The sequence below is a fragment of the Leptonychotes weddellii genome, chromosome 5, assembly GCF_054177405.1.
Source record: "Leptonychotes weddellii isolate Sample4059 chromosome 5, ASM5417740v2, whole genome shotgun sequence".
Lineage (NCBI taxonomy): Eukaryota > Metazoa > Chordata > Mammalia > Carnivora > Phocidae > Leptonychotes > Leptonychotes weddellii.
This window is the reverse complement of record NC_138373.1, coordinates 116,278,157-116,337,615: the sequence shown is the minus strand read 5'-3', so window position 1 is coordinate 116,337,615 and position 59,459 is coordinate 116,278,157. Positions and strand designations below refer to the sequence as shown.

The window sequence follows — 59,459 nt, the reverse complement described above, 5'->3', positions numbered from 1 at the left end:
GGCGCTCAGGCCCGAGCCACGTGAGCCAACCTGTTTCCTCTCCTATTCTCCACCTCCGACTTGTCAGCAAAGCCCGTTGGTGCTACTTGAAAACATACCCAGGCTCCAATCCTGGTTCCAAACCACCATCCTTTCTGCAGCGCACTGCACTCATTTAGTGCAGTGCTTCTCAACCGGGCTGATTTTGTCACCAACAAGGTCTGGACACCTTTCTGACCGTCTTAACTGGGAAAACGGGGCGCTACTGGCATCTAGTGGGTGGAAGCCGGCATGCTGCCAAACATCCTGCGGTGCGCAGGACCGGCCTCTGCAAACAAGAACTGTCCAACGCACAAGGTCGACAGCACTGAGGCTGAAACACCCTGCTTCAGCCTACTCTCAACTCAGTAGCCCAGAGTGATCCCATTAGAACGTAGGTAAAATCATATCATTTCCCCGCCCCAAGCGCCCACGGCTTCCCATCTCACTCAGGTACAAGCTCTGCTCAGCCCGGCGCCCTGTTCCGCTCAGAGCCTCTCCCTGCTGCAACCACGAGGCCTCCTGGGTGCTCATCAGGGCCTCCCTGCTGCTCCCTCTGCCGGGAACGCTCTTCATCCCGATCTGCATGGGGCGACTTCATTTCCGCCAGGTCTTCACTCAGAAGTCCCCTTCCTGACTGCCCCCTCTAAAGTTTCAACCCGGCCGCCAACATTTCAGGTCCTCTTTCCTGCTTTCCTTTTTTCTCCTTGGCACTTCACACTATCTCACACCGTATATGTGGACTTAAATGTTTTTCTTGTTTATAGTCTCCCTCACCAGAATTGAAATCTGGGAGAGCAAGCATCTTTGCTCACTACTGTATCTCCAGGACCCAACATACGGTAGATATTCATCATGTAAGCACTTATTAAGTCAATGCATGGTTTATAGTGGGGGTTCAATAAATATCTGTTGAGCGAATGTTCTTAATCAGGGCACATCACTGGGTGCCTTGATTTGGCAGCATGGTGTACAAGGTCTGGGACTAGACCGCGTGGGTTCAAATATGGACACCACACTTCTCAGCTATAGGACCGTAAGCGCGTTGCTTAACCTCTCTGCACCTCTGCTTCCTGCTCTGCAAAATACAGTGATAGAATTTACCTCACAGAGCTGCTTTGAGAGTTTGATGCCTGATACACCTGAGGTGTTTCTTTCCAACGTGCCTGGTGCAAAATAAAACATTTATTAAGTGTTGGGGTTTTTTTAGAAAAATTATTCTTATTATAACTGTTGTTGGTATTTATTATAGTTAGCAAATAGGCTGCTTTTTTACTTTGCTGACATCTCAGTTCTCACTCACTTAAATAAATCAGCACACTTGGATACAATGTTTCTAAACTATCTCTGATTTGGGGAAATCCTTTGCCTTTGCTTAAGAGTAGAGATGGAGTGAAACGAGAAGAGAAACAGAATGACAAGCAAAATGTTAAAAATGATTCAGACCTCTAAGGCCTGATTTCATTTCTTGATTGGAAGTGATACTGAGAAAAACAGGCACACCCATATCCAAATAAGTACAAAAACATATTCAAAAGTCAGATGTCAATGGTCTGAAGTTATCTTTTGTTTTTGGATTGGCTGTACCTGTACTTTATCACTATAGAGACTGCAAAGTGATTAAAAACCATGGCATCCACTCCATTATCCACTCAACAAGTATTTATTTAATTCAACTATGTACCAGGCTTGGTGTTCTATGTTGATTTTGATAAGGGAAAAAGGTCACTTACCGCGTAAGAAAATAAAAAACTCTTCGTGAGACAGAAAACTAACCCATTTCCCTGGCTCACCTTTCTTTAAGTATCCATACAGTCTAGTGTGGAAAGATAAAGGAAAAGACTGAAAACTAGTCTAGCTACTCAGTGTAGGCCACGTAATAGTAAGTGCAAGACTCCCAGAAGGAAATGAATGTGACAGAGTTTGGGAAAATATAAAAGACTATGCATTTGTGAGTTACTAGGAAAAGGATACGTGACTGGTGATGTGTTCCCAATGATCCAATAAATCGATAAGTTCACCATGAAAGCTATTACTCCAGAGAGCAGCACCATAAGCTACAAATAAACCCAAAGAATCATTAATGTAAAGCAGTTGTGATCATTATAGTCATCAAGTAAAAATCCATTTCATTAGGCATTTCTAAAAAGTTAAATAACCACCATTAAGAACAAGAGTTTTAAAAGAATCCATTTGAGAGACAGCAAGAATTGAGGGTAAAATAGCAGAATGAATAATATGCAGAAATATAATTTTGTCTACAAAATGCAATGGAAAATTCTCCAATAACATCCTGCCTGACCGTGAATTTCCAGGTTCATTTTTCTTATCCATCTGAAGAAAAATTATTTTGTAGTAATTTCTAATTATAAAAGTAATATATATTCCATATAGAAAAATCAGAAAATAAAGATAAGCAAAAAGAATGTAAGGACTTTTTATAATCCTAACCACCCACCACTGTTAATACCTTTGCACGTATCCTTCCAGATATTTCTCAATTAGTTGCTCATATTTATTCTTTTTTTTTTTTTTTTTTTAAGATTTTATTTATTTATTTGACAGAGAGAGACACAGCGAGAGAGGGAACACAAGCAGGGGGAGTGGGAGAGGGAGAAGCAGGCTCTCCGCAGAGCAGGGAGCCCGATGCGGGACTCGATCCCAGGGCCCTGGGATCATGACCTGAGCCGAAGGCAGTCGCTTAACCGACTGAGCCACCCAGGCGCCCTGCTCATATTTATTCTTATTTAAATTAAATCAGTGGGCATTCATTGGATATCTATAAAGCTAGGCCATAGCTTTTGAGGAACAGAATAGGGTCTTATCCTCAAAGAGCTTAGAAACCACTTGAGGACATACTAAAAATCATGATAATCATAGCTTGCACTTACACAGTACTTATTACATGACAACAACTGTCCTAAATGTTTTACATATACTAACTTGTTTAATCCTCACAAACACCCATGAGGTAGTAAACTATTATCCCTTTTTACAGACGAACAGAGAGAGGAAAAGCAACTTGCCTTAGATCACACGGTAGTAAGTGGTAAGGCTGAGATTTAAGCCCAGGGCAGCCTGGTTCTGGAGGCCGTGTGTGTAACCCTCTCTGCTACGCTACCTCTTCGCCACATGAAAGACAGTGAGCTCAGGAAATAGATAAAAAGAGTCTTGAGTGCTGCCTCATGAACAGGCAAACACACAACAGGTTTTTTATGAATCTCTAGGCAGGAGACATCATTTGGGGCTCGGGGAGGGAGTGAGTGTTTGGAACTTGAATGTACGTACAGATTAGAGAAAGAACAAGGGGTAGGATTCCAAGCAGATGAAACAGTAGGGGCCAAAGCATGCGGGCAAGAAAGCACAAGACATGTGAGTGCGACGTGAAGAAACCGGCCTGGCTGAGGATGGGGGACAAAAAACCTCTGTGTGCACATAGCACATCTGTCCAAACCTTTCCCACTGCTGTATTTAAAAAGTTATAAAGTCATTTTCTACTTCTAAAATAAGAGACCTTAGTTAAAATATCAGTTATGATTTGAATTATTAAGAGATTTAAGGTTTTTTTTTTTTTTTAATAAGTAGGCCTTTAATTAGTAAGGAGACACTTTTGACCTATAGGAGATGCCACATTGACCTTTACATACATTTTTTTTTTTTTTAAGATTTTTATTTATTTGACAGAGAGAGAGACTGAGCATAAGTAGGGGGAGCGGCAGAGGGAGAAGCAGGCCTCCCGCGCGGAGAAATTTAAATTCAAAAGAAAATATGTCCTGGGGCTTCTGGGTGGCTCAGTCTGTTAAGCGTCTGCCTTCAGCTCAGGTCATGATCCAGGGTCCTGGGATCGAGTCCCGCATCGGGCTCCCTGCTCAGCGGGGAGCCTGCTTCTCCCTCTTCCCTGCTCATGCTTTCTCTCTCTCTCAAGTAAATAAATAAAATCTTAAAAAAAAAAAAGAGTAAAGAATTTTAAAGAAATAAAGAAATAAAAATAAAAAAATAAAGAAAATATGTCCTATTTGAAGATTCATTCAACTTTTAGATCACCGAGGTCACAGGAAGACTAAAGGAGCTGGGTTTGTGTCCTATTTAGGTAAAAACAGTAATGCCTCATTCGTTTTACAACAGTGAGGTCCGTTATATTTTCAACTAAGAGAACCCTGTTCATTAAAGACTTAAAAAACTGTTTCTAGAAGTATACCATTGTTAATTTTATTGAGTTGACAGAATGTTACACACGTACTTCTTGATGACTTGGCTGGTCACTGAAAACACAATTACATGCTCTACTTTGAGGCAACAATGCCCTCTAGGGACATTAAGGAACGAAGGTGACTTGTTCTTATTCAGCGGACTCAGACTGCTATGTTCTTAGTTCCTCTGACTTTTGGGGGTTGCTTTTCTCTTCTTCGAATCTGTCAGGGGGCCTATTGCATAAAGCACCCTCCTGGTTTAAGGTATCTGTGCTGCAAGAGTTTGAAGACCAGGTAACCAAGATGGCTAGAGCTTTTGTAAAATCAAGAGAAAATATTATCTGAGAGACGGACAAGTGATTTCTACTGTGGAAAAAAGGTTATATGCAAAGTATCTGAATTTGAAACCACCAGCATTCTGCTCACAGGCAGTAGAGCAGAGCGCTTAAGAATATGGGTTTTGAGGGGCGCCGGGGTGGCTCAGTCGTGAAGCGTCTGCCTTCGGCTCAGGTCATGATCCCGGGGTCCTGGGATCGAGCCCCACATCGGGCTCCCTGCTCGGGGGGAAGCCTGCTTCTCCCTCTCCCATTCCCCCTGCTTGTGTTCCCTCTCTCGCTGTGTCTCTCTCTGTCAAATAAATAAATAAAATCTTAAAAAAAAAAAAAAAAAAAGAGTTTTGGAGCCAGCATGCTTGGACTCAGGCTCTGGGTCTGCTTACCAGCTGTGGGATCTTGAGTCAGCTACTTAACTCTGTCCCTCAGTTTCCTCATCCTATATCATAAATATAAGGATAACAATAGTATCCACCTAATAAAGTTGTTATGAGGATTAAATAAGTTAACATTTGCAAAGTGTTAGAGTAGTTCTTGGGATAGAGTAAGGGCTATGTAGGTTTGATAAATTAACCCCACCAACAAACAAGCCTTTTCTACGGACTGTGTTCCAAAGGTTAAAGTTGCAGGAAGCAGAAATTCCTTCCCTAAGGAGGGGGATTATACTTTCTAACTTAAAATGTCCCCAAAGTACACTTCCCTTTGATCTGGCAATTCTACTCTTAGGACTCTATTCCAAAAGAAAAAAAGTACCTGTTCCTAAATACATATGTATAAGGATGTTTACTGCAACACTGTTCACAGGGGTCAAGAATTGGATCTATTATATGGACACTGAACAGAATGCTCTGAAGCATGAGATATGAAGCGAGAAAAGCAAGATGCAGAAAATTATTTGTTATGATTCCACTTTTGTCAAAGAAACAAATGTTTAATTTATGTATATACATGTGTGTGTGTATTATTTATGTGGGTATGGATAGCCCAGAGAAATTATGGAAGAACATGCACTAGAATGTTAACATGACTTACCTCCAGGGGCAGAGACGGGGAAATGCAATGTTGAATGCGTGTGGGGAGCAGGGCTGGGGAAAAGGAATCCATGATAAAAACAGCATATATGACATGATTCCATGTGTATAAAATTACACACAGACACACACACACACACATGCTTCGTCTCAGTCTCTTCATCTGAAAAATAATCCTTCACTTGCCTCCCTTCAAGGGTAATTATGAAGATTAAGTGTGAGAATGGGTCTGAGATCGTGCTCGGAAAACTAAAAATCGCACTAATCGCAGAGGGATGATTCTCTTGTTTCTTAGACAGCAAAACAATCAGAACTTACCAATGCGGACACTGACCAGGGGCCAAATATTCCTCCTTCTCCAAACACTGGCTCAAAGAAGGGCACGGCGACCAGCAACATGGCGGAGGACACTGGGGCCTGGTAGTACAACAACTGCATCGAGTTCACTTGCAATTCATGCTGTTTGGCTCCTACCCACTGAAAATCGGGAGACAAAACACGTGAGGTAGGAAAAAAATACCACCGCTTAGTAAACAAAAGATGCGACTCTAGTCACAGGGATGGGAACTTAGGGCAGGGCTGGGGGAAGAGGAAATGCCTAATTATTCTACAAGACTCCAAAGATCAATTAGAAAAAAAAGATCAATAATGTATACAAATGTCCTTTAAGCACCTTGGATGAAAGGAGCTTTACAAATTCAGTGTATGTCAATCTATTTTCTCCTCAGTATTTATAAAGAAGGAGAAAAAATATCCTCTTCCCTGCCAACCCTAGTAAATGAGCAAGTCCATGAATTCACACAGGGGCCCATGAGTTATCAGAGATCTTGGGGAAAGGAGACAAGAATGGAAATTTAGGTGATAAGCAGGAACAGAGATGCAGTGCTAGACTTCATTTCTTTCTAAAACTGCACCCCCCCAAAAGAAGTAGGGGGTGAGCGGGGCAGACTAATTAGGGATTGACAGGAACCTCAGCTACCCTGGCTGCCAGTGTGGGTGGCTAGAAAAGTATGTGAGGCCTTTTCCTTCACGTTAGAAAACAATCAATCAATGGCAGAAGGAATTTTCTTCTTTGTGGATGATTTTTCTGTGGGTAATCCAATACACTTGAAGAAATTAAATAATCGCAAATCCTTTTAAAAGACTATATCATTCAGGGGTGCCAGGGTGGCTCAGTCAGTTAAGCGTCTACCTTCGGCTCAGGATGTGATCTCAGGGTCCTGGGATCAAGTCCCACATCAGGCTCCCTGCTCTGCAGTAAGCCTGCTTCTCTCTCTGCCTGCCTTCCACTCCCCCTGCTTGTGCTCTCTGTCAAATAAATAAATAAGATCTTTAAAAAAAAAAAAAGGCTACATCATTCAGAGGGTGCCCGGGTGGCTCAGTCAGTTAAGTGTCCAACCCTTGATTTCAGCTCAGGTCATGATCTCAGGGGCGTGGGATAGAGCCTGAGTTGGGCTCCACACTCAGTGCAGAGCTGGCTTGTCTCTCTCTCTCTCTCGCTGCTCCTCCCCCCACTCCATGCTCTCTCTTTTTATAAAATAAATAAAATCTTTTAAAAAGATTCAAAAAAATAAAGGACTATGTCATCCAGGAGAACCAACACCTCAAATCCCATCAGTCCTCAAAATGTTTCGCAAATATGACTAAAAAGAAGGCTTTAAAGAAAGCCTGACAAGGCTGCTTGAATAAGATCTGGCATGAACAGCCAGGCTTTTGAATAACTGCTCCTACATAATTCTTTTTCCTGTAGATCTGGGTATCCTGTTCTATAAACTCGAAGGCTACAGAAATTCACCAGGACAAAAACAGAAGAGCAGGAAATTTGAAACATACTCCCGCCAGCCTTAACTGAGAGGCTTCTGTGAGTATGAAGGACAAAGAATCGATTCTCCCACGGCCTGCTCCTGGGGGGGGCTGCAGAGTGTGGAGGCCCGGCCCTCGGTTTCTTTAGCAGCCTCCCCAGGCGGTTGCGTGCCTGCCGTAGAGCTGCCTGGAACGGTGGCTCTTCTCAGGGCCTCCACTTTCCCTCTGTGCACCTTGGCTTCTGCCCGCCATCGCTCTAAATGCAACTGCTCTCCCAAAGGGCACCGTCACCTCCAAAGGTCACCCTTCTGCGCTCTGCCTGACGGGGCTCTCTGCGGGCCCGGCAAATTTCTCCTGGGGGAACTTGACTTCTGGTCTGCACTGTCTCCTCACTCACGTCTTCCTTCATTTACTATTTTTAAGGTAGATGTCTGGCCTTTTTCTTTTATCTCCCTGACTGATCTCACTTACACCAGAAGACATCTCCAGCTCTGACCTCCGTTCTCAGGGCATCCTTAATCCCCAAATGTCAACAGCTTACCGGCCACCTTCACTTACCCGATCTGCAGGGACTGTTCTAAAACCAACTCAGTACTTACTTACTGTTGCTCCCATAATTAAAGACCTAATCTCCCCCAAGGATGAGAGGCCTTACTTTTCTCACTCTACATTCGGTCCCGTCCTGCTAATTCCTCCTCCAAAAGGTTTCTGGCCTCTATCACTGTCTTGCTCAGTGCCTTCCTGTCTTCCCCTGGAACCGTGGAGAGCCTCCTGACTGTTCACCCATCATGTGCCACCAGAGTTAATTCGCTGAAACACAGGGACCGATCAAGCCACTCCCCTATCTAAACCCCCTTCCTGGCGCCTGCAGATAAAGGGCACACTTGCTTAGCACGTGCCATCTGGTCTCACCCACCCGTAAGCCTCAGCCTTCCACGAGGCAACTACAGTCTCACCAAATCCATCAAGTCCTCCAAAGACGCTCCATCCTGTCACACATCTTTGCAAAGAAAGACCTCTGCTGTATTTCTCTGCTAAACAAACTCCTGTGGGCCCTTCCATTTAAAGTGTCAGCTTTTCCATAAAGTCTTACCTCATCATCCCCTTGAAGAACTGCCACTTCCTCTCGGGTGTTCCTCAGAACTCTCCTCATACCCTCAGCTACGCTGCTTGTGGCTGGCTGTCTACAGCTAAGGTTCTACAGCGACTGTCTCTACAATGCTGGATTTTAGCTGCTTTTCATCTTTGTATCTTCAAGGCTGAGCATCAAGCAGAAGGAATGTCTGCTAAACGAATGAATAAGGGCATCAACTGTCTTTCCACAACTAAAGCTAATACCTGATCACTCATCCTTTAACTCCTTTTAACGCCCTAGCAGTATAAGAAGAAATAACTTAGGAATTACAGCTGGATACAATGGGAAAATACAACTTTTTTAAAAAATGAACTTTTGGGGAATACACCTAATTCCTTAACAGTACTTTTACTGTTTACTAATAATAGAAAACTCTCCCTATTAGTTTGTCCACAACCATTCCTTAGGCAATCCCATTTCAAATATGTACCTGAGGAATATAGAATCCTTTGATTCTAATCTACAGCAATTTTGAGACTTGTGGGGAAAAAAAATGGTCATATTGGCAAGGACAGTGAATAAGCGGAGTTGAAATTATGCGTAAGGAATACAAGAAATTCTGATGCTTAATAAACAGTTAATCCCTCCTGGGCCAAAAAAAAAAAAAGAAAAGGTCTGTTTAACAAAAAAAGACAAATAGGAATGTTCACTTACTGTATCTAGTAACAAAATTTAAACTCACTGAAGTACATCTAAGTACAATCTTCTTAAAGCACAAGGCTGAGCTTGCTCTCATTCCTCTCTGTAGTGAAAGACAGAATATCTTAGAGCCAAATGACAGCACTGAGTGGGTGCTCCGTCCTTTCATGACACTGGTCTCTTATTTACACTGCTTCTTCCCACTTAAAAATGTACTCAGCCCCACAATGTTTATATAACAATGTTTCTGAAATGATCAGTACTAGAAAGTTTCAGATGTAAGGCTGTATTCTTAAAGTTGTAGCATGCAGAACAAGAATGCCTTAGTTTATAACCAGCAGATATTTGTGAAAAGAGAATATTGGTTACACATTGCGGCTCTGACTCCCCATGCAGGCACACCCAGAATTTCCAGTCCAAGGTTTTCAGTATAGAGAAAATACTGTTTCACTGCACCCTACACCAAGTTATTTTTCCCCCCATGTAAGAAACAAAAAACCATACTTGTTGAGATTTTATGGTAATGAAGTAAGTGGATCCATGCACAAATTTTTAATGAGTGCCTGCTGTAGGCAAAGTACCGTGCTACGACAGTACCAGAAGTGAAATATCCATTGCTAGAAAATACGGATGCAGACAAGTCACTGGAAGCTGACATACAAGTTGTAACAGCAGCAGATTTTTTGAGGCAAAGATTTATAAATCTGAAGTTTTCCTTTCCTGTTCCAATTTTGGAAAGGTATTCGTTCCTTCACAGTAATCTTGTCATTAAAGAGTAAGTCATAAATTTAACCAAAGCTCTCAGTTTCAAGTATGAAGTCTTACTACTCATTTTGTTAAGATTTCCCAGGTAATGCTATAGCATCCCCCCAAAATCAAATTGTTAAGCATGGGGATTATACACTTACAACAGGTAGGGAGGTATTTGGTGAGCATCATACACCCAAGTTTCTCTGTCTCCTTTCTTCTCTTCACCTTGAGTCAGACAATTTATGCAATTATGCTTTCTTCCCAACAGCCTATTGTCTCTATACTGTATTTTCTAAACCTTGGGATACAGCTTCAAAATTTATGAAATCTGCTAAAAAGGCACATAAAGAAAAAAAAATTACCAACCACTTGATAAAGGGATGTAACTAAAACACCAAGAGCGGCAAACACCATTCCAAGGAAATTAAACTTCACATCGTAATAAGAATTTAGGATTACACCTAAAGTTATAGGAATCTGTAAAGAAAAAGAGGCAAATGTTGTTTAGATTAAATTCATGAGACATAAACTTAGTATTCCTTTCATGTTGTCTTACAAGGTTAATCATAAAAACATCACTGGGAAACAGTGAACCTCTATAAATGGATTTTTTTTTCCATTTGATAAAACAAACCGATTTCCTCAAAGTGAAATATGTTAATTCTATATTTATATTCATATTTAATTCTACTTAAAATTCTGGGTAAAATAATGAGTCAATGCATTTAAATTTGCAACAAACACATACGACCTGCAAGCACAGAGGAGTAAATGGACCCCCCCAAACTAGTGCCTAAACAACATATAAGCATGAACGTATAACAAAAGCATTAAGAATTTAAATACTGTAGGGCGCCTGGGTGGCTCAGTCGTTAGGCGTCTGCCTTCGGCTCAGGTCATGATCCCAGGGTCCTGGAATCGAGTCCCGCATCGGGCTTCCCGCTCTGCGGGAGGCCTGCTTCTCCCTCTCCCACTCCCCCTGCTTGTGTTCCTGCTCGCTATGTCTCTCTCTGTTAAATAAATAAATAAAATCTTTAAAAAAAAAAAAAAGAATTTAAATACTGTAAATCATTAAGTGCTAAAATTATCATCTCCTTTTATTTAAAGACACAGAAACCTCTGCAGTATGTCGCTGCAGACATATTCGGAGACATATTTTATGCTGAACCTTTAACGTTTACATGATTTGATTCCCCTGCGTCAAAGGAGGGCCGCTTTTCAGTTTGAGATTTTGCAGATATTCCGATACACTGAATTGCGTAACGCAATACAGCTTTCTTTTCTTACCAATCACAGCATTTAAGGATTTCCATCAAACAGTAGTTACTAAAACTCACACAAGCACACTCTCCTGGGCTAGGAGCCCGACAGAGTGCCAAGATGACTTTTTTCACCTCTCCCAAATAAGCCTGAGGTTCACATGGTCACAGATGACTCATTTGTGGATTTCAAGATGATGGGGAAAGAGCGTGGCGCAAGGTTAAACATTCAAATTTCCCGGGGAGAAAGACGGTCCAGGTGGTGGATTGTTAAAGGTGTGCCTTGCGAAGCTGAAGCTACTCACCAGCGTGAGCTGTATTTTGGTAGAGAAGGTTTTCTTGTAGCAGAGGGTCTGGATGACTATGATGACCGGCGTGGTCATGGCCTTGGCCAGCTGATAGGTGCCTATGGTGTTGTTCTGCAAAGAGAGATTGGTGAAGACCACGAAGCCGCAGAAGCTGAGGGCCAGGAGGAGGAGTTTGGAAGGCGGTAGACTTTTGGGGGCAAAGATCTCCAGCTTCTGGCAGATGTACAAGCCCAGCCAGGTGACCACGAAGTGCACCAGGGTCAGGCTCATGTTAGGGAAGCCGTGGTGCACATAGATCCATTTGTTGAGGAACACGATGCAGATGGACACCAGTAGGTTGAGCAGGAGCCCAGCGGCGATGCGCCCGTTGCCTCGCATTCGGTCCGCAAGCGATGCCATAACCCCCGCCAAGCCGGGGCCCTCCAGCCCCCGAGAGGGATGCCCAGCCTGTCTCCCGCTGCTCTTCCCCTCCGCCGCCGCCGCCACGTCCTCTCCGGCCTCACCGTCTGGCCCGGGAGAGGCATGCACTCTCCGCGTCCCGGGCGCGCGGCAGCCTCAGCGGCACACACATGCTCCGCCACCGCCCATTCAGCTGGTGCCGACGCGGCAGCACGTCCCGCGCGCCCCGCCCCCCTCCGCCCGCGACCACGTGGCTCGGGGCGCCCGTGCTTCCGCCCCCGAGCTGTGGGTGGAGCAGTGTCTACCCTGCGCAGGCGCGTTGGGTTCTGCGTGAGGAAAAACTGCGTCCTCGGTCCCCCACCTCCTTGATCGCCTAACCCGGACTCTGGTGGGTTCCATCTGGGACTCCTCTCTTGATGTTGGAGATTTCCTGTGTGTCACTTGACTCACATGCTAGACAGCTGCTCTCAGACTGCTGGAGTGCAGACACTATTGGCCAGTTTTATGTATGGGACAGGGGCTGAGCAAATGTAGTCATCACTAGAGAGGGGAAAGCATTACTTCCTGAAAGCGTATTTTTAAACACTTTATTTTAAAAATCAAAATAAGCAAAATAGTATGATGAACTCTCATACTCATCATTGTTAGTACACTATTTAGATTTTCTTCTTTTTGAATCCATGTTGGGCCTTTTAATTGTTCTAGGAAAGTGTCCATTTAACTTAGATGTCCTAATGCTTGGTTAGAGTTGTATATAGTGATCTACCATATTTTAAATTTATTTCATCTGTTGTTCTAGGACTTATTGTAAAAACTATGCATTTGGGTTTTCTCTGTCCCTTGATTATTCTTGCCAGTAATTTGACTATTTTAAGCTTTTTTTTTTTTTTTTTAGATTTTATTTGTCAGAGAGAGAGCACGAGCAGGGGGAGCGGGAGGCAGAGGGAGAAGCAGGCTCCCCACTGAGCAGAGAGCCCATGGGGGACTGGATCCCAGGACTCTGGAATCATGACCTGAGCCTGAGCTGAAGGAATTGCTTAACCGACTGAGCCACCCAGCACCTCAGTAGTTTGACTATTTTATTGGCCTTTTCAAAAATTACTTCTAGGGCACCTGGGTGGCTCAGTCGTTAAGCGTCTGCCTTGGGCTCAGGTCATGATCCCAGGGTCCTGGAATTGAGTCCCGCATCGGGCTCCCTGCTCTGCGGGGAGTCTGCTTCTCCCTGCTTCTCTGCCTACTTGTGTTCTCCATCTCTCTGTCAAATAAATAAATAAATAAAATCTTAAGAAAAAAATTACTTCTAGTGATTTTGATTCAAGTTATTACTTTTTTTCTTCTTTTCCCCCCTAATTTCTTGAATAGAATGTTCAGTTAATTTATTTAAAAATAAAAGGACTGGGGCGCCTGGATGGCTCAGTCATTAAGTGTCTGCCTTCGGCTCAGGTCATGATCCCGCGGTCCTGGGATCAAGCCCCACATCGGGCTCCTTGCTGGGGGGGAAGCCTGCTTCTCCCTCTCCCACTCCCCCTGCTTGTGTTCCTGCCCTTTTGCTCTCGTTCTCTCTCTGTCAAATAAATAAATAAAATCTTTAAATAAAAATAAAAGGACTTAGGGGCACCTGGGTGGCTCAGTGGGTTTGCGCACAACTCTTGGTTTCCACTCAGGTCATGACCTCAGGGTGGTGGGATGGAGGCCCTGGTCTGGAGCCCTGTGCTCAGCGACCCAGAGTCTGCTAGAGATTGTCTCCTTTTCCCTCTCCATCCCTCTCTACTCTTCCCCCTGCTCACTTGGACATGGGCACGCATACTCGCTCTCTAAAATAAATAAAGTCTTTGAGAAAATAAAATAATAAAAAAATCAAAGGACTTAGGCTATGAGTTTCCCCCCTGAGAATAGCTTTACCCATAGTCCTCAGGACATTTTAATATTCTGTCCTTAATTCCTAAGTAGTTTGATTGACAGTTTTAATTTCCTCTTTGATGTAAGAATTATTCAAATATTGAGCACCTGTTTTGTGCCAGGCACTAAATTTGGCACTTGGAAGATAGTGGAGAGTAAAGCCACACCAGACCCTCCCTCTCCCTTATAACTTAGTGAGAGAAGACTGGTAGTAAACAATGATCAACTATGATAAATGAATATTTTGAAGTAATAAAATATGGTCCTGTGAAGGTATAAGACAATCAGATCTAAACTTGGGGAGGGGGAGGTGGTCAAGAGGTTCCCCAAGGAAATGAATCTTTAAGATAGGAGAATGAGTAGAAGTTAATTAGGCAAAGTCTAAGGTCTAGTTTTCCTAACATGGTCTTCCTGATAAGCTTTTAAACCTCCTATCATGCCACCAAATTCTACGGATTCATACCACACCATGAGCCCTTTCCACTGTTTATATTGCCATCCTCCCTTCTAGTTGGGGTCTACAGAACCCTCTAATCAACGATTTACAATGTTTACCCTCACCTGCTCCCCAATTAAGAGCCGTGGCACCCTGTCTTCATTTAGTCTACTCATTGTCTCCTTGTGGTTATAGATTTGGATTGATAATTTTAGCATGGATAATAAATAATCTTTTTATCATTCATCTATTTATCTTGCAATATTTGAAGATAGTTACGATATGAAATCTGAAATTTGGGTTAAAATATAACAGTATCTAGTGGATTTCAAATGCCTGTTGGGTTAGAGTTACTGAGTCTAACTCCGTATTTGCCATTTAATCCAGGTTTCTATTGTTCTGGAAACTGCCCTTCTCCAGACTGATTTAATTGATTAAGCGGTTTTCTCTACCTCCTTAACAAAGCACAGTAGTCCTAATCTTTACTTGTCCTGAACTGTGATTTTTATCTTTATTCTCATTTACAGATGTTGAAAATAGAGGTTCATGGCTGTTACCTTGCAGCTAGAGGGATGAGAATAAGATTCCAACCCAAATTTCTCTGGCTCCTGGCCCACTTCCCCTCCTTTTTATTATGGAAAATTTCAAACTTGTGCAAAGTTAAAATACCTGTCACCTGGTTTCAACAGCTGCCATTTTCATGTGTACCTACTCCTCACCTCTCCATTTGATCTTTCAGAAGTAAATTTACTTTCACTCAAATGCAATAATCTAAACTGTACGTTTTTTGATAAATGGATGCACCTATGTAACCCACACCCGTTGAGATACATTTCCATCACCTCACAAAATTCCCTAGAAAACCCCCACCGCCCCATGCCCAAGAGGAAGCCACTTTCATTTTCATTTTTCTTTCGCCATGGCTTTGACTGTTCTAGAACTTCATATAAGTGGATCGTACAGTATGTACTTCTGGTGTCTAGGTTCTTTTGTTGAGTAGAGCAGTGCTTTCCTTTTTATATTGCTGAGTAGTGTGCTTGTTTAGTCATCCTACCGATGGTAATTTGGGTCATTTCCAGTTTGGGGCTATTATAAATAATGCTGCTATGAATATATTTGCACAAGTGTTTTTGTGGAATTTATTTTCATTTCTCTTGAGTAAATATATGAGTGAAATTTCTAGGTTAAAGGGTAGGTGTTTGTAAGAAAGTCAAAACTTTTCCCAGAGTGTACCATTTTATATTCCCCCACCAATGTATCAGTCAGTTGCTCCACAATTTGGTGTTGTCAGTCTTCTTGATTTTAGCCATTTTGATAGATATGTGGTGATATCTCACTGTGGTTTTCATTTGCATTCCCTATTGATTTGAGTACTTTTTCATGGGCTTTCTGGTTATGCATATTCTCTTCCTTTATGAATCATCTATTCTTCTGCCTACTTTTTGCTTTATTATTGAATTGTAAGAGTTCTTTGTATATTCTGAGAGGTTTTTTTGGTCAGATATATATATATATATTAAAGATTTTATTTATTTATCTTACAGAGAGAGAGAGAGAGAGCACGCACGAGAGCAGGAACACAAGCAGGGGGAGTGGGAGAGGGAGAAGCAGGCTCCCCGTGGAGCAGGGAGCCCAATGCGGGGCTCGATCCCAGGACCCCGGGATCATGACCTGAGCCGGAGGCAGACGCTTAACAACTGAGCCACCCAGACTCCTTGTCAGATATATTTTTGCAAATATTTTCTCCCAGTCTGTGTCTACCTTATTTACTTTTTTTTTTAAAGATTTTATTTATTTGACAGAGAGAGAGAGCGAGAGCAGGAACACAAGCAGGGGGAGTGGGAGAGGGAGAAGCAGGCTTCCCGCTGAGCAGGGAGCCCAACGGGTCCCTCAGTGTGTATCTCTTAAGGACACTCTCCTATCTGGCCACAATACAATTATCACAACTAAGATGATTAATTCAGTCATACCAACTAATACACAATCTATTTTTTTTGCTGAAATATTTGGTAAGGACTGTGTTAAACCTGTTCATCAATTTGGCATCTTTACTACGTTGAGTCTTCCATTTAATGAACATGGTGTGTCTCTCCCATTTATTTTGTTCTTTGGTTTATCAGTATTTTGTAGTTTTCAGCATACAAATCCTATACGTATTTTGTTTAAGATTTAGACTTTCAAGTCAGTTCATACTGCTCCACCTCATTTTTTTAATGTATAAAAATTAAAGAGGTTTTGGAAAGTAATTATTTCCTTTTTGGATCATTTTCACTAGCATAAGAACTTGAAGCGGAGTCCACTGCCTCTACACCTCTCCCCAGCTGATGCAAACAGCAGATCATGATCAACTACTGCTATCTGCCTTGGGTATAAGAGGAGGATCAATATCCATCTCTGATTTAAGCCAGAATATCCCAAACTAATTAAAATCACCTATGGCATATTATACTTAAAAATACAACTTCCAGGACCCTATCCCAGGCCTCCTAGCCAGACATCTCTAGGGGTGGCATCTATAAACAAGTATTTAAGAAATTCCTCAGGTGTGGGGCACAAGGGTGCTCAATCAGTTAAGCATCCAATTCTTGAATTTCAGCTCAGGTCATGATCTCAGGGTCATGAGATAGAGCCCTGCATTGGGCTCCTCACAGGGTGTGGAGCCTGCTGAAGATTCTCTCTCCCCTCATCTCTCTCCCCATTCTTGCATGCAATCTCTCTCTTAAAAAAAAAAAAGAAAGAAAAAAATTCTTGCTGATTCATGAACATGTATTACCATTTCTGGGCCTTGCTCATACTGATTTCCTAATGTGCAGTGCCTCACTCTTCTTGTGCTTTATCATTGCCCTTGCAAATTCAGTGCATTACTCCGACAGCAGTTCTTTTTTTTTTTAAAGATTTTATTTATTTATTTATTTGAGAGAAAGAGAGAGAGACAGAGAAACAGCATGAGAAGGGAGAGGGTCAGAGGGATCAGCAGGCTCCCTGCTGAGCCGGGAGCCTGATGTGGGACTCGATTCCAGGACTCCGGGATCATGACCTGAGCCGAAGGCAGTTGCTTAACCAACTGAGCCACCCAGGTGCCCTCCAACAGCAGTTCTAATGCTACTTCCTCAGAGACCTCTTAGCTGGAAAGAGTTTCTTCTTGCACAGATTACTTGCATTTTTTTTTTTTTTAAAGATTTTATTTATTTATTTGACAGAGAGAGACAGAGAGAGAGGGGGAACACAAGCAGGGGGAGTGGGAGAGGGAGAAGCAGGCTTCCCACTGAGCAGGGAGCCCGATGCGGGGCTCGATCCCAGGACCCTGGGATCATGACCTGAGCCGAAGGCAGACACTTAACGACTGAGCCACCCAGGCGCCCAGATTACTTGCATTTTTTAATGGCATTTAAAAAATGTACTTGTTGTCTTTCCCCTACTAGGAGGGCTGGACTAGATGCCACTCATTTTTGTATTTCCCAGTTTATTCAGTGCCTACTGTGTACCAGACACTATAACAAGTCTTTACAAGATCCAACTTAATTAGGAGCCAGTTTGCTGAATGAGAGTTAATAAAAGAGAAATGTTTCCAAAATAAAGAAAACAATAGCATAATACTAGACAAAAGTCTTGCTATATTCGTCTTAACTGTGGTATTTAAAAAATGCTAAATTTTATGATAAGAAATTACATAACCTGGCTTAGAAATGAATCTACTTTCCATCCTCTTTATAATTTTAAGATATCAGATATTTATGCTCACAGGAGAGAAGTATGATAATAGGAAACTTAATTTCTTACTACATAAGAGACAATCCTGGAACTTGTAAGAACAGAAAATTTTAATTTTTATGTAATTTTATTAATAAACAGTGAAATACTGATAAAATACATTAAATTTTCAAAGTATCACCATAATATTCTGAAAAATACAAAATGCAAATGTCTAAATTTTCATTTTCCCCACAATGCAAAAGAAAAAACCCAGTAATTACAAATACATATATTTTACAAGAAACTCCATTTATCACAGAAATTAGTGAGATCGTAGAGTGGATGGATTATGACTGAATTTCATATCCTAATGGATCAAGTCCCTGGTCTAGGAGCATTAGAGAGGACTCTCTTAACTTCTGCAACAATTTCCTTAGTTCTTCCTTAGAAAATACCTGATTTTAAGAAAAGAAAAAAAGTTAAGAATGAGAACAAGGAAGAATATATGAATTTATAGTCACTTAATCAACCCGATTAGCTTAACGTAAGAAGAAATTCCTCTTTAAGATTTATGTAGCCAGAGGCCAGTATGTTAGTGTGGTCCAAGAACTTCAAAGCTATTTCTTTGAGCCAGTCTATTTACTTCTAAGTGTTTACGAATATGTATGTATTTTCAAAAAAAGAACAAACACTAGAAGTGGACCATTACTTTAAGAAAATCTAAGAACATCTACAAAATGTAAACACATCTCACAAAAATCAAATATTATTACAGAGCTTATCAAATCACTAAAATATAAACTGTAAACGCTCTGGAACTTACCAGATATAGTTTGTGGCGCTCAGAGGAGACCATATCTGCTAACTGCAAGCATTCCTGATACTGACCGGTACTATGCAATATGGTATGAAGCAGGAAACACAACATTGGCAGACAAAGCTTTCTCAATGAAATCATTTGGTGTGTCCTTTCATGGTCTCCTTCAGCATCCTATAATCAGACATCAAGTTGTCATTTTAACAAGTTTAAGCTAAATACTGTTATAAAAAAATCAAGTACTGAATCAAACCCAAAATTCAACAGGTAGAAGCTAATGGGGTTTCTCTAAAGCTTATGATGCCCATTAAAAATAAAACAAGGCAGGATTTTAATCATGAGAGCTAGAGACACAATTTTTGGTAAAACAGCATGAAGGCAAACAAAACATACTACTCAGAGTAGTCCCAGGTCTGATAATGAAAACAAAATGCTTCTAAATTTGTATTTTTCTTTTTTTTTGAATTTGTATTTCTAACACTTATTATGTCTTGAATAAAAACATGCTTAAAGCAGTAAATTAGAGACTAAATACCACTAGAACAAAACTGAGAACAGAAAAGCAGCACCATTTCCCTGGATGTGTACAGATGGAAATACATGTGAGAGGACACGAACTGAGGTGGTGACTGGTGCAGGGGAGAAGGGTCATGATGTGGGGAGAGGCACACAGGGTGGGACAATGTCACTGCAAACTGTTTTTAAGCACTATGAATTTATGATTCCTTTGTATAATCTTTCAAAAGTAGAAAAATTTTAAAAACCTATAGATTTGAATAATATAATTAATGAGACAGAACAGATATAATGAGGAAAACGATATGGAGAAAACAATTAGCATTTCTAAGTATACATGGGCCTTTCTAAAAAATTATGTGGGCAGTAAGAGTACAGAAGTGTACCCAATACATTTTCTTGCAACAAATTTGAAATTTAAAATCATTAAAATAATTTAAAAAGTACCCAACCTTAAAATTTATGAAATAATCTTAAAAATAGGAAGGAAATCCATAGCGTTCATAGCATAAGACAAAACAGAGAACAAGACAAGCTAAATATCTGGTCTTTATTTTTTTTTAATATTTTATTTATTTGAGAGAGAGAGAAACAGCGCATGAGCTGAGGGTAGGAGGAGAGGGAGAGGGGAAGCAGACTCCCAGCTGAGCAGGGAGCCCGACACGGGGCTCAATCCCAGGACCCCAGGATCATGACCCGAGCCGAAGGTAGACGCTTCACCGACTGAGCCACCCAGGCACCTCTAAATATCTGGTCTTTAGAAAAGCCTAATAAAATATCTAATTAATTTTTTTAAAGCAGTACCTTCTTAGAAGTTTGGAACTTTTTTGTTGTTGTTTATGAAAACTTACATTAATCAGTGAAAGTATCTTCATGGGACAGACTATATTATTAAGTTGCTAAAGTAATTTCAAAGGTAGATGTAAGTGGAGGCATGAAGCAACAAAATGTAATGTGGTAATTCTACCAATGAGTGATTGTACTAACTTAGGGTGTGACCTAGGTCAGGTTTCCACACATAGGAAAAATTACTATCAATCGTTTAGTCTTGTTTTGAGATATAAATATGTAACAGTAAATATTAAAATGCATGCCTTGTGTTTTCTTAATTTTAAAAGGGAAAGCACTTTTATTTCTCTTCTCAAATAGGCACTCACTACCTTCAGAAGTGGATTTAAAACCAAAGGTCCTACTCATAATTCAAATTAGTTGTTTCCACCCAGAGCCTATTAAGAATGAGAGGACTGCTTCCTCTGAGTCACTCCATATGTGCTCCAATGTAGTCTTCCCCCGCCCATGCTAAAGAGGCAAAATGCCCTGGCTCCCATAGCCCTTATCACCTGAAAGTAGCAGCAGCTCTATTAGTAATCTGATCTCATGGGATGGATTTTGGCACCTGCTTCTTCTACGTCCTGTAACACCCTTGGGTGTTACGGGTAATCTGCTCTGCTAACTAAAATGGATTCCCATACCAGCAGACTGAGGGCTACCAACCATCCCGAATCATGCCTGATGGGCCCAGCAATTTGCACGAGGAAAAGGAAATAAATCGCTCTCCACAACCTAAGCTGTTTTTGTCACCCAAATGAACAAAAGCTTTGAAAAATCCTGTAAATACATAAAATTAAAACATTCTTTCCATTACGGACATCTAGTAGTGCCTTACATGTGAGAAAAATTCATTAGCTGGTATGTGTTGCCAGCAGGAGCTGAGCTGCACTGACATTATAGATATCTCTAATATGAAGACAGGGCATTCACCTCGGTCATTTACTAAATGTACCAAATATCTTCTGAAAGCTTATGTTCTAGGCATTAACTTAAGTGCCAAAGTCAGAGAAATGAAGAAAACAATGTTGTTGCCTTCATGAAATCTATATCCTAATGGAGATAGACACAACAAGCAAATAAATATATACATTATACATTATATATAACTGCCAGAAGGAAAACCAATGCAGGATAATGAGAAAGTGATATGGGGGGTTGGGGTTGGGGGATGGGGAGGGTCTCTAGAGAGAGGACATTGAGCATACTACTGAAGGAGGTAGGAAAGCCATCCGTACAGCTATTTTGGGGAAAGAGCATTCTAGGCAGAGAAAGAACAGCAAAGAGGCCCAGAGGCTAACATGTAGTGGGGGGATGGGGGGGAGGGGTAGGAGGATACAAGACTGGGGGAGGGGTAGTCAAGCTCCAGTGTATGTGCCATCTTGTACATCAAGAAAAGAACTTTGAGGTTTATTCAAAGTGTAATAAGGAGTCATCAGAAGGATGCAGAGTGAAAGGAGAGGTAAAAATGTTGTACATCAGCTCTCAGTAACCTTAGAAGGTTTATGTAATGGTGCAACAAGAAAACTAGCTCTGCAAAAGAATGTGATTTGCAATAAATGTGACGGCTGAGTTGGTAAGAAAGGAGCAGTCGAATGTTGTTGTATTCCAGTACCAATTGCTGAGGTACTGGAATACAAATAAGAATTCATCAGATAAGACCTGGAATGGTTCAGCAAATTCAATCTGTGCGCACGGAGTGCCAGGGCCATGGGAATGGATCAGTCCTAAAGACAGATGTAAAAGCTGCAATGGAAGGAAGATAGTTGGAGAGAAGGAGATTCTAGAAGTTCATATTGACCAAGGCATGAAAGACGGCCGGAAGATAACATTCCATGGTGAAGGAGACCAAGAACCAGGACTGGAACTAGGAGATATTATCATTGTTTTACACCAGAAGGACCGTGCTGTTTTTACTCGGTGAGAAGACCTTTTCATGTATATGGACATACAGCTGGTTGAAGCACTGTGTAGCTTTCAAAAGCCAGTGTCTACTCTTTTTTTTTTTTTTTGAAAGATTTTATTTATTTATCTGAGAGAGAATGGGAGACAGAAAGTATGAGAGGGGGAGGATCAGAGGGAGAAGCAGACTCCCTGCCGAGCAGGGAGCCCGATGCGGGACTCGATCCCGGGACTCCAGGATCATGACCTGAGCTGAAGGCAGTCGCTTAACCAACTGAGCCACCCAGGCGCCCGCCAATGTCTACTCTTGACAACCGAACCATCATCATCGCCTCTCATCCAGGTCAAATTGTCAAGCATGGAGGTATCAAGTGTGTGCTAAATGAAGGCATGCCAATTTATCATAGACCATATGAGAAGGTTTGCCTAATTATCGAATTTAAGGTAAACTTTCCTGAGAATGGCCTTCTCTCTCCTGACAAACTCTCTTTGCTGGAAAAACCCCTGCCTGAGAGGAAGGAAGTAGAAGAGACTGATGAAATGGACCAGATAGAACTGGTGGACTTTGATCCAAATCAGGAAAGATGGCACCATTACAATGGGGAAGCAGATGAGGATGATGAACATCATCCCAGAGGTGGTGTGCAGTGTCAGACCTCTTAATGCGGGCGGTGAGTAACTGCTGGCATTTTATATGCAGTAGTGAACGAGTGAAGGACTATAATCACAGCTCACTACTTGCTACTGTTTTTGTTTTTAACATCCAACTATAGCAGTGTTTTATTTTATTTATTTATTTTTTAAAAGATTTTATTTATTTGAGAGAGAGAGACAGAGACAGACACAGCGAGAGAGGGAACACAAGCAGGGGGAGTGGGAGAGGGAGAAGCAGGCTTCCCGCTGAGCAGGGAGCCCGATGCGGGGCTCGATCCCAGGACCCCGGGATCATGACCTGAGCCGAAGGCAGACGCTGCACCCAGGTGCCCCTACAGTAGTGTTTTGAAAGTTAAATGAAGAATAAACTCAAATATAAAAGCTCTGAAACAAACAAACAAAAAACTCAGCCCTCAGATCAATTAAATCAGAATGTCTAAGAGTGGGCTTTTAAAAAGCCCCCCAGGTCATTTAAATGGATAGCTCAGAGGTGAGGGCCACGGCCCCTGCCTCTAGACTTATCTTCGTATCCTTAAATTGAGTTGAATACACATATAATTTTTAGGTCCAGAATTTTTAAAGTATCCTGAATGAACATATTAAATCTGAAGAAATAGTTCACCCAACAGTCCAAGATTTTTATTCCCTAGTTAGTATTTTCAGTCTAGGTTAAAATTATGGGATGTTCAGTTATAAAAGATCCATAGATGCTCCTACTCAGAGAAAGAACCTTTGAAAAAAGACTTTTTCTTTTTAGCTGTACACAATGTACAGAGCTTACCTCTCTAACATCCACCATCCACCCTCCATCAACAAACAACAAAACATTGTACATTTTCTCTTTCACATCGGCAGTTAGGGCATCCAAATGCCCTTTCCAAATAACATAATCCATCTGCAAAACAAACATAAGGCAGACATATTAACAGACTAAAACCAATAAATAATGTATTTGTAAAGGTACACACAGGAATATTTACATGGAATATCATTCTAAAGAGCTGACTTTATGGAGAAGCATTCAACCCTTGATATCTGGGTCGTGAGTGCGAGTCCCACATAGGTGTAGATTACTTAAATAAATAAAACTTAAAAAAAAAAAGAAGAGTTGACTTTAGTCAGCCAAATACAAAAATAAGTATCAACGGATTGCAGTGAAATAAAACACTAAAATATTAACTTCGTAAATGAACATTAATGTCACCTAAAGGTATTTTTCATGTTTGGTTAATAACCTGCAGAAAACTAACTAATCAGATGACTTTTTTTTCAAATAACATTAACAGAAAGATCACCTGTTATAGTAAGAATATAACCGCTGAAGAAATTGTCTCTCTAAATATGACCTGATCAACTCACAGTTATATGGTCAATTAACTTCAACAAATCAGGAAAGAATATCTAATGGGAAAAAGATAGTTTCTTCAACAAATGGTGTTGAGAAAATTGGACAGCTACATGCAAAAGAATGTAACTGGACCACTTTCTTACATCAAACACAAAAATAAATTCAAAACGGATTAAAGACCTAAATGGGAGACCTGAAACCATAAAAATACTAGAAGAGGGGTGTTAGGGTGACTCAATCGGTTAGGCACCCAACTCTTGGTTTTAGCTCAGGTCATGATTTCATGGGTTGTGGGATGGAGCCCTGGGAAGCAACAGGCTCTGCACTCAGCAGGGAATCTGCTTAAGATTTTCTCCCTCTACCCCTCCCCTCACTGGCACTCTTGCTCTGTCTCTCAAATAAAATAAATAAATCTTAAAAAAAAAAAAAAAATCCTAGAAGAGAGTACAGGCGGTATCTCTAAAATTAACCATAGCAACATTTTTCTAGATATGTCTCCTGAAGCAAGGAAAACAAAAGCAAAAACAAACTATTGGGACTGTATCAAGATAAAAACCTGCACAGCAAAGAAAACAATCAACAAAACTAAAAGGGAACCCACTGAATGGAAGAACATATATGCAAATGACATATCCGATGAAGGGCTAGTGTCCAAAATATATAAAGAACTTCTTCAACTCAACACCAAAAAAATGAAATAAGCCAATTAAAAAATGGGCAGAAGACCTGAAGATTTTTCCAAAGAGGACATACAGATGGCCAAAAGACACAGGAAAAAATGGTCAACATCACTCATCATCAGGGAGATACAAATCAAAACCACAATAAGGTAATACCTCACACCCATCAGAATGGCTAAAATCAAAAACACAAGAAACAACAAATGTTGGTGAGGATGTGGAGAGAAAGGAACCCTTGTGCACTATCAGTGCGAATGGAAGCTGGTACAGACACTGTGGAAAAAAGTATGGAGGTTCCTCAAAAAGTTAAAAATAGAACTACCCTATGATCCAGTAATTGCACTACTGGGGGTTTACCTAAAAAATACAAAACACTAATTCATAGGGATACGTGCACCCCTATGTTTACTGCAGCATTATTTACAATAGCCAAGTTATGGAAGCAGCCCAGGTGTCTGTCCATAGATGAGGGGAAGAGGTAGGGGGATGGGTGAAATAGGGGATGGGGATTAAGGAGAGCACCTGTAATGATCACTGGAGGATGTATGGAAGTGTTGAATCACTGTGTTGGACATTAGAAAGTAATATAACATTGTGTAAAAAAAAAAAAAGTCTGAAGAAAAATAAATACATGACCTATATTTTTAAAATGCAATAAATAGGTCTTGTCTATATTCAACTTACTTCATATTTCTTTTCTTTGTGTTCATGAGCCACTTTCTCAGTAAAAGTTGCTTGAGGTATCAAAGTAGGTTTCTGTGGAGCTGAATTCATATGCTTAAACCACTCATTAAAGGTTTCATTGGCTTCCTAAGATGTAAAATAAAATAGAAAAACACAAAACAAACACAAGTTTTCCATATGTTCTACACAGCTTTTAAAATTTGCTTCTTAGAAGTAATTTTGCAACATCAAGAAACAGAACTGTTCAGTATTTATTTTTTGCACACAAAAAAAATCATTGTGAATAAATATTTTGTCAAGCGGTAAACACCAGCAAGGTACATGTATATTGTGTTTTCTGGAACCTAGTCCTATCTCAAGCACTCCGGTCATATATGTATCTTGACACTTACCACTCTCTGATGTACGCATGTTTACTTGTCTGTCTTCATGACTAGCCTATTAGCTTCTAGAAGGCAAGGATAGACTGCTAGCCACAGATGTCCCCTAGAACCTAGCCTGATGTAATTACTTCATTATTTGTTGAATGAATTTTAAATGAGTATGTTGTTAATTTTAGGTATAACAAATTCAGATTATCTTGCCTTTTTCAGTTACTGCCCTCCCCCACCAAAAAATATTTAAGTTGATACAGGCATTCAAAGAATCTTAAAACTAAGTTTCAGACATCACATACTCTCTACAATGTGAGAAGTTCTTGGTCGGTTAGCATTAATTAGAAGCTTATGCTGATGAAGGCCAGACCACAATTTCAATGCTCCTGTGGATCAGTCAGTACCACAGTCACAAGGGAGATAAGATAAAAAGTCAGCCACCACTTCTGGAAAAACAGTTCAAAGTCTGAGAGTGATTCAGAAATACCATCATGAAGATAGACACATTTGTGATTTTCTTTATAAGCTCACCAAATAAGCTCTAATGCACAAATGTTCTCTGATAGCATTATCATCTTCAGCGGGAAGTGGACTTTCCATTCCTTGTTCCTCCCACTGATTATAGATTTCTGCTATAGAGTCCTGAGGAATTTTCACAAACACTTCTTTTGCAGCTTCATGCTTTTTTGAGGCTGTGAAAAAGATACACAATTTTTCAACATATGTGAAGTGCTGTATGGTGCTTTCTAAAGGAGTCAAATTAATTGGTTTGCAACTTTTACAGTCAGCTGTAAGCATCTCGAGTCCCAAAGTACTTCTGCTAAAGGTTTGGGTGATTCTTTCTACTTAATGGTCAAGCTTTTTCCTTATTTCAATGTGTCAAGTCACAAAAGGATTCACTTAATGCAGTTGCTTTTACCAACTTTTGTATCTTAAGGCAATTACATTTTTCAAAAGCCTTGAGATTATATGAAAAACTGATTAGGACAATGATAATGTTAAATGTTTTGTTTCATAATACTAGGCTTAATATAGAAAAATGGCTGTTTTGTCATCTGCCCTCCCCTCCCCCGTTGGAAGGATTAGAAAAACAAAAAAAACCACAACAAAACAAAATTTAAGAATATATAGATTTGAACAAAAACTTGAAAAAAGAATATTAAAATCAAGCATACCCAAGAATTTTCTCATTATCGCATTGCCTTGTTTTAGTGCTTCTGCCCTCTGGGCTGGGTCAAATACCAACCAGTCAATTACGTCAATTTTTAAACGGTCCTCCTATTCATTTAATTGGAAAAAAGAAACATCAATTGTGCTTTTTTCTAATATATTCTGCAAATTAGTAGAATTAACTTACATCTGCACTTCTAGTAAACATGATTTTCCCTCAAGTTATACAAAATTATGAAAGAATCTAGCTTTCCTTAGTTTCACTTCTCACACTTAATAACTCTCTATTAAATTACAAAAAAGGGACGCCTGGGTGGCTCAGTCGAGTAAGCGTCTGCCTTCGGCTCAGGTCATGATCTCAGGGTCCTGGGATCGAGCCCCGCACTGGGCTCCTTGCTCAGCAGGGAGCCTGCTTCTCCCTTTGCCTGCCACTCCCCCTGCTTGTGCGCTCTCTCTCTGACAAATAAATAAAATCTTAAAAAAAAAAAAAAAAACCTTGGGAAAAAAATTACCAAAAAACCTTCCTGGAGTGTGAATCTGGAATTAAATATTCTATGTCCCACCAACTTAACTAGGTGATTCCTTAACTGCTACTCTAAAATGTTTTTCTTTCTGAAAACAGGATAAGTAAACTACTTAAGAGTTAGTGATTGATCAAGTATCTAGAATAATCCAATGAGCAAATATCCAATGCTCACTTTTTTTCTGTTAAAGAAGCTTCCTTTTAACACAATACTACTGCAAATAATTTGTATCCCTTACATAAGACCTTAAGTCTGCTTGCTGCCAATTTCTAAAATTTAAAATGTTTTGGCTGACAAAGAAAAATTCTTAAAAAAAAGAAAGGAGCCAGAGTATGTTAAGGTGGAAGTTCACCAAAGAGCCACGTGAGGGATTATTAGGAGTTACGCACACATCTCTCCTGCCCCTCATGTTACCTCAGTAGTGCTGGTATCTAGGGCTGGGGCCACGTCATGATGACTGAATTCACCATTATCTTTCTTCCGGATATTCTCGACTACGGTCTTTGTTATAGCTGCAATATCCAAATCTAAGGAATTTTTTTTTAAGAGACAAAAACAAGAATTAATCATTCACACTAATATTCTCTAAACCGTCACAATGATTCAGTAAATTGGAATAAAAATTCTTTAAAATATAACATGTAAAGTATGAAAGACATTATAAAATTATAAAAGAAAATGCTGTAACAGGGATATTTTACACATGAGTTACAGTTTATTTTATTCCGAAAACAGAATTTCATCAAAAATTTCATTCTTTTTCTTTCAAAAGAAGATTTAAAACTAGAAAGATAACTGTTACTAATGCCAAATGATAACCTGCCTGTGAAGCCCAACAAAAAGTTCTCAACCATCTTTACCTGCTTCTTTAGCCAGCTCCAGGCAACGGTGGCGCTGCTCAAATTCTGTAACACCTTCCAAAAATAATGCATACTGGGCAACAGCTAGGTCTTGAGGCAAATGACAGGTATAAAATGCTATGAGATTTGTATGCTTCTCATTTATTAAAAGCTAAAAAACAGAAAAAGATCGAAGTATGTCAATAATAATAATAACAGGTTCTGGGATCAGAAGTGCTTTTTAAAAAATTAACTTCAAAATTTCAAACATGATATGGGAGATTCATACAGATGTGGATTTGTGCCACTGAACAGAATGATTTTAAATTCCAAATAAAATATACTTATGATTGGGGTGCCTGGGTGGCTCAGATGGTTAAGCGTCTGCCTTCACGAAGCTCAGGTCATGGTCTCAGGGTCCTGGGATCGAGTCCCACATTGGGCTCCTTGCTTAGCAAGGAGCCTGCGTCTCCCTCTGCCTGCCACTCCCCCTGCTTGTACTCTCCCTCTCTCTCTCTCTGGCAAATAAATAAATAAAATCTTTAAAAATATATATATACTTATGATAATTAAAAGATCTCTTACAGATTCTGATGACTTTCCTGCCACTGAGCATTAAAACATTACCATTCTGATTTTTGTTTCCACCAAAACAGTAAAAAAAAAAAAAAAAAAAAAAAATTGTGGATTCTTAAAATTTACCTGTATGTATGTCTTTAAAACTTCAATGGAAACTTCTTCCTTCATAGAAAAAAAAGATATAATTCAATTATAAACACAATTGCTTATGTGTACCAACAATGTATCTTTATAATAAAAATTCTGCTATTATGATTTAATGATTTTAATATTTACCATGGAGCAATGACTACATGCTAGGCTAAGTACTTAGCAAAGCTTATGTGCTGCCCAATTTAACCTTCCATAACTCTTTGTGGGTGATTACTATCATTGTTCACAATTTACACAGGAAGAAACTAAGAGTTTCTAAACTAAGGCACTTCGGAGGTTTTATTTACCCAGAATTATATACTAGAAGCTGCTGAGTAAGGATGTGAACCCAGGATTCTTACTCCAAAGCCTAAGCTTTCAACTACTGTATCATTCTGCCTTCTACATGTACTGCCAAAATGTTACCATCATTTAGGAAAAAGAAACAACAACAACAAAAAGAAAACAAAGGTTTGAAAAAGTAGTTTGGTTCAGTTAGCTTTGCTGGTTGATTTAGGCCTGGGTACCAATGAGGATAAAGTTATGAATTTATCAAAAACCACACAGGGGCGCCTGGGTGGCTCAGTCCGGTTGAGCATCTGACTTTAGCTCCCGTCATAATCTCAGGGTGCTGGGATCCAGCCTCAGGTTGGGCTCCCCGCTCAGCGGGGAGTCGTCTTGTCCCTGTCCCTCCCCCTTGCTCATTTACCCGTGCTAATAAAATCTTTTAAAAAAATTACTTAAAACACACACACATACACACACACACACACACAGAGGTATTCTGCGTCCATAGACTAGAGCCCTAAAGGGTCACCCACAGTGAATTATCATTGAGTGACCATACAAGACCATATAGAAGACTTCTATGCCAGAGTGCTTGGGTGCCTCATTCGGTTAAGGGTCTGCCTTCAGCTCAGGTCATGATCCCAGGTCATGAGCAGGGAGCCTGCTTGTTCCTCTCCCTTGACCCCTCCCCCCACTTATGCTCGCTCGCTCTCAAATAAAATCTTAGAGAAAAAAGGAAAAAAGAAAAAAGACTTGTGTACCCTTTCCACCATTTCTAGAAAATAACAACAAAAAAGTAGCATGTTTTTCTGATGAGAGGCATATAGCATCACCCCTGCGAAGGACAGTAAATTGTTCTTTTTTATTTACTTTGATCTGTAGTCCCAGAGTGTGGAAAAACAAAATGAGGTGAGTCATGAAGCGGAGGAGGTGTCCAGGTAGATTGTTTCTGCTTTTGGAAAGCCATTTGTTAAATTCATTCATCAAACCTACAAGCCATCAAAGCAAAAATTCAATAACAGGGATAAAAACCAAAAGAACAGAAATAAACATTACTAAGGATATTCACTGTATTCCTATAGTACTATGAAATCACTACCTCATTGTTAATAACCCCCACATAAAACAGACCCAGGATTAAATTCAAACTCTATTATCTAACAATTAATAGTTACATTCAAATAGGCTGATATAAAGATTAAAAGATGTGGTGAGTCATGCACTGTTTTGATAACTTTTTACAAAACTGCCATAAGAAAACAAAGAACTCACAGAAAGTAAAACAAAAGTATAGTATCTTACCATCAATGTCTCCCAGGATAAGGAATTTTTGAACTATATGATAATGTTCTTGATTCTCTTCCAAAACTCTCTGAAAAAATTTTTACATTTTCCATAAATCTCCCAGTGGTCATTCTATAGTATGTATTCATTAGTAAACTAAAATGTCAACTTCTGAAACAACATACATAAAGGAAAAGTTGCATATCAGGGGTCTTACGAGATCAAAACAAATGTGAGGAAGAGAATGCCTTTGGAATATACTCCAGCTGAACAATCCTTGAAAGCAGAGAACTGTGATAAAACAATTTAATCTCTGTGAATATTTTCATGGTGAGCCAGAAAGGAAGGGCACATGTAACCTAAGCAAAACAAACTATAAGATTTCTTCAAAAACGAACAGCAGTTCTTCAAAGTATTCCTTGTGTATTCTCTTCTGCACACAGCACCAAGCATAACAGAAACCACCAAAATAGTGATTAGACAGAGTAGAAAAAACTACAAGTGAACTGCTGTTGCACTGTTTGGAAGCAAATAGTTTATTTCTTTTTTGTCAAATATATTTTAATTTTTATTTCATTATCTAAATTTTGCTTCAGCATTCATTCTTGTTTACATTCAGATCTTTGCTCCATCTGGAACTGATTTTAAAATGTGGCATGAGGAAGGGATTTAGCTCTGTTTTCCTCCAGATACAAAGTCAATCATGTCCATACCATGGGTGTAAATAAACCATCTCTCTTCCTTTGAAATGAAAGATAGCCTCTGTCATCTATGGAGTGCTAATACATATTTGGATCTAACAATGACGTCTGTATTTCACTGATCTATTCATTCCTGTGCTAACTGCACACTGTTTTGTTGTATACTTATACTGTTTTATTATTGAGTAAGTCAAGTACTTCATAATATTATTCCTTTCCAAATTTTCTTGCCATTCTCACTTATTCTTCTACTTGTAAAATTTTCTGTTCAGAAATAATCCCCCAAAGTATTAGGTTTCTATGTTAATTTTGGAATGGGTAATATTTACATCAAATCCTCTCATCCAGGAACATGTACATCTATTGACTCATGTCTTCCAGTAAGATTCTATAGTTTCTTTATGAAAGTCCTCAAACCCCTAGTTAATTTTATCCTATATATCTTATAGTTTGGTCAGTAATTTAAAGGGACTTTTTTGGGGGAGGACTAAATCCTTTTCTAATTAGCTGTGGAAAGTACAGAGAGGCTATGATTTTTTGGGTAGCTTTGTCTTGAATTTAGGTACTTAAAAAACTCTCAATTCTTATTAATTTTTTTATTAATCCCAGTAACTGATTGAATCTTGAGTTTCTAGATTTACACTTTTATCATAAGTAAATATTCCCCCCTTTCTAATATTTGTATCTATTCCTTTACTTGTTTTATTTTCAATTACCTGGAATCTCCGAAATAACAGACTGGTAATAAACACTTGATAGAAGAAGCATTAATTTCTTTACTATACAAAGAGGTCATATATAGTATTAAGGAAAAGATAAAACTCAACAGAAAAATAGGTAAAAGATCTCAACAGGAAGTTCACAAATGGTCAATAAACACAGGAAAACTTGCTAGCCTTATGAATAAACGGAAATATAAGTAGTACAGTGAGTTCCTACATCCCACCTAATCTGATGGATTAGCAAAAAATTCAAAGTGTGATATTTGGGAGTCATGAGAATGCAAGGAAATGGCCACATTAATAAATTACTTATGGGAGTATGAATTAAATGCTACAACCAGGTAATTAATTTAATATACAGCTACCCTTTAACTCAGCAACTCTGCTTTTAGGACACTTACCCTAAAATAGAGGACTAGTAGATAAGCATATATGTATATAAGAATGGTCACTGCAGTGCTAGAAACAACCTAAATACCATCAAAAGAGGAAGGATTAAAAAGAATAAGGCAGGTTACATTAAAATCTATATCCACTAACTTGTAGAAAGTATCATTAAATGAAAAAAAAAAAAAACAAAAAAAAAAAACCCAAAACCAAAAACCAAACAACTGGGGTGCGTGGGTGGCTCAGTCAGTTAAGCATCCGGATTCTTGATTTCAGCTCAGGTCATGATCTCAAGATCATGAAACTGAGCCCTGTGTCCAACTCCATGCTGGGGCTCTGTGCTGGGCATGGAGGCTGCTTAAGATTCTCTCTCTCCTTCTGCCTCTTCCCCCCCATGCAATCTCTCTCTCTCTCAAAAAAGCAAATAAATAAAAACAAAACACCCCCCCACCCCCGGCCAAGTTGTAGAGTAATGTATGTAGTATGATGCAAAAAACAACAACAAAAATCAAAATCCTATTTTGGAATATCTACATTATTTACACATATTTCTAAGAGTATGGAGAAGGATATAAAAGACTACATAGCTATATATTTTATCATCTCTGGGGAATGAGAATAACCATAAAGTGGTTAGGAGGGAGTTATTATATAGGTTTTATTTATATCTTTGGATTATTTTGTTATATACTTCAGTTATTTAAAATTATTTAGGAGAATATTACCTAAAAATGTTAATTATTTTAAGATCTAGGAAAAGTCCTTGTTAATTTTCCATTAATATTTCTCTTTTCAGAAAGGGATAAATTAGCTTACATGCATAACCCTTATTTTTAGATGAAACCAATGCTGAACAAAAGAGACAGAAATGATGTATCATTTAAATATGCAATTAAGTCTCTTCCTTTTACAGAATGTCTCTCATTTAGGGGCACCTGGGTGGCTCAGTCGTTAAACGTCTGCCTTTGGCTCAGGTCATGATCCCAGGGTCCTGGGATCAAGCCCTGCGTCGGGCTCCCCACCCCGCGGGAAGCCTGCTTCTCCCTCTCCCACTCCCTCTGCTTGTGTTCCCTCTCTTGCTGTCTTTCTCTGTCAAATAAATGAATAAAATCTTTAAAAAAAATAAAAATAAAAAAATAAAGAATGTCTCTCATTTAGGGGTGCCTGGGTGGCTCAGTTGGTTAAGCGTGTGCCTTTGGCTCAGGTCATGATTCCTGGGTCCTGGGATCAAGCCCTGCATCAGGCTCCCTGCTTAGTGGGGAGTCTGCTTCTCCCTCTCCCTCTGCCTTCCCCCCCACCCCGCTTGTGCTCTCTCAAATAAATAAATAAAATCTTCAAAAAAAAAAAAAAAAGAATGTCTCTCATTTAGATAAGAGGTAAGAAAATATAACAAAGTTTCATATTTTTTTTTTGCCTTTCAGATACATGGCACAACAGCATAATGTTGTTTCCTATTCTAGTTATCCTAAAACGTTCCTACTAATATTTACCTTTTTATCAGTAGCTTGAAGTTCTTCAAATACCTTTTCTAAGGTCCAACTTCAAAAAGAAAACAGGAAAGGGATAAAACAGTATTAATAATATGAACAAGGGCTACAAAATAAAACTTCACAGAGCATACTGCAAATCATCAGGACAAAAAAACAAAACAACAAACTCACTTTGCTTCCAAATATTCCCTAGGGAGTTCTTCAGTTTCATCCAGATTCACTACTGACGTCCGGATCTCCTGTTCTACCAAACTGTCAACCATCACCCGAAAGTAGGCCCACACTGTGTCTTCCCAGGTGTCGCAGACAGGAAGCAGCTTTTTCCCCCATGCCAAACCAGAAACACATACACAGTCAACAATGGGGGTGGGGGGGGACGGGGAAGCAGTTACTTCCATTGATATGGACTATAAAGTCATTTTAATGACATAAAACATAGTGGATTGCAAAATACCATACGAAATAGCTTTTTACCCCCACCCACACCACATCTTCTAAAAAGTTTGAACTATTAATAGATTTTTTCCATACTCAGTTCACAATAGCATCAATTTTCCATGTTGATGTAAGATGGTGTATCAACTAATTATTATAACATCCCTCAAATAGCTATAAAATGCAGGGGGTGGTGGGGTTTGCAAGAAGTGCACACACACACACACACACGCAAGACAATCCCAACAGTCACTGTACCTTAGTAGTGCTTCTGTAAAAACCTATGAGCACTATGAGTCATCAATAAATGTGTGTTGTAAAAAAAATATGCGTATGTATTGTAATTAAATTTACAACTCTTAGAAATTAAGGTCTGATTCCATGTATTAAAACATCATTTGGTGTATGGCATACGTGAAATTAAGCAGCTCAAGTCACTATCCTATTTCATGATTATGCTGTCACTGCCACTCTTAGAAAGTAGCTTGAGCTTATAAAATTTATTACATGATTATTAGAATATGTATCTGATTTTGTCCCACAGGAAAAAGGAAGAATTAAAATAGATTACATACCTGTTTGAGATTCCCACTTAAAGCTGCATAAATTGCCCTCTCGTATCTATTAAAAAGTTCCTGAAATACAATGAATATAAATTTGAAATAGTTTTCTTAGCATGTCAATTTTTTTCATAATCTGGAATTTTACAATGTCTTCTAAACTGAACTTATTCACTTGATAGTTTCTAAACTTTAGTTAAAGATCTAGTGGCACAACAAGAAGGACTCCTTGGTTTGCTGATAGAGTTAGTGCTGAAATCTTCAGGAAAAATCAACCATCTAAATTTCCAATACACGACAAAAGATCCAACTCTAACGATGCTCTGATTACTTATCATAGTCAAATTTTATTCCAGATAGAAGTGGTGTAGGTGTTTTCCTCTAGGAAGTTCCTAAATACCTAACACTACTTGATACTTATCTAAAAACATCAAAACAAGGCACCTGGGACCTGTCCTGCATCAGTCTGCGTTTAATTCCTAAGCAGGACTAATTATATTCATCAAATTAGTCCATTTTACTAGCAGATTCTATTGATGGCATTTCCTGTTTTCTTATCATCTAAACAAGACTTCAGAGACTTTCACTATATACCTGAGTCCTCCTCTGCCTTTGCTTCCAATCACCCGCTAGACCACTCTTGCTCCCTTCCTTTCCACCATCAATATTATCCTAGGACAGGACCTTAATACTTAGTGTCTGAATAATTCCGACAGGCTCCTAACTAGTTTCTCAGCCTTCAGTCCATTCCATTTTTAAGCCTATTTTTCACTGTCATGCTGATCTTCTTAAAGCACTGTTGCCATGTGCCCTCGAGGTTTTGATGGTTCACTACTATATAGGATATACTCCTTCTTTAGAGCAACACTTGAGGACCACCAACGCCTGATCTTATCTTTTTCAATCATCCTTTCCATTAGTTCTGTTACAACCTTTGTTTTAAAAATATGAATTTGTTCCAGTGCAACTGATCTATCAGGGAACAACTTAAACATAATGCAAATTTCTCATAATGCACAATTTCATCTACAAGAAATACTAGGTGAATGCAGAAAACCCCACCTAGCTGAATGGAGCCAGTTATAAATACACAAAACTAACACACTTCAAACATCTACCTGCTACCTCACTTCATTAGGTGTATTATAAGCTACCTCCATCCACATCAAACGTTACAATTTTCATTTTAATTTCAGCTAAACTCCTTCTACACCTCATAGCTGCAATCCCTGACACTCAATTCCATGAGTAAATTTCAGTGCTTTTTCAAGGCAAGGTGCTACATTTATTGTAGCATTTGTGTACTTGCTGTTTCACAGCGTTTTGTTAAGTTTTTATCTTTTGATGTATCACCGATGGTTTTTTAGTACTGTGCTCGCAAGTCTATTTTCCCGAAAAGACCTGTGGGTTTTCTGCACAATTCTGCATGCTGTTGTGATTTTTTTAGGAATGCACAGGTCATGTGGTGTCATAACAGAACTGACTCAATATTTCCTTTCGTGAGCTTTCTGCTCCAACCTGACAGAACTACCACCTTCCCTTAGGTTTTCCAACTTACACATCCTACCAAGAATTCCTTCCTCTTCTTTTCACACCCAACAACTCAAATCCCAGTAATTTTTCAAACTGCGATTCAATTCTTTCTCCTAGGAAGCCCCTGCTTATTCTCTGAATTCATTTGGTACCTCCTTTGTATTTTTGCCTTTTATCAGTGTTTAATTCTTAGTATCTGAATAATTCTGATGGGTAGCTAAGCCTGCCCACCCCTATTCTTCAATTTGATCAGAAGTTTTTTGAAAACAGGGGCGCCTGCCTGGCTCAGTCAGTAGAGCATGCAACTCAATCTCAGGGTTCTGAGTTCGAGCCCCACACTGGGTGTGGAGCCTACTTAAAAAAAAGTTTTTTGAGAACAACCTTGAATCTTCTAGCACTCTGAATGTTTCACAGCACCATTAGCAGGCTTGCAATTAATTAGAGTAAAAATCAGTATCAGTAAAGATTTTCTTGTATCTTACATCTTCTGCCATTCTCCAACAACTTATTTTCCAAATGATTCTATATGGATTCCCTTCTACAGGTTCTAATTCTGTTCCTATAAAACAGTAAAAGAAATAAAAATTTATAGTTTAAAATAGAGAACTCCTTATTTCAACAATTTCTAAAAACAAAAGCTATGCTTCATAAAGACTGGCATTTAGTGCTAAATATATCCCTAATTCTCAGAATCAAATCTACTAAAATACCTCCATTCACATTAGGGTCATGATAGAGTTTCCAGCCTTCAAGTGTTGCAGCTCTCCATGCCTGACCACAACGTTTACAGAGTCGTTGTGCCTTTAGAAACAAAAAAGAGCAGTCAGTTATGTAACCAGTGCGGTACTGGAAAAGTACTTGTGCTTTATAGAAATGTATAAGCAGGGGCACCTGGGTGGCTCAGTTGGTTTTTGGCTCAGGTTATGATCCCAGAGTCCTAGGATCGAGCCCCACATCAGGCTCCTTGCTCAGCTGGGAGCCCGCTTCTCTCCCTCTCCCCCTCCCCTCCACTTGTGCTCTCTCTCTCAAATAAATAAATAAAATCTTAAAAAAAAAAAAGGAAAAGCAATATATGTCAGGATTAGATAATTTAAAGCACGATGTTGCAAAGGACAATGTAGACAACTTCGCCACCAGCATGCATATTTTTTCTGTGGTCTCTGCCTTTCTTTCTTTCCCTAATAATCCCTTTGCTCTTTGATTTTGGGCTTATGAATTGGCTCCCATGGTGCCCACAAGCATTTAATTCTGCTAGAGACAAATGCGGCTAAAGAGGTCGAGGACCCCTGATTCACACGAAAGTATCATGCAAACACTGTTAGTCTCTACAATGACAAGGCGCTAGTGCTCACTCGGCCCGCTGATATTTATGTTAACTGTGACCAAACAGATGAGCTTCGACTAATCAGTGAAATAGAGACGTAACCTCTTTAGGAACTGTCTCTCCCCGATTTAGTTCATATGGTTTGGGTAAGATCCTATGATCCCACCTCTGAACTCTAAGATTAGGGATGTGACCTAGTAAGAATCACTCCTAGGGCTCTTGCTGGAGATAGTGAGAAGGAGACACACTCCTTCTGCTGGAATTGCTAGCTGGCAGAAGGATGTAAGCCTGGGGCTGCTGGGCCATCACTGACATGAGGAGTGGCTTCTTGAGAATGAAGCCACAGAGAGAGGGACAGAGCCAAGAGCCTGGGAAAGAGATGGTATCCTAGGGACATCCTTTGAATCCCTGGATCCCACTTAAAACCAGATATAACCCTCTATACTTCCCTGTTCCATAAACCAATCAATTCCTCCCTTGTAAATAACCTGAGTTGGGTTTCTATCACTTGAACCTAGAGAACCCAATTAATATGACCAGTTAAAGAATATCCTACCCCAAACATCATTCTAGATTTGTTGCTATTAAAAATTATAAATGTAGTAACATGGAAAAATGTTTTGATATGCTATCTAAAAAAGGATAAAAACTGTATATAGAATCTTGAAAACATTTTTCTAATCAAAATAAATCAGATACAAAAGAACAAATATTGCATGATTCCACTCACATGAAATAGCTAGAATAGGAAATTCATACAGACAGAGAGTAGATTAGAGGTTGCCAGGGGCTGAGGGAAGGGAGAAATGGGGAGTTATTACATAATGGTTACAGAGTTTCTGTTTGGGTTGCTGAAAAGGCTTTTGGAAACATAGTGATGGTTTCACAAAATTGTAAATGCAATTAGTGGCACTGAAATGTACACCAAAAATGGTTAAAATGACAAAATGTGTTATACATATTTTACCACAGTGGGAAAAAAATGCATAATGCAATGTATCAAAACTAGTGACTTGTATATTTTAAATACAAGATAAAGGATGAATTATATGGTATGTGAATTATATCTCAATAAAGTTGTTAAAAAAACCTCAATGTATTATACTATGATTATGATGATGTTCAAAAGAGGTACAAAAAAAAGGTCTTATCAAAAGATAATAAACACAAGTGCCGGCGAGGATGTGGAGAAAAGGGAACCCTTGCGTACTGCTGATGGGAATGCAAACTGGTGCAGCCACTGTGGAAAACAGTAAGGAGGTTCCTTAAAAAATTTAAAATAGGAAAACCATATGATCCAATAATTCCACTTCTGGGTATTTATCTGAAGAAAACAAAAACACTAACTTGAAAATATATATACACCCCATGTTCACTGCAGCATTATTTACAAAAGCCAAGATACAGAAACAACCTAAGTGTTCACTGACAGATAAATGGATAAAAAGATGTGGTACATAGATATACAATGCCATCTGCACCAACACGGATGGACCTGGAGGACATTATGCTAAGTGAAATAAGTCAGACTAGGAAAAATACCATGTGACCTCTCTTATTACATTTGGAATTAAAAAGGTAAACAACAAAAGCAGCTCATAAATACAGAGAACAGTGGTTGCCAGAGGTGGGGGTTGGGAGAAATGGATGAAGGGGGCCAAAAGGTAAAAGGAAAAAAGAAAAAGAAAAAAAATCTTGTTTTCTTGGGCACCTGGGTGGCTCAGATGGTTGAGCGTCTGCCTTCGGCTCAGGTCATGGTCCTGGGGTCCTGGGATCGAGTCCCGCATTGGGCTCCCTGCTCCTTGGGAGCCTGCTTCTCCCTCTGCCTCTCTCTCTGTCTCTCATGAATAAATAAATAAAATCTTTAAAAAAAAAAAAAAATCTTGTTCTCTTGTCAAGTCTTTCTGAGGCTCTAATACTTAGTTTCTTCATATGTAAGGTGAAAATGTTAATAATAATGAGAGTTCTCATTTATTGAATATTTACTATGAGCCAGACACTGTGCTAGCCACTTCACATGAATTACCTCACTTGATCCTCATATTGACCCAACGAGAGAGGTGCTAATTATGTGCCTGTTTCATAGATGAGAAAACTGGGGCCCAAAGGTGATTAGCTTACTCATGGACACACAGTGAGTGGTAGAGCCAGACTGACCGCACTGTAATAGAATAGGCACTGAACTGGGATCAGAGCCTTGCATTCCAGCCTTGATTATTTCACTAATCCTGTGACCTTGGAAGTCACCCAAGCTCTCTGGGTTTCAGGGTTGTATTATTATTTGCTTGTAAATGGAAACGATGGAAAATATGGACTTTATTGAAGTCCTTGCTATCTCTAAGAAAAAAAAAGGCAGAAAAAAAAGAGTGCTGTATGTAAATAATAATAATAAAAAACCCCACTATCTGTAGTTACGTAAAGGTAGTGAGATCTTGAGAATTTTTGTTTTTCAAGCCTTCAGTAAGTGATATTTTTGTTTTCTGTTTTTTAAAATACATCCTTATTTGCCACTGTTATTTCCCACATCACCAGGCAGAGGGGCTGGAACTTAAATATTTTCTGAATAAAATAAGTATGTAATAACCACTTCTTTTCTTAATTAAAAAATAAGAATGATGCTTAATAATTCAAGACTTACTACCATAGGAAATTACAATAGTTTGAACTAACATATATCTACCTAAAGAACATCACCAAGACGACTGCAAAACAGGTGCAAGCTCCCAGGTATCAGACTGTCTCACCTCAAGAGTCAGCCAAGCCATCCAGTAAGCTAATTAGATACTTCACATTCTATACATAAGATTTTAACTATCACAAAAGAGATTTCTAAAAGTAAGATTAAAAGGAAGAAGTCTGAGGGCCATTCAAGGGTAAATAGTGTCACCTAGAAAAGCAATCAGGGTCAGATACATTCTTAACTCTTAAAAATCAGAACTAAAGGACGCCTGGGTGGCTCAGTCGGTTGAGCGTCTGCCTTCGGCTCAGGTCATGATTCCAGGGTGCTGGGATCGAGTCCCACATCGGGCTCCCTGCTTGGCGGCGAGCCTGCTTCTCCCTCTGCCTGCCGCTCCCCCTGCTTGTGTTCTCTATCTCTCTGTGTCAAATAAATAAATAAAATCTTTAAAAAAAAAAAAAAATCAGAACTAAAAATAACGGGGTTATGCCTAGGGTATGAGGTACAACACAGGGAGGCAAAATTTGACTTCTTAAAAAGAATTTTCTATTAGAGTTGCACAAACAAGAATGCACTGCCTTCTGAAAACGTTCAAACAGAAGGGAGATCCAGAAATACTGTGGAAGAGATTACTGCATCGAGGAGACATACTAGGTGTCACAAAGATCCCTTATAACTTAAAGAGTCTATGACTTTGAAGGGGCACCTGGGTGGCTCAGTCATTAAGCATCTGCCTTCGGCTCAGGTCATAATCCCAGGGTCCTGGGATCGAGCCCCGCATCGGGCTCCCTGCTCCGCAGGAAGCCTGCTTCTCCCTCTCCCACTCCCCCTGCTTGTGTTCCCTCTCTCGCTGTGTCTCTCTCTGTCAAATAAATAAAATCTTTAAAAAAAAAAAAAAAAGAGCCTATGACTTTGAAACTGAAGAAGCAGGGATATATGACTTACCTCTTCTGTCATTCCAGCACGGATTAAAGTGAAAAGATACTTGAGTAATCGGACTTCATCTTCTCTATCCAGATCATCAAGGGGCATTTTTTGTCTAATGGGAGCATCTGGGTCCTACGCCCCCCCAAAAAAATCAACGATAAATTCTTGGTACATTTTAAACATCACCAAGAGATGATAAATCTTCTGAGTTTATATACTGAAATAAATTTATTTACAATTGAGTTAAGTAACAAAGGGAGTGAGAGTATCACAGGTGTTCCAGATAGTCACACAACTGTCTGCTGCCCATTCAAAACAAACTGCTGGCCCACAAAGGGACACGCCTAGGTCAGGCAAGGCGGTAACACCACTACGGCAGCCTAGCCAGACAATTCTAAAAATGCCACTCACCATTCCAGCTGACATGAGCTGTACTCTGTTGTAGCAATTACACAACCAAGTTAATTCTAAACAGAATTAGGCCTAGATGGAGAATGAGCACAGAGAAAAAACTAAAGGGGGAGTCGACAATACATTCTGTGACTTGAAAATGCTGAGCTGGTACTTTGAGAACATACGGGAAGAGAGCCCATTATGGAACTAAGGCCAAATAAAACACACCGGTGTCCAATAAAAAATGTTTTAAGAACACATTTCTAGTAAATAAAATCCACCTAAAACAGTTATTCCCACCTACTATTTTTCATAGATAGAACAAAATGTGCCTTTAAACATTTGGGATAACATACTGTCCTCACTTTTGCAGCAAAGAGCACATGTGATCTTCATGATGAATTTTAAGTGAAAAACTATTTTAATGTGACTCTTATTTCAAATGTTACTAAGTATATGGTATTATGAATATCGATTCAGAAAATAAAGTTCATAATAGGTGAAATAGCTCTTTCACAAATATTTTGCAGACTGATACAATCATTCCGTTTTGGAACACGGTCTCTTTCTGGCAAGAAGGAAATCACCACTTTCCAGATGTTAAGATTAAATGATTTTTAGTTGCTTGCTACAGGGTAATTTAGCTATGATTTATTTCAAGCTCTTCTAGTAGTTACCAAACAATTTTCATCAAAACCACTTTGTTAATCAATGGAATTCTATCAATTTTTCCAATTGTTACTTATTTCTCTCACTTTTCATTATAAACATTTAGTTCACATGTCTCCACCTGTCACAAAGCTCTACTCCTTTATTTCTACAAGAATTAGACTCCTGTTCTTTTCAAATCTACTGTTATTCCTATTACTCATATCCTAGAATGACCTTTCTAACCTCAAGCTAATTCAAAGGTTTTTTTTCCCTGCTTTTTATATATAAGAGCTTTCATAAATTATCACCTCATAGTTGAAGAGTCAAAACTTACTGTAAGACCAAAATAAATTTGTTTTTACAGCTGGCAAATCACTTTCTCTACCTTCTTTTACAATTTACAAATCAGGGGCCATAGATATGTTCAAATACATTCCATCAAATTCAAATGCAACTGAGTAGTTTGAGTTAAATGGTATATGCAAACCTTTGGGAAACCAAAACAAGGATCTGTGTGAAAGAAAATTCTCAGCCTTTAAAAAACAACCTTGAAGACAACTTTCATTTCAATGAAACTTACCAATTCGGTGACAAGGGGACGGACACTTCCTATGTAAGAAGGTAGCTGCCGCTGTTTCAGGGTATGTAGGGTATTTTCCCTGCAAGAAAAAGCACAAAAGTTTTTACAACAGTAATTTTAGTAGGTTTATTTAAGACAATAAAATCAAGTCAAAGAAAAAGTACAAACACAGAAAAACATGCAAAAATGCTAAACAGAAAGAGGTATTTTAACTCAGATGACTAATGATGCTGAACATGTTTACATGTCTTTATTGGCCATTCATCTCTCCGCTTTTGTGAGGTACCTGTTCAAATCTTTGCCCTTTTTTTTTTTTTTACTGCATTATCCTTTTATTATTGAGTTGTAGTTCTCTATTGGCTACAAGTCTTACACGTTTCTTCCAGTGTGTGGCTTGCTCCCTTTTATTTTCTTAATGATGTCTTTAATGAGAAGTTATTCATTTTGATGAAGTCCAATCAATTTTCCCCAATTATTGCTTCCTATGACCTAAGAAACTCTTGCTTATCCCAAGTCACAAAGATGTTCTCCTATGTTTTCTTCTAAAAGCTCTGTGGTTTTAGCTTTCGTGATCCATCTTGAATTAAATGTTGGGTATGGTGTGAGGGAGGTGTCAAGGTTGACCTTTTTTTGCATCAATACCCAGTTTTTTCTGCATGGTTTGTTGAAAAGACATTCATTCCCCCCACTGGACTGCTTAATGCCTTTATTGAACACCAACTGACCATCTAATGTGGGTCTGTTTTTGGGTTCTATATTCTGTTCCACTGATTGGTAAGAAAAGGAGACTAACCATAAAAAATGTGCAAAAAAATCCTTAAGGCATTTTACCTTAAATTTTTAAATTTTAAATGAAAATTTCTTTTTTCAGAAAAATCGTAACTCCTCGAGATTTAATTTTTAACAAACACTGAATAGCACTAATTTCCTAGTTAAGCAGAGAAAAGCTATAACAATGGACTTGCAGACTTTGTACAGGTGTAACTGGAACACCATCTGAACTTTTTCTTCAAGACTTGAAATAAACTGTCCCTTTAACTTAGGCATGCTGTTTGGTTTCAAGATCCTAAAATAAGGGGCGCCTGGGTGGCTCAGTTGGTTAAGCAACTGCCTTTGGCTCAGGTCATGATCCTGGAGTCCCGGGATCGAGTCCCGCATCGGGCTCCCTGCTCGGCAGGGAGTCTGCTTCTCCCTCTGACCCTCCTCCCTCTCATGCTCTCTGTCTCTCATTCTCTCTCTCGCAAATAAATAATAAAAAAAAAAAAGGATCCTAAAATAATTTAGAAGGATTAAAGCATTAACGACCAAAGTTTTTTTAGAAAAATCACAAGTAGCTGGAAACATAGCTGAAGTATCTTCTTGATGATCGAATTACAATTATTAAGAAAATATAGCCAGGGGCGCCTGGGTGGCTCAGTTGGTTAAGCGACTGCCTTCGGCTCAGGTCATGATCCTGGAGTCCCAGGATCGAGTCCCACATCGGGCTCCCTGCTCGGCAGGGAGTCTGCTTCTCCCTCTGACCCTCCCCCCTCTCATGTGTGCTCTCTCTCTCTCTCTCTCTCAAATAAATGAATAAAATCTTTAAAAAAAAAAAAAAAAAAGAAAATATAGCCAGTTAAGTGTTTGAAAACACAAATCAGACCATGTCATTATTCTATTCTCAAGGTTTTCTATCACATACAGAATAAAGTCCCACAGCCTTACCCTGGGCTGCCTATAAAGGTCCTAGAGGATTTGACCCTCTTCAATCTCATTGCCTACCACACTTTTCTTTGCTGTGTTCACACTGGCCTCCTTGTGTAAATATTCTACATTTTCTGGATCTTTGCAGTTTCTGTTTCTGCCTACAACACTTGTCGCCCAGATGTTTGCATGTTTTGCCTCCTCTCACTCACTACTTGTTACTTCCTTAGAGAGGTCTGCTCTGATTACCTCTTCTATTTAAACCTGTACCCACTGTCATCCTCTATCTATTAAGTCCAACTCTTTTTTTCAAAGCTCTACTTACCCAACAGGCTAAATATTTGTGGTCTAACTCTCTTAAAGAATTATAACGCTTTACATAAAGGCAGAGTTTTTATCTGTTTTGCTGACAGACTGAATAAGCAGTAAGAACTGAATAAATGTTGTTGAAAGATAAACAGAAACAATGTTGAGTGACTTTAAGAATAAATATTTAGTAACTTACCAATACACTGATTTTGCATAAAACTCAATATTATCGGAAAAATCTCCAATTTCATCTTTGGCAATGCTCTCTAGCCAATCCACCACCAGCTAGGAAAGAGAGAGAAAAAAAAAGAGTATTAACTATAAAATCTGTCAGTGTTTTATTTGAAGTGGTACTTACATCCTTAATTCAAAAAAAGTTTGTTTAAAAAAATACCAACAATTTTTCCAACCATTTTTTACTTTTTTAAGATATACAAATATGGCAAAAGAATGAAATGTTCTATACAATTCTTAAAAGGCTATTCCTGCAAATAGTAGGGCCATTATTCAAAAACTGAAGAACAAGGTTCTTAATGCCTTTTAATTACAAGTGAAAGATCAAAAATAAAAAAATTTTTAATGTTTTAAACTTAAAAAAGTTTCAGTTCTCTGTATGTCATTTACCTTTTCTCCATGTTTCATAAAAAAAAACATTTCAAAATTCTAGTCATACCTGACTTTGGCGGACAAGTGAATCTCGCTGAAATAATGCTTCCACCACCACTTTCTCACTGGCATTAAGAGCCTATTAAAAAAATTATTTGAAGGAAAGAAAAAAAAAAGATGTTCTAAGAATATTATTTTAAAGTGAATCTGACATAATTATATTTAATTACCCATAAACATTTAACCATACAACAAATCTGGATATTCATGTTTCAAAAATTTTCCTAAGTAAATTTCAAACTGCTACATCAATTTGCAGCTGCTCTCACTTGATACTTTAATTCTTTGGCTACACTCGGAATTTTAACACGTGTCCCCAGAGGTGGTGTTGTGGGGAAAAAATAAAACATAGGACAAAATGAAACAAACAAAAAAGTCTTAATAAAGGGCAGTATGTAGACATGTGACATATCAGAAAGTGAACATTTAAAAACTTTAAACTCTTTTCACTTTACATACCAGAAGTTGATAGGTAATAAAACTTAACAATCCAAGGGTCTTAAGACTGACTTTAAAAGCCAACTTCACATAAATATTAGCAAGTAATATTAAGCAGTATATCAAAAGGTAAGATATTGTGACCAGTAGAAGCATGGGTCAAATCTATTAATTAATCCATCTTATTTGTGGGTTAAAGGAAAAAGCAACATGAACATCTTGATAGATGCCAAATGTCACTTGATAAAAATATCTTCATAAATTAGAAGAATGTTTTGTCAATATAATAGACTATCTAGTTGAAACCTATAGCAAATGATAACTATAGAGAGACATTCCTTCAAAATTGAGAAGATGGGGCGCCCGGGTGGCTCAGTCGGGTAGGCATCTGACTTTGGCTCAGGTCATGATCTCGGGGTCCTGGGATTGAGTCCCACATTGGGCTCCATGCTCAGTGGGGAGTCTGCTTGTCCCTCTTCCTATGCCCTTCTCCCCCTGCTTGCACTCTCTCTCTCTCAAATAAATAAAATCTTTAAAATTAAAAAAAAAATAAAATTGAGACGGTGAAAAGAATTCCTGTCAATTATTCAACTTTACTTTAAAAGTTCTAATATATAAAACCAGAAAAAGAACTAAGTAGTAATAAGTATGGAAAAAACATCAAAGTCATCACTATTTGTAGACTGGAATGAAACAGTGTTTATAGGGGCACCTGGGTGGCTCAGTCATTAAGCATCTGCCTTCAGCTCAGATCATGATCCCAGGGTCCTGGGATCAAGCCACACATCAGGCTCCCTGCTCTGCGGGAAGCCTGCTTCTCCCTCTCCCGCTCCCCCTGCTTGTGTTCCCTCTCTCGCTGTGTCTCTCTCTGTCAAATAAATAAAATCTTAAAAAAAAAGAAATAGTGTTTATAGAGTGAATAAATTAAAAGATTGAAAAGATATTAAAAATAATTTAGGTGAAAGAGCAGATTAACAGACATGTATGACTGAAACCATTTACTATAAAAATGTTTATTTTCTCCTTTTTTGATGTATTTATAGTTGTTTCAAACATGAATTATTTTTATAATCAGAAAATAAAAAGCAGTTAAACCCCAAAAGGCTACCTGGTCTTTATGATTTTAAAGGCATATTTTTACGTAGTTTCCATGTTCTTCAAACAGATTATGAAAAAATGATGGGAGATTTATGATCTTGTTCTGGAGAGCTAACATAATACACCAAAACTGGATGAGGATAAGTCACAAAAAAAGAAAATACATTTGCAAAAGTTCTCAATAAAATATTAGCTAATAAAATTTAGTAGTATATTTAGGAATATATGATAACAGAGTTTATCCTACTTGAAGATAACTCAACATTAGGAAAATGCAAGCCATTATATTAATAAATAAAGCAGATATTCATGGAAGCTAAAACATATCTGATTGCGTTCAATACCCATCCCAACTAGTTAAGAGGAAAAAAAAAAAAGCAAAACCCTTAATCTGCAATAAAACAAAAGCATTCTTTTTTTTTTTTTTTTTAAAGATTCTATTTATTTATTTGACAGAGAGCAAGAGACACAGCGAGAGAGGGAACACAAGCAGGGGGAGGGGGGAGTGGGAGAGGGAGAAGCAGGTTTCCTGCCAAGCAGGGAGCCCAATGCGGGGCTCGATCCCAGGACCCTGGGATCATGACCTGAGCCGAAGGCAGACCCTTAACAACTGAGCCACCCAGGCGCCCCAAAACAAAAGCATTCTTATCAAAAGTCAGGAATAAGAAAAAAATGCCTGCTATTACTAATACAATTCAATGCTGTACGGGTGTTCCTAGTCAATGTTATAAGGCAAGTAAAAGAAATAAGAGATTAGAAGGATTAAAGGAAACTTACAATGTGTAGACAATTACTGCCAATGTAGAAAACTCAATAAAATCAAATGAAAAAACCAGCTGGAGCTAGTAAGAGTTCAGAAAAATGTCTAAATATGAGCTCTACCCACAAATCATTAACCTTCTATTTGACAGTAATAACTAATTAGAAAATGTAAGGACAGAGAGTCCCTTCACAATAGGATTTATACAGACTTTTATAGAGAAAAGTACAGATTTATATAAACTATAAAAAATCTAAATAAATGGAGGGGGTGGAGGGTTGGGGTAACTGGGAGATGGACATTAAGGAGGGCACGTGATATAATGAGCACTGGGTAATGAGCACGTGATGTAATGAGCACTGATGAATCACAGACCTGTATCTCTGAAACCAATAATACATTACATGTTAATTTAAAAAAATCTAAATAAATACAGAGATATGCTATGATCATAAACAGATTCAACATGTAAAGACATCATTTCTCCCGAAATTTACAAATTCAATACCACTTCAATAAATATCCCAATAGGGCTTAAAAAAAATTGAAAATTGTAAAGTTAGCTGGAAAAAAGTGTGCAAAAATGTATTTCTAAATGAGGAGGGAGACTTACCTTGCCAAATATCAAAACTTCTGAACTACAGACTTAGTTATATAATACTGGTTTTTAAATGAATCAATCAATAAAAGAGAAAAAAGATCTATGTATAAATATGATAAATACATTTGTTTGATAAGTGGTGTTGGACTAAATGGATATCCATTTGAAAAAAATTAAATCTCTTTCTTACTTCAGAGACAAAATTACTCCAGGTGAATTCCAAGAAAATAAGATTTGGGGTTAGAAGAGAACATTGGAGAATATTTTAAATAGGTAGGAAAGGCCTTCCTAAAAGGAAAACCTGACAGATGTGAGCACATAAAAATCGAAATGCCTGCTTGACAAAGACCCCTTAAGCAAAGTTGAAAGACAAGTAACAGAAGACTATCTTTAACATATACAAGAGGAAACAATAATTGGAAAATGAGCAAAGAATATGAATATAGAATTTGTATTAAGAATATTAATGCTTAAGAATGAAGAACACTCCACCTTGCTAACGATCAATGATACACATATTAAAGTAACACACTTTCCCTCCAATTGGCAACATCAAATGATTGATATTAAACATCTTCACCCACTGTCAGTACATTCCATTGGGAAGGTAATATGATAATTTCTATCAAACTTTGACCCAACAATTTCACTTCTAGAAATGTAGAAAATTTTGGAATATACAGATAAATATGAAAAATGCTCATTGCATTACTGATTGCTATAGCAGAAATACTGGAAACAACCTAAATATGTCCATCAGAATGTCTGAAAAAATTATGGTTCACTTACACTCTGGCATACTATAAAAAAGTAAGGTAAATCTACATGAACTGACATTAAAAAAAATATTGAATAAAAAGAAATTCAGTATAATGTATAAATGAAATCATACTATACATTAAAAAAACTATGTGTACATATAAACATATAAGGATACACAGAAAAGTGTCTGGTAGCAAACTCTTAGACTGAAGAGTAAGGGAGATAAAAGAGGACTTTTACCTTTTACTGTAATATAAATTGGTATTTGATCATTTTATGAGATTGTTACCTTTTATTTGTAAAATTTTTAAAATGAAGAAACTCAAGATGGTCAAAAATCAAATTCTATTACTAAAAACCATTTTAATTTTTAAATATTTATAGAGGAAAAAATTAATCTTAAGCTTACCGTAACTGCAAAAGTATTTTCCTCTTCTAATGCAGACTGTACTCTGTCTCTGAGGAAAAATAACACAAAATGAAAAAGCCTTAATTTATATATGAAATCACTTTTTAAACTACATATATACACAAACCTGCATTCTATCCAGCATAAACGAATGAGTTTCCAATCAAACTTAATCATTCTTTAACAACAAAGTTACAAGTAATACCTTCTGGATCTGATATTGAGACCTGAACAAGACCAATACTAAAAATACACACTGCAAAAAGTCTTTCTTGGCTACCTACTAATGGAGACACCTAACTTTTTAATATAATGTTTTCACATGGCAAAAATTAAATAATCTGATTTTCTTTCAAGATTTTCTCATCACGATGAAAAAGCAACAGAATAAGAGCCAAAGCTACTGAGCATCTGAGAGAAGGAAAATGTGGTTAACTTCTTTCAAAGTGCCGCTTGACATGAAGTCTGTTTTTCAGTTCTTTTTCTTTTTTAAGATTTTATTTATTTGATAGAGAGAGACACAGTGAGAGAGGGAACACAAGCACGGGGAGTGAGAGAGGGAGAAGCAGGCTTCCCACTGAGCAGGGAGCCCAATGCGGGGCTCGATCCCAGGACTCTGGGATCATGACCTGAGCCGAAGGCAGACGCTTAACGACTGAGCCACCCAGGCGCCCCTCAGTTCTTTTTCTTATCTACCATCTCCTAAGTATTGAAGTACTTTCACCACTTTCCTTAAATCGTTATACATATATTCTTGGGAGCTACCAGCTTTATGACCTAGTATTTCCCTCTTCCCTCCTAGCTCACCCCCGACAATGATCTAATGACAAGGCATTCGAAATGATAAATATCATAAACAGCAGAACCTATTTCCAAACACATCCTACTTTTAACTTCTAAATTAATTTGCCTACTGGTTACTGTGTGTTTATTTCCCTGATGAGTCAGCCCTACACAACTTTACCTGTACAAAGAAGCCAGCAGCCTCCACGTGACCATCTCCTGCTGAAGAAGCCAGAGCATACTGGCTGTTTTTGAGAACTTCTGAAGTCCAGGGGTTGCTCGGCTCACTATTTTACTCAGTATATTCACCTGATGTAAAAACACAGCGGTAAAGAGGTTTTCTATCATTCTGAGTCATAACTTTGTATTCTTCAACTGCAGGGTGCTAAAACTAAATATATACATGTATAATACACACACACACACAGTTATTATAAATTGTTCCTGCCTATCTATTGCCTTTTTTAATTGAATGCAATATACCATTCCCACTAGAAACAGCCTGTGAAGTAAGGTATGTTTATGTGAGTACATATGCAAAAGTTTTAACATACTCTAGATTTCAGATTCAACAATAACAGCCACGGGTGTATTTTTTTCTTCTTGTTTATACTAAAAAAAGCTAAATCTAACGTATACCTGACAAAATCATAACATAAACTAACAGCACAGCAATGAAAATTAAAAATAAGATACCTTCAAATTATGCCTGAAAAATTAGTATCATACAACAAATCAAGAAAAACATTTTAAGATTGGTACTGAAGGGTGCCAGGTGGACTCCGTCAGTTGGGCGTCTGACTCCTGATTTCAGCTTGGGTCATGGTCTTGGGGTCTTGGGATTGAACCCCTAGTCAGGCTCCATGCTACAAGTGGAGCCTACCTGGGATTCTCTCTCCTCTCCCCCCGCCCATCCTCCTCATCCACCCCAATCCCACGGGCAAGCACTCTAGCTCTTATTAAAAAAAAAAAAAGATTGGTACTAAAAAATTGTCATTTCTAACCAAAATTTAACCAAAGTCCTTCCTTGTTCTAAAACAGTAGTTCTTAACCTTTTTCAGGTTGAGGCATGTGTGAAAATCTAATGAAAAGTATGGATGTTCTCCCCAGAAACATACACAAAATTGTTTATCAGAAAGCCTAAGGACTCCCCCTACTTGTGTTCCCTCTCTCCTGTCTCTCTCTCTGTCAGATAAATAAATAAAATCTTAAAAAAAAAAAAAAGAGTTGCATGCTTTTCCAACTGAGCCAGCCAGGTACCCCTTTTCCTTTTTTTTTTAAAATAGACTTAATTTTTTTGTAGGCGCCTCAGTGGCTCAGTTAGTTAAGGAGCCAACTCTTGGTTTCAGCTCAGGTCATGATCTCAGGGTCGTGAGACTGAGCCCCGTGTCAGGCTCCATGCTCAACATGCGGAGTCTGGTTGAAATTATTTCCCTTTCCCTCTCCTCTTCCCTCTGCTCTTCCCCCAGCTCATGTGAGCACTCTCTCTCTAAAATAAATAAAATAAACAAATAAAATAAAATAGACAATTTTTTCAAGCAGTTTTAGGTTCACAGCAAAATTGAGTGGAAAGTACAGAGTTCCCATTACTTTCTGACTTCACATACAACTCCAGCACTTACTATGAATATGAATATCCAGCACTAGAACAGAACATTTGCTACAGCAATCAATGACTAACACTGACCTGTCATTATCTCCCAAAGTCCATAGCTTATATAAGGGTTATTTATTTGTCACAGAGAGAGAGAGGGAACACAAGCAGGGGGGGAGGCAGGCACAGGGAGAAGCAGGCTCCCCACTGAGCAAGGAGCCCGATGTGGGACTCGATCCCAGGACCCTGGGACCATGACCTGAGCCAAAGGCAGACGCTTAACCAACTGAGCTACTGAGGCGTCCAACTGGTGTTGTATATTCTATGGGTTGACAAATGTATGACAGGTATCCACATTATAATTTCATACAGAGCAGTTTCACTCCTCCAAAGACCCATCCACTTTTCATGCTCATTTTCCCCATCCCCAGGCGACCACAGGTCTTTTTACTCTCTCCAAGTTTTGCCTTTTCCAGAATGTCATATAGTTGAATTCATACAGTATGTAGCCTTTTCAAAGTGGTTTCTTTAGCTTAGTAATATACATTTAGGGTTTATCCTTGTCTCTTCATGGCTTGATGGCTCATTTTGTTTTAGCGTCAAACAATATTCCATTTTCTAGCTGTACCATGGTTGATTTATCCATTCACTTACTAACGGACATCTTGGTTGCTTCTAAGTTTAGGCAATTATGAAGAAAGCTGCTATAAACATCTATAAGCAGATTTTTGTGTGGGCATATGTTTTTAACTTATTTTGGTAAATACCAGAGTATGAATGTTTGTTGAATCATATGATAAGAGTAGGTTCAGTTTTGTAAGAAACCGAGAAACTGTCTTCTAAAGCGGCTGTATCATTTTGCATTCCCACCAATAATGAATGAGAGTTACTGCTGTTCTACATCCTTGCCAGCATTTGGTGTTGTTAGTGTTTGGGATTTTTGCTATTCTAATAGGTGTACAGTGACATCTCATTGTTTTGATTTGCAATTCCATAATGACAAATTATGTTGAACATTTTTTCATATGCTTATTTGCCATCTGTGTATCTTCTTTGGTGTGGTTTCTACTAACATATTTTGTATTGTTGTTTTTTTTTAAGTAGGCTCCATGCCCAGCATGTAGCCCAACGTGGGCTTGAACTCACAACCCTGAGATTAAGACTGGAGCTGAGACCAAGAGTCGGATGCTTAACCAACTTAGCCACCCAGGGGCCCCATGTCCATTTTTTTAATTGGACTGTTCATTTCCTAATTATTGGATTTTAAGAGTTCTTTGTATATTTTGGATTTTCCTTTTTTTAAAGCAGCAGAATCCTTCTGTTCCCAAAGAAATCTTATCTGGACCTTCAATATGCAAAAAGCAGAGCTGCTCTGGCTAACCTCCCAACCATGGCACCCCTGCCACTACCCCTAAGATATCCCCCTTAAATACAGTATGGAAATTCATAGGTTGAGGCTGTTCAAAACACTAAGAGTACTGAAGTTTGACCAAGTTAACTTGGTGTGAAATTAACTTACCTGACAACTACAAATGTTTTCATACTCTTCTACAAGGTCAAAAACTGTAGATGAAGAGTGCTTTAAGAAAGACTGCAGGAAATCAGAAAACATACTCATGGATGCTAGAACACATCAAAAAGAAAAGGAACAAAAGTTAAGTGACATACTCCTGGGTAATTCTGTTTCTTTGAAAACTTAAAAATACAGCTACACATCCTTTTTTTTTTTTCTTACTCCTGTATTTTCTTAAAAATTGTAACTGTGGTAAGATAAATATAACAAATTTTTACCATCTGAACCATTTTTAAGTGTGCAGTTCAGTGGCATTAAGTACATTCACACTGTTGTGTAACCATCACCACCATCTACCCACAGAACTCTTTTCATCTTGCAAAACTACCAATTCAGGATAGCCCAAGCAATCCTAAGAAGAATAAAGCTGGAGGCATCATACTTCTTGATCTCAAACTATACTACAAAGCTTTAGTAATCAAAACAGTATGACAGTGGCAAAGAAACAGAGACACAGACCAATGGAAAAGAGTCCAGAAATAAACTCCCACATGTACAGTCAACTAATATTTGACAGGGGAAGTAAGAATACTCAGTGGGGAAAGGATAGCCTTTTCAATAAATGGTGCTGGGAAAACTGGGTGACAACATACAGAAAAATGAAATTGGACCCTTATCTTATACCACTCATAAAAATTAACTTGAAATGGATTAAAGACTTAAACATAAGACCTGAAACCATAAAACTCCTAGAAAAAAATACAGGCAAAGAGCTCCTTGACATTCGTCTTGGCAACAATTTTTTGGATATGACACCAAAAGTACAAGAAACAAAAGCAAAAGTCAACAAGTGAGACTACATCAATCTAAAAAGCTCTGTACAGCAAAAGAAACAATTAACAAAATGAAAAAGCAAACACACAATCTATGGAATGAGTGAAAACATTTGCAAACCATATCTGCTAAGAGGTTAATTCGAAAATACATAAAGAACTCATACAATTCAATAACAACAACAACAAAAAACCCCAGTCTAACTAAAAAATGGGTAGAGGAACTGAATACATTTCTCCAAAGACCTACAAATGGCCAATAGATATATGAAAAGATGCTCCATGTTACTAATTATCAGAAAAATATAAATCAAAACCATAATGAACTTATTACCTCACACCGGTCAGGATGGCTATGATTAATAAGACAAATAATAACTGCTGCAATGTAGAGAAATGGGAACTTTTATGCATATTTTATGCATGTAAACTGCTTCAGTACTACAGAAGAGTATGGAGGTTCCTCAAAACATTTTAAAAAGAACTACCATATGAAACCATAATCTCACTTCTGCATATATATCCAAAGGAAATGAAAACAGGATATTGAAAAGGTATCTGCACTCCCAGGTTCACTGCAGTATTATTCATAATAGCCAAGATATGGAAACAACCCAAGTGTCCATCACAAGATGAATGGATAAAGAAGTGGTATATACATACAATGGAATATTATTCAGCCATGAGAAAGAAGAAAATCCTGCCCCTTGTGAGAACATGGGTGGACTTTGAGAACGTTATGCTAAGTGAAATAAATCTGACAGAGAAAGACAAATACTATATGATAACACTTACATATGGAATCTTAAAAATCCAAACTCACAGAAACAAAGCAGAACAGTGGTTACTAGGGCTAGGGGGTGAGAAAATTGGAGATGTTGGTCAAAGGGTACAAACTTGCAGTTAGGAGATGAGTAAGTTCTGGAAATCTAATGCATAGCATTGATTATAGTCAACAAATCTGTATTATATACAGTTCAAAGGTGCTGAGAGACTAGATCTTAAATGTTCTCACCCCAAAAAAGAAATGGTAATTCTGTGATGTGAAGGTATGATGGAAGTGTTAGCGAACACTAATAATCACAGTGCAATATATAAATACATCAATTCAATGTTGTACACCTTAAACTTACACAACGTTACATGTCAATTATATCTCAGTTGGAAAAAAAACCCTAAAACTCTGTACCTATTAAATAACTCCATTCCTCTCTTTCCTCTAGTTCCTGACAACCATCATTCTACTTTCTAGGAGCTGATTACTTTTGGTACCTCATATAAATGGAATCATACAGTATTCTTTCGTCACTGGTTTATTTCATTTAGCAAAACGTCCTCAAGTTTCATCCATGTTGTAGTATGTGTCTGAATTTCCTTACTTTTTAAGGTAGAATAATATTCCACAGTATGTAGATAACACATTTATTTATCCATTCATCCATCAACAGACATTTGGGTTGCTTCTACCTTTTGGCTATTATGAACAATGGGGCTACAAACAAGGGTATACAAATCTCTGTGATCCTGATTTCAGTTTTTTGGGGCATATATCCAAAAGTAGAACTGCTGATCATATGGTAATTCTAGTTTTAATTTTTTTTTTTTTTAAAGATTTTATTTATTTGACAGAGACAGACACAGCTAAAGAGGGAACACAGGCAGGGGGAGTGGGAGAGGGAGAAGCAGGCTTCCTGCCGAGCAGGGAGCCCGATGCGGGGCTCGATCCCAGGACCCTGGAATCATGACCTGAGCTGAAGGCAGACGCTCAACGACTGAGCCACCCAGGTGCCCTCTAGTTTTAATTTTTTGAGGAATCGCCATCTGCTTTCCATAGCACTGCACAATTTTACATTCCCACAAATAATGTACAAAGGCTCCAATTTCTCCACATCCTTGCCAACACTTGTTATTTCCTGTTTTTTGTTTTATTTTGTTTTGATTTGGTAGTATCCATCCTAATGGGTGTGAGGTGGTCTCATTTCAGTTTTGATCTGCATTTCCCTAACGATTAGTAATGTTGAATATCTTAACATATGTTTACTGGCCATTTTTATATCTTCTTTGGAGAAATGTCTATTTAAGTCCTTTGCCCATTTTTAAATTGCATTGTTTTTTGTTGTTGTTGAGCTGCAGTTCTTTCTACATTCTAGATATTAACCTCTTATCGGATATAAGATGTGCAAATATATTCTCCCATTCTGTGGACTGCCTTTTCACTCTACTGATTGTATCTTTTGATGCATAGAAATGTTAGACTTTTATGTAGTCCAATGTATCTATTTTTTCTCTTGTTACCTACAAGTCTTTTAAGAGCCCAAAGTTGTGTTAGGTATTAATCTGATCTGTCAACAATTACTATAAAAATGTGAGCCATATTTTAAAATATCTGAATTGCATTTTAAACACATAACAAGGTAGCTGAGAAAGTTATAACAGATACTAAGACGACATGTTCTACTCAGGGAAAATACATACACTCTACTAAAGTACTGTATCATATTTAAGGTCTCATCCATTATTCATACTAAAAAACAAACATTTTTTATATTTTATAGATTCAGTATAAAGTATTTCTGAATCACTCAAAATTTAAGTACTTATTACTGGCAGATACTATAAGGAAGCAGTGGTTACCACCCTGTTAAGAGAAGGGCTGTAAAATCAAACTTGGTTTCAAATCCTGGTGCTAGTCACTTCCTAGCCAGGTGAGCTTAAGCAGGTCAACCACCATGAGCAGCAATTTCCTTTCCCCCCAGATGGGAATAGTTATTGTAACTCTTTAATGGACCATTAGAAAAGATAATGTTCATGCAGAAGTAAGCACATTGACTCTCACCATTATATGTTAGCTTATGATGATGATAAAGTGAAGAACCTGTGTAATAATGAGTACACACAGACACATGGAAAGCAAACATTTTTTTCCAAAAGGGAATAGTATAACCAATCTAAAACTAGAAAGGTCACGATACTATTTGAAAAAAGCAAATAAACAGCATTAGCATCCACGTCAAAATATGTCAATATTAGATAAAAACTAAACCTAAAGAAAAAGAGATGTTCTTTCAACAGAACAAATGTGAAAAGAATAAAGATATGAGACTTGTCTACTAACCTGACAAGGTATTTACATTGAAGCAAGACGCTCCATCTGAGAACTAAGGTGAGGTTCTCAACCTTCCAGAGCTACTACATCAAATGGCTCAGCCATTACCATAACTAATCAGCTTAACCAAAAATACTTTATAATGACATTCACAAGAGACAGTTTCCTTCATCTTAGTAAAGGTACAGGCTACTTCATTAAAAAGCTCAAAGCCATTTACCAGCTTCACCAGGATCATCCTCACGTAACATGACAGCACTGAGAGTAACGTCCTCTGTTACACTGTGGGATTCTGTGTTTGTGAGGGTTCCTGATCGCTGTGATGTGAATGCAGTGGCCCAATTACTGTCATCCAGATTAGTTACCTTAAAAAAAAAAAAAGGAAGATACAGAAAAGTAATGAGCTACTGCCATTAAGGGAATAAAGACCTTAACATTGTTAAATTTTTTTAAACCTATATATGTGTTTTTCACATTTAAGAGATAGCCACAGGCTATTTTGTTAAGGAAAGCACAGCTTTCATGACTATTTTCTTCTTTGTACTACTCCATATATATTTTAAAAGCAATAAACATTGCATTTTGTACTATTTAAGCTGATATTAGCAGGTAAAATATGGTGGTCCTACTGCTCTAAGTTCACATCAGTTTTTCACTATTGGGAAATTATACAGGACAAATGACAAATTTATATGTTTTTTCAACATATAAATTATAATAAAAGGGATGATGGAGGAACTTACATATTAAAAGATGAGACATACCAAGCAAATGCAATGTGTTTATCTTATTTGAAGCCTGATTTAAACAAACCAACTTAAAAAAAAATTGACATAACCAAGGAAATGTGAACATTTAATGAAATATATACAATAAATGAAAAAATATATATACAAAATGGATATTTGAAATGATAAAGGAATTACTGTGTGTGTGTATACAGTGTTAGATATGTTGTTGTTTTTTTTTTAAAGATTTTATTTATTTATTTGAGAGAGAGAGAATGAGAGAGAGCACACGAGAGGGGTTAGGGTCAGAGGGAGAAGCAGACTCCCCGCCGAGCAGGGAGCCCGATGTGGGACTTGATCCAGGGACTCCAGGATCATGACCTGAGCCGAAGGCAGTCGCCTAACCAGCTGAGCCACCCAGGCGCCCCAGTGTTAGATATGTTAATAGCACTATGTTAAAGAAATGTATCCTTATGTCTCAGAGATACATATGAAAAAAGCATTTATGAGTAAAGTGGTGTGAAACCTGGGAGTTGTAAAGTAACATAGGGAAAGGCTTGTGGGTGTAGATGAGACAAGATCAGCCATATATTGATAACTGGGCAATTAGAACATGGGGGCTTACTCTACTATTTTTGGACATGTCTAAAATGTTTAAAAACATGTCCCTGTTTTTAAAATTCACCTTTATTTAAAATCCATCTTTTAAAAATTGTAACCTTTATTAAAAAAAATTGCCTTTATTTAAAATCTAGGCACAAGCAACAATAAAAATGTATATTTAAACCCAAACATTTTATAATAATCAATACACATTTACTCTGTCCTGGGCTTTAAAACAGTAAGAATTTTACTATTAATCTTGCAGTTCTAAAACAGTAAATAATAAGTTATCTTCTTTTGCTTAAACCCAGATGTAGTCAATTCACTCATGTTTTCAAGCAGAATACGGTAAACACTGCCAAAATAAACCAGATTCATATACAGAGCAAAACTGTTCAATGGCTAGATCATTGTTAGACATTAACACTAAAATCTGTAAGACAACAATAAACATGTTAAAGATCAATTTAACCTTTTAAGACAAGGAGAGATTTAACATGCAAAACCATTCTTTTTTTTTTTTAATTTTATTTTATTATGTTATGTTAGTCACCATACATTACATCATTAGTTTTTGATGTAGTGTTCCATGATTCATTGTTTGCGTATAACCCACCCAGTGCTCCATTCAATACGTGCCCTCTTTAATACCCATCACCAGGCTAACCCATCCTCCCACCCC

The 59,459-nt window shown here is 38.3% G+C and overlaps 2 protein-coding genes and 1 pseudogene across 7 annotated transcripts in view; 1 reads left to right on the top strand and 2 right to left on the bottom strand.

Moving 5' to 3' along the window:
- SLC35E3 (solute carrier family 35 member E3) overlaps positions 1-12,081 on the bottom strand; it is a 15,800-nt gene extending 3,719 nt beyond the window's left edge. The window contains exons 1-7 of one of the 6 annotated variants that reach the window (XR_014145767.1): positions 11,463-12,081; positions 10,265-10,375; positions 9,192-9,251; positions 5,890-6,048; positions 5,573-5,625; positions 1,993-2,075; positions 1,663-1,715 (exon numbers count right to left, since the gene is read on the bottom strand). Coding sequence is in view for 4 of the 6 variants with exons in the window: in XM_081822045.1 (XP_081678171.1) it covers positions 1,691-1,715; positions 1,993-2,075; positions 5,890-6,048; positions 9,192-9,251; positions 10,265-10,375; positions 11,463-11,864 (840 nt within the window). In the remaining 2 variants the exon portion in view is untranslated. Of the gene's footprint in view, positions 1-1,662; positions 1,716-1,992; positions 2,076-5,572; positions 5,626-5,889; positions 6,049-9,191; positions 9,252-10,264; positions 10,376-11,462 lie in introns of those variants that run through there. The other 5 variants (XR_014145766.1, XM_081822045.1, XM_031035260.2 and 2 more) reach the window with 5 other exon arrangements.
- Positions 12,082-18,002: 5,921 nt separating this feature from the next.
- Positions 18,003-57,840, bottom strand: NUP107 (nucleoporin 107). The gene is made up of 24 exons (XM_081822034.1): positions 57,667-57,840; positions 53,514-53,617; positions 50,582-50,709; positions 49,618-49,666; positions 45,557-45,628; positions 45,080-45,168; positions 42,892-42,970; positions 41,286-41,399; positions 37,050-37,140; positions 36,822-36,898; positions 34,822-34,881; positions 33,983-34,128; positions 33,812-33,860; positions 30,530-30,599; positions 30,098-30,216; positions 28,931-28,969; positions 28,250-28,400; positions 27,804-27,916; positions 26,871-26,973; positions 26,227-26,387; positions 25,322-25,447; positions 23,391-23,504; positions 18,716-18,883; positions 18,003-18,347 (listed from the first exon to the last, which is right to left on the bottom strand). The coding sequence occupies exons 1-24, from the start codon at positions 57,695-57,697 to the stop codon at positions 18,240-18,242; spliced, it is 2,361 nt and encodes a 786-aa protein (XP_081678160.1). The 5' UTR covers positions 57,698-57,840; the 3' UTR covers positions 18,003-18,239.
- Positions 21,497-22,618, top strand: LOC145721836 (dnaJ homolog subfamily A member 1 pseudogene; annotated as a pseudogene).
- Positions 57,841-59,459: the final 1,619 nt, after the last annotated feature.

Excerpts from the sequence above, each read along its gene's own strand:
- NUP107 (XM_081822034.1), bottom strand. The coding sequence starts at position 57,697 with ATGTTACGTGAGGATGATCCTGGTGAAGCTG. Across the intron at positions 37,141-41,285 it reads GTGCTGGAATGACAGAAGAG|GCACAACGACTCTGTAAACG; the intron begins GTAAGTCATATA and ends TTGTTTCTAAAG. Across the intron at positions 34,129-34,821 it reads TAAGTGGGAATCTCAAACAG|CTGCTTCCTGTCTGCGACAC; the intron begins GTATGTAATCTA and ends TGGGGGAAAAAG.